The 72,089-nt window shown below is 36.5% G+C and overlaps 3 protein-coding genes across 3 annotated transcripts; 2 read left to right on the top strand and 1 right to left on the bottom strand.

Moving 5' to 3' along the window:
- Window positions 1-28,496: 28,496 nt before the first annotated feature.
- Window positions 28,497-33,784, top strand: LOC119769128. Its single transcript, XM_038261027.1, has 6 exons — window positions 28,497-28,602; window positions 28,661-28,732; window positions 28,800-29,690; window positions 30,057-32,086; window positions 32,158-32,681; window positions 32,723-33,784. Exons 3-6 carry the CDS (start codon window positions 29,020-29,022, stop codon window positions 33,782-33,784), a joined length of 4,287 nt encoding a protein of 1,428 aa, XP_038116955.1. The 5' UTR covers window positions 28,497-28,602; window positions 28,661-28,732; window positions 28,800-29,019.
- LOC119769127 lies at window positions 33,784-35,826 on the top strand. Its single transcript, XM_038261026.1, has 2 exons — window positions 33,784-35,753; window positions 35,807-35,826. The coding sequence occupies exon 1, from the start codon at window positions 33,784-33,786 to the stop codon at window positions 35,356-35,358; it is 1,575 nt and encodes a 524-aa protein (XP_038116954.1). The 3' UTR covers window positions 35,359-35,753; window positions 35,807-35,826.
- A 3,307-nt stretch (window positions 35,827-39,133) lies between these two features.
- LOC119769126 lies at window positions 39,134-46,809 on the bottom strand. Its single transcript, XM_038261025.1, is given in 4 exon segments — window positions 39,134-39,907; window positions 39,964-40,243; window positions 40,246-40,363; window positions 46,778-46,809. Coding segments are annotated over 4 exon segments (1,065 nt in total). The 3' UTR covers window positions 39,134-39,272.
- Between the last annotated feature and the right edge of the window lie 25,280 nt (window positions 46,810-72,089).

Below are 72,089 nucleotides of genomic sequence, written 5' to 3'. Positions count from 1 at the left end.
TTTAAGAATTTAAGAATTTAAGAATTTAAGAATTTAAGAATTTAAGAATTTAAGAATTTAAGAATTTAAGAATTTAAGAATTTAAGAATTTAAGAATTTAAGAATTTAAGAATTTAAGAATTTAAGAATTTAAGAATTTAAGAATTTAAGAATTTAAGAATTTAAGAATTTAAGAATTTAAGAATTTAAGAATTTAAGAATTTAAGAATTTAAGAATTTAAGAATTTAAGAATTTAAGAATTTAAGAATTTAAGAATTTAAGAATTTAAGAATTTAAGAATTTAAGAATTTAAGAATTTAAGAATTTAAGAATTTAAGAATTTAAGAATTTAAGAATTTAAGAATTTAAGAATTTAAGAATTAAGAATTTAAGAATTTAAGAATTTAAGAATTTAAGAATTTAAGAATTTAAGAATTTAAGAATTTAAGAATTTAAGAATTTAAGAATTTAAGAATTTAAGAATTTAAGAATTTAAGAATTTAAGAATTTAAGAATTTAAGAATTTAAGAATTTAAGAATTTAAGAATTTAAGAATTTAAGAATTTAAGAATTTAAGAATTTAAGAATTTAAGAATTTAAGAATTTAAGAATTTAAGAATTTAAGAATTTAAGAATTTAAGAATTTAAGAATTTAAGAATTTAAGAATTTAAGAATTTAAGAATTTAAGAATTTAAGAATTTAAGAATTTAAGAATTTAAGAATTTAAGAATTTAAGAATTTAAGAATTTAAGAATTTAAGAATTTAAGAATTTAAGAATTTAAGAATTTAAGAATTTAAGAATTTAAGAATTTAAGAATTTAAGAATTTAAGAATTTAAGAATTTAAGAATTTAAGAATTTAAGAATTTAAGAATTTAAGAATTTAAGAATTTAAGAATTTAAGAATTTAAGAATTTAAGAATTTAAGAATTTAAGAATTTAAGAATTTAAGAATTTAAGAATTTAAGAATTTAAGAATTTAAGAATTTAAGAATTTAAGAATTTAAGAATTTAAGAATTTAAGAATTTAAGAATTTAAGAATTTAAGAATTTAAGAATTTAAGAATTTAAGAATTTAAGAATTTAAGAATTTAAGAATTTAAGAATTTAAGAATTTAAGAATTTAAGAATTTAAGAATTTAAGAATTTAAGAATTTAAGAATTTAAGAATTTAAGAATTTAAGAATTTAAGAATTTAAGAATTTAAGAATTTAAGAATTTAAGAATTTAAGAATTTAAGAATTTAAGAATTTAAGAATTTAAGAATTTAAGAATTTAAGAATTTAAGAATTTAAGAATTTAAGAATTTAAGAATTTAAGAATTTAAGAATTTAAGAATTTAAGAATTTAAGAATTTAAGAATTTAAGAATTTAAGAATTTAAGAATTTAAGAATTTAAGAATTTAAGAATTTAAGAATTTAAGAATTTAAGAATTTAAGAATTTAAGAATTTAAGAATTTAAGAATTTAAGAATTTAAGAATTTAAGAATTTAAGAATTTAAGAATTTAAGAATTTAAGAATTTAAGAATTTAAGAATTTAAGAATTTAAGAATTTAAGAATTTAAGAATTTAAGAATTTAAGAATTTAAGAATTTAAGAATTTAAGAATTTAAGAATTTAAGAATTTAAGAATTTAAGAATTTAAGAATTTAAGAATTTAAGAATTTAAGAATTTAAGAATTTAAGAATTTAAGAATTTAAGAATTTAAGAATTTAAGAATTTAAGAATTTAAGAATTTAAGAATTTAAGAATTTAAGAATTTAAGAATTTAAGAATTTAAGAATTTAAGAATTTAAGAATTTAAGAATTTAAGAATTTAAGAATTTAAGAATTTAAGAATTTAAGAATTTAAGAATTTAAGAATTTAAGAATTTAAGAATTTAAGAATTTAAGAATTTAAGAATTTAAGAATTTAAGAATTTAAGAATTTAAGAATTTAAGAATTTAAGAATTTAAGAATTTAAGAATTTAAGAATTTAAGAATTTAAGAATTTAAGAATTTAAGAATTTAAGAATTTAAGAATTTAAGAATTTAAGAATTTAAGAATTTAAGAATTTAAGAATTTAAGAATTTAAGAATTTAAGAATTTAAGAATTTAAGAATTTAAGAATTTAAGAATTTAAGAATTTAAGAATTTAAGAATTTAAGAATTTAAGAATTTAAGAATTTAAGAATTTAAGAATTTAAGAATTTAAGAATTTAAGAATTTAAGAATTTAAGAATTTAAGAATTTAAGAATTTAAGAATTTAAGAATTTAAGAATTTAAGAATTTAAGAATTTAAGAATTTAAGAATTTAAGAATTTAAGAATTTAAGAATTTAAGAATTTAAGAATTTAAGAATTTAAGAATTTAAGAATTTAAGAATTTAAGAATTTAAGAATTTAAGAATTTAAGAATTTAAGAATTTAAGAATTTAAGAATTTAAGAATTTAAGAATTTAAGAATTTAAGAATTTAAGAATTTAAGAATTTAAGAATTTAAGAATTTAAGAATTTAAGAATTTAAGAATTTAAGAATTTAAGAATTTAAGAATTTAAGAATTTAAGAATTTAAGAATTTAAGAATTTAAGAATTTAAGAATTTAAGAATTTAAGAATTTAAGAATTTAAGAATTTAAGAATTTAAGAATTTAAGAATTTAAGAATTTAAGAATTTAAGAATTTAAGAATTTAAGAATTTAAGAATTTAAGAATTTAAGAATTTAAGAATTTAAGAATTTAAGAATTTAAGAATTTAAGAATTTAAGAATTTAAGAATTTAAGAATTTAAGAATTTAAGAATTTAAGAATTAAGAATTTAAGAATTTAAGAATTTAAGAATTTAAGAATTTAAGAATTTAAGAATTTAAGAATTTAAGAATTTAAGAATTTAAGAATTTAAGAATTTAAGAATTTAAGAATTTAAGAATTTAAGAATTTAAGAATTTAAGAATTTAAGAATTTAAGAATTTAAGAATTTAAGAATTTAAGAATTTAAGAATTTAAGAATTTAAGAATTTAAGAATTTAAGAATTTAAGAATTTAAGAATTTAAGAATTTAAGAATTTAAGAATTTAAGAATTTAAGAATTTAATAAAAATTTAAGAATTAAAGAATTTAAGAAAAAATTAAACATTTGTACCAGCTTTATTTCATAATTTCCAAATTTCCTATTTTCCTAATTTCCTAGTTACCGAATATCCTAATTTCCTTATTTCCTAATTTCCATACTTCCAAATTTCCTGATTTCTTAACTTCCTAAACTCCTAATTTCCTGGTTTCCTAATTTCCTAACTTCCTAATTTTCTGATTTCCTAATTTCCTAACTTCTTAATTTCCTAGCTTCCTAATTCCCTAACATATTAATTCATAAATTCTTAACTTCCTAACTTCCTAAACTCCTAGTTTCCTAATTTCCTAATTTCCTAACTTCCTAATTTCCTAGTTTCCTGATATCCTAATTTCCCAATTTCCTAACTTCCTCACTTCCTAATATCCTAATTTAATTTCCTAACTTCCTAATTTCCTAGTTTCCTAATTTTAAAAATTTCCTTATTTCCTAATTTCCTAATTTCCTAACTTCCAAATTTCCTAATCTCCTCATATCCTAATTTCCTAACTACCGAACATCCTAATTTCCTTACATATTAATTTTCTAAATTCTTAATTTCCTTGTTTCATTATTTCATAGTTTCCTAATTTTCTTATTTTCTTTATTTTACTTATTTGCTAATATCATAATTTCCAAATTTCTTAATTCCCTTGTTTCCTAATTTCCTAATTTTTTAATTTCCTTATTTCATAATTACATAGTTTTTTAATTTCCTTATTTCATAATTACATATTTTTTTAAATTTCAGTTTTTCTTGTTTTAGAATTTCTAAATTTGCTTTTATTTATTGATTTCTTAATTTTGTTTATAATTGTTGTTAAAAGTTTTTGAACAAACATTTTTAATCTATTTAATTCTAAGTTTTGAATATTTTTAATCTTTTTATTTTTTCCTCGAAAGAACCTCAAGCGCGCACACCGTCAATCGCGCTCATACCGAACTGTCAACTTTTCTTGGGGGGGTCACGAAAAGAACACGCAACATTTCTTGACCGCGTTCCTTCCGATCAGCATACCGTACTTTAAAATTCAAACTTGATAAAACATATTTTCGAACTGGAATAATTTAGTGCCTTCGACTAAGTGCAAGTATCGGACTGAAAATGGTATTTTCTAAAAATTCAAACTTGATTCAACATATTTTCACACTGGAATGATTTAGTGCCTTCGACTAAGTGTAAGTATCGGACGGAAAATGATATTTTCTGAAAATTCAAACTTGATTAAACATATTTCCACACTGGAACGATTAAAAGCCTTCGACTAAATGCAAGTATTGGGCAAAAAATGAAATTTTCGTAAAATTCAAACTTGATAAAACATATTTTCGAACTGGAATAATTTAGTGCCTTCGACTAAGTGCAAGTATCGGACTGAAAATGGTATTTTCTAAAAATTCAAACTTGATTCAACATATTTTCACACTGGAATGATTTAGTGTCTTCGACTAAGTGCAAGTATCGGACGGAAAATGATATTTTCTGAAAATTCAAACTTGATTAAACATATTTCCACACTGGAACGATTAAAAGCCTTCGACTAAATGCAAGTATTGGGCAAAAAATGATATTTTCTTAAAATTCAAACATGAATCAACATATTTCCACACTGGAATGATTTAGTGCCTTCGACTTAAAGCAAGTTTTGGGCACTAAATCATTCCAGTGTGAAAATATGTTCAATCAAGTTTGAATTTTAAGAAAATATAATTTTCAGTCCGATACTTGCACTTAGTCGAAGGCACTTAATCTTTCTAGTGTGAAAATATGTTCAATCAAGTTTTAATTTTAAGAAAATATCATTTTGCCCGATACTTGCATTTAGTCGAAGGCACCAAATCGTTCCAGTGTGGAAATATGTTTAATCAAGTTTGAATTTTAAGAAAATATCATTTTCCGTCCGATACTTGCACTTAGTCGAAGGCACTTAATCATTCCAGTGTGAAAATATGTTCAATCAAGATTGAATTTTAAGAAAATATCATTTTTTGCCCGATACTTGCATTTAGTCGAAGGCACTAAATCGTACCAGTGTGAAAATATGTTTAATCTAGTTTGAATTTTAAGAAAATATTATTTTCAGTCTGATACTTGCACTTTGTCGAAGGCACTAAATCATTCTAGTGTGAAAATATGTTCAATCAAGTTTGAATTTTTAGAAAATATCATTTTCAGTCCGATACTTGCACTTAGTCGAAGGCACTAAATCATTCTAGTGTGAAAATATGTTCAATCAAGTTTTAATTTTAAGAAAATATCATTTTTTGCCCGATACTTGCATTTAGTCGAAGGCACTAAATCATTCCAGTGTGAAAATATGTTTAATCTAGTTTGAATTTTAAGAAAATATCATTTTCAGTCCGATACTTGCACTTTGTCGAAGGCACTTAATTATTCTAGTGTGAAAATATGTTCAATCAAGTTTGAATTTTTTGAAAATATCATTTTCAGTCCGATACTTGCATTTAGTCGAAGGCACTAAATCGTTCCAGTGTGGAAATATTTTTAATCAAGTTTGAATTTTAGGAAAATATCATTTTCAGTCCGATACTTGCACTAAGTCGAAGGCACTAAATCATTCCAGTGTGAAAATATGTTAAATCAAGTATAAATTCTAACTTAAAAAACATTTTTAGCCCTATACTTGCACTTAGCCGAAGGCTTTATATGACGATTTGATTGAAAACAATGAGGGCGCTAAATGCGGGTATAGGACACTAAATAGCACTAAATGAGCACTTAATTTTAGCACTGAAAACATTCAAAATGGCGACATCTGAAATTTGACTTTTGAACTTTGTATGGCGATTTGTATGGAAACTATGAAGGCACTAAATGTGGGGTATAGGGCACTAAATAGCACTTAATGAGCGCTAAATTTTAGCACTGAAAAACATTCAAAATGGCGACATCTGAAATTTGACTTTTGAACTTTGTATGGCGATTTGTATGGAAACTATGAGGGCACTAAATGTGGGGTATAGGGCACTAAATAGCACTAAATGAGCACTAAATTTTTGCACTGAAATTATTCAAAATATCGACATCTGAAATTTGACTTTTAAACTTTGTATGGAGATTTGTATGGAAACTATGAGGGCACTAAATGTGGGGTATAGGGCACTAAATAGCACTAAATGAGCACTAAATTTTAACACTGAAATTATTCAAAATATCGACATCTGATTGACTTTTGACTTTTGAACTTTGTATGGCGATTTGTATGGAAACTATGAAGGCACTAAATGTGGGGTATAGGGCACTAAATAGCACTAAATGAGCACTAAATTTTAGTACTGAAAAACATTCAAAATATCGACATCTGAAATTTGACTTTTGAACTTTGTATGGCGATTTGTATGGAAACTATGAGGGCACTAAATGTGGGGTATAGGGCACTAAATAGCACTAAATGAGCACTAAATTTTAGCACAAAACAAATTCCAAATGGCGACATGTGTCATCTAGCTTGTATTTCAAATTTTTGTATGGCGATTTGTATGGAAACTATGAGGGCACTAAATGTGGGGTATAGGGCACTGAATAGCACTAAATGAGCACTAAATTTTAGCACTGAAAAACATTCAAAATGGCGACATCTGAAATTTGACTTTTGAACTTTGTATGGCGATTTGTATGGAAACTATGAGGGCACTAAATGTGGGGTATATGGCACTAAATAGCACTAAATGAGCACTAAATTTTAGCACAAAGAAAATTCAAAATGGCGACATGTGTCATAGGGCTTGTATTTCAAATTTTTGTATGGCGATTTGTATGGAAACTATAAGGGCACTAAATGTGGGGTATAGGGCACTAAATAGCACTAAATGAGCACTAAATGAGCACTAAATTTTAGCACAAAGAAAATTCAAAATGGTGACCTGTGTCATCTGGCTTGTATTTCAAATTTTTGTATGGCGATTTGTATGGAAACTATGAGGGCACTAAATATGGGGTATAGGGCACTAAATAGCACTAAATGAGCACTAAATTTTAGCACAAAGAAAATTCAAAATGGCGACATGTGTCATCTGGCTTGTATTTCAAATTTTGTACGGCAATTTGTATGGAAACTATGAGGGCACTAAATGTGGGGTATAGGGCACTAAGTAGCACTAAATGAGCACTAAATTTTAGCACAAAACAAATTCCAAATGGCGACATGTGTCATCTGGCTTGTATTTCAAATTTTTGTATGGCGATTTGTATGGAAACTATGAGGACACTAAATGTGGGGTATAGGGCACTAAATAGCACTAAATGAGCACTAAATTTCATCACTGAAATTATTCAAAATATCGACATCTGAAATTTGACTTTTGAACTTTGTATGGCAATTTGTATGGAAACTATGAGGGCACAAAATGTGGGGTATAGGGCACTAAATAGCACTAAATGAGCACTAAATTTTTGCACTGAAAAACATTCAAAATGGCAACATCTGAAATTTGACTTTTGAACTTTGTATGGCGATTTGTATGGAAACTATGAGGGCACTAAATGTGGGGTATAGGGCACTAAATAGCACTAAATGAGCACTAAATTTTAGCACTGAAATTATTCAAAATATCGACATCTGAAATTTGACTTTTGAACTTTGTATGGCGATTTGTATGGAAACTATGAGGGCACTAAATGTGGGGTATAGGGCACTAAATAGCACTAAATGAGCACTAAATTTTAGCACAAAACAAATTCCAAATGGCGACATGTGTCATCTGGCTTGTATTTCAAATTTTTGTATGGCGATTTGTATGGAAACTATGAGGGCACTAAATGTGGGGTATAGGGCACTTAATAGCACTAAATGAGCACTTAATTTTAGCACTGAAAAACATTCAAAATGGCGACATCTGAAATTTGACTTTTGAACTTTGTATGGCGATTTGTATGGAAACTATGAGGGCACTAAATGTGGGGTATAGGGCACTAAATAGCACTAAATGAGCACTAAATTTTAGCACAAAGAAAATTCAAAATGGCGACATGTGTCATCTGGCTTGTATTTCAAATTTTGTATGGCGATTTGTATGGAAACTATAAGGGCACTAAATGTGGGGTATAGGGCACTAAATAGCACTAAATGAGCACTAAATTTTAGCACAAAGAAAATTCAAAATGGCGACATGTGTCATCTGGCTTGTATTTCAAATTTTTGTATGGCGATTTGTATGGAAACTATGAGGGCACTAAATATGGGGTATAGGGCACTAAATAGCACTAAATGAGCACTAAATTTTAGCACAAAGAAAATTCAAAATGGCGACATGTGTCATCTGGCTTGTATTTCAAATTTTGTATGGCAATTTGTATGGAAACTATAAGGACACTAAATGTGGGGTATAGGGCTCTAAATAGCACTAAATGAGCACTAAATTTTAGCACAAAGAAAATTCAAAATTGCGACATGTGTCATCTGGCTTGTATAGACCCTAAAACACCGCAAAATCAAATTTTAATTTGAAGGGGGCGGGGGAAGTCTTCAAAGAGAGGTGGATTTTAACTCAAGAAGAAGGGGAGGGAGATTGAACGGAATTCTGAAACTTTAACATAGCATAAACCGCCATTCCGGGCATCAAATAGACAGAGCAAGAATATTAAAATTCACCACTTTAATGCATGTGGCCTCAAATATATGAAAAAATCGAAAATTAAACTTTTTTTTAAAAAATATCAAAATTCATTTGTTTTTATTATACTAAGTACAAACAACACAAAAAAGTCACAAAAAAAAAAACAAAAATATTTTTGGCCGCTCGCTTATATGGAAATACCCCATAGTGCATGGGTTGTCTCTCATGCTCATGCTCAATATGGGTTGATACCCATGGTTTTCAATACTGGTAATTAAAATGGCCATTTCGACAGTATTGGCCACAACTTGGAGTGACCGGTGCCCTCAGGGAGGTTATCCCGGGAGGACATTTACCGAACCATACGATTTCGGGCAAAATGGGTATCAATATTCATGGTTTTTGATATTGGTAATGAAAATGGTAATTTCGAAAAAAAAGGTGGCCACAACCTGGAGTGGCCGGTACCCTAAAGGAAAGTTTTCCCGGGGAGACATTTACTGACGCATAATTCAACAACCCGAGCAGGGGTAAATAACACGGGAATGCCATATTTTGGTATTACTTGGCATAATAACAAATACCAAAATGTACCCTTGGTTGCCCAGCAATAGATGGTATAATACCACGAAATCATACCAAAAAACACCAAAACGTGCCATTCCAAGGACAAATGAATACCAGACAAATAACAACTTTCCGGGTAAATAAAAATCTCATTGGACAAAAAACAATGAGAATTCTCTATAGGATTACAGCGGGAATTCAATTTGGTTAATGAGATTGCAATGAGAAATGGGTAGAATGTTGATGCTATATTTAAATCGTTCGAACAGGCAGAAAAACGAAGTCTTGCTTGAAGAGCCAAAAAAATATCAGGTAAAGAAAACTAGAGGAATACTGGAATCGAACTCACGACAGGTAAGGTGCAGACACCATTTTAGCTACCCGTTTACCAACTGAGCTATCAACGCTTGTTGAAAACGAGCTGCTGCAGCATCAACATGTTCTAGCTGCAGGCAAAAATATCAAGAAATTCAAAGAAAGAGAAACAAACTAAACCAGAACGAGAAAGGCTATAGCACAGGTAGCGTGGCATTTTTCGTGGGATTTTCGAGGATGCATGATTCCAACTGAATTTCAACAATATTAAAAGGATTTTAGAACGAAGTTCGAATACCACATGCATACCAACATTTTGGTATTGAAAGGGTTATTTTATCAAATTAACAAAGATTGACATTATTTTTTTGAGTTTCGAGTATGACGAAAAAGGCACACAATGTTAAGTAAAATACATCCATTTTCTTAAAATTTGCCCAATAACAAAACAATACCAAAATTTGGTATAATACCACAGATTGGTATTAACTTACATTGAATGGTATTATTTTACATTTCCCTTGTTATTTACCCATGCTCGGGAAACTGGCTTAATTTTAAAATCTTTTCTGCTAAGTTCTTTGTCATACTGGTCATGTGGAACATAACCACCTGCACCATTTTTTTTCAGTTCTAGAATTCAACGAAATTTTGTTTATTATGTATGACTTCAAAAGTAGTACACAACAGTTACAGAAAATTTTACAAAAAATGATTTTTTTTTTTGTTCGACCCCAAACAATCTCATGTTGGTAAACAAACGACGCCATATTGCCAATGTTGTTCGGTAGCTTATATCAGGCCATCGCCGGGGCCCTGGTGAAATTTGAACACAGTGAGATTCGATAGGTACATCGGTGGTACATCCATTTTCTCTAATAGAGAAGTTAGTTTAGTGACGTTTTCTTCAAAACAGCTATATTTCCAGCAGAGCAAGTACATCAAAAATCCATAAAGGTAAACATATGTACTTCTTTGGTACATGCTAAAACCATGTTTGGATTTTTGATTTGCCCAGATTGCCCTGCTGGATGGCTTGACATATTAAATCTAACAAAACAAAAATCGGTGACCAAAACAATCAGTTTGTGTCTATTTTTGATAAAATTTTTAGATTATGTTTCTTACCATTTTGATTGAAACTTCCCGTCCTACCAATGGGCATGGCTGACACGCTGAAAAAAAAAAAATGTTACCCAAAATCGTAACCAATAAAATCAAATAATTAAATATCCTTGCATGACCGATCTATAGCATTATATATATTTACTATATTGGAATCATATAACTAAAACAACAATTAAACGAAAAATCATCCTCATCATCATCCGAGCCTGGGTAAATAACACAGGAATACCAAATTTTGGTGTTACTTAGGCTAATAACAGAGACCCCAGTAATAGATGGCATTCCTGTGGTCTTCCACACACCATGTGGTATATTCTGGTATGATTTCATGGTATTTTACCATTTTTTACTGGGAAACCTGAAATTTTGAAGTTATCGCTGTTTTAGTGAAAAGAGTTGATTTTTTGCCAATTTCGTCATTCTCCGGTTTTTGCGCGCGGCGCGTCAAAAAACACGGATTTTATTTTCAAAAAATCATATCTCGGAATCCTGTTAATGAACTCCTCCCATTTTTTAGTATGTTATGTAAAAATGTCCGGGGAATCCGATAAAAATATTTCCAGACATAGGCTCTTTGGTCCAGACACCGCCAAAACGGCATTTTGAAGTTTCATACGCCCTTTTCATATGTTAGGCTAGATTTTTGAAACTTCTTACTATTTTCTTTGAAAGGCCAACTTATCACCTTTCATTTGCGTATAAGACAATTGAAATCGGTTAAAATGGCGAGGAGTTATGATTTTTCAAAAAAAGTGTTTTTTGCGAAAATCGACGAAAATGACCATTTTTCTGGCGTAGGTCACCCTAATGGCCAAACAAAAAAATATGGGTCTAATTATTTCGGCCAGGGAACCCCCAGAAACTTGAGCCCGATCCGCGCACTTTTGTTTTTTTCCATGCTGTTTTCGTGGGGAATTGCTGTATATATATATATATATATATATATATATATATATATATATATATATATATATATATATATATATATATATATATATATATATATATATATATATATATATATATATATATATATATATATATATATATATATATATATATATATATATATATATATATATATATATATATATATATATATATATATATATATATATATATATATATATATATATATATATATATATACATATATATATATACAGCAGTTCCATATGAAAGTTAAAAAAAAAATAAAGTTCTCGATCGGGCTCAAATTTTCGGGTTCCTTGCAAAATAATTAGACCCGTATTTTGTTTGGCCATTAGAAGTACGCCGTGTTAGGTGGTCGAAAAATGGCCATTTTCGTCGATTTTCAAAACCACTTTTTCAAAAATAATAACTTCTTCCATTTCAACCGATTTTAGCTGTCTAGGCGCAAATGAAAGATGATAAGTTGGACTCTCAAGAAAAATAATGTAAAGTTTCAAAATCTAGCCTAACATTTGAAAAGTCTTATGAAACATCAAATGCCGTTTTGACGGTGTCTGGACCAAAGAGTATATCTGAAAATATTTTTAACGGATTTCTCGACAATTTTACATAACATATCAAAATTGGGCGAGGTTCATTAACATTCAGAGATATGATTTGAAAATAAAACGGGTTTGACGCGCCGCGCGCAAAAACGAGAAATTAAAATCGGCTCAACTTTTTCACTAAACTGCGATAACTAGAAAATTTCAGCGATGACCTATAGATGTTAGGGTACCAAAATTTTCGTAATTGAAATACGCAACTTTTGGTACCCTAACATTTATAGGTCATCGCTGAAATTTTCGAGTTATCGCAGTTTTAGTGAAAAAAGTTGATTTTTTGCCGATTTCGTCAATTTCCCGTTTTCGCACGCGGCGCGTCGAAAAACCCGGATTTTATTTTCAAAAAATCATATCTCTGAATTCTGTTAATGAACCTCGCCCAATTTTTGATATGTTATGTAAAATTGTCCGAGGAATCCGTTAAAAATATTTTCAGATATAGGCTCTTTGGTCCAGACACCGTCAAAACGGCATTTGATGTTTTCATTAGACTTTTTCAAATGTTAGGCTAGATTTTTGAAACTCCACACTATTTTTTCTTGGAAGTCCAACTTATCATCTTTCATTTGCATCCTAGACAGCTAAAATCGGTTGGAATGGAGCGAAGTTATGATTTTTTGAAAAAAGTGGTATTTGTGAAAATCGACGAAAATGGCCATTTTTCGGACCACCTTAACACGACGTAGGCCACCCTAATGGCCAAACAAAAAAATACGGGTCTAATTATTTTGGCCAAGGAACCCCCAGAAAAATTTTGAGCCAAATCGAAGCACTTTTATTTTTTTTCTTTAACTTTCATATGGAACTGCTGTATATATATATATATACAGCCATTCCACGTCAAACAGGAAGTCTCCAAATCAAAAGTGCTCCGATTTGGCTTAAATTTGGAGTGGGGGTTCCTTGGCCCAAATAATTAGACCCGTATTTTTTTGTTTGGCGATTAGGGTGGTCCTATCCGAAATAGGGTGGTCCAAAAAATGGCATTTTTCGTCGATTTTCGCAAAAACCACATTTTTCAAAAAATCATATCTCCGGAACGGCTGAACCAATTTTGGAGCGCCACAATTCAAAAGAAAGGTTATTAGTTTTGCTTTTAAGCAAAAATATGTTGAGGTCCAAAAAAGCTAGCTGAATATTTGAAAAGGTCCAATGAAAATTACATTTGCCAATTTCAAGGTCTCGGGACCAAAGAGCCCATGTCTGAAAATATTTTTCCCTGATTCCTTGTAATATTTTACATCACATATCAAAAAATTGCGGATATCCATTAACACGTTTCGGAGATATGATTTTTTCAGCATTAAAACAGGGTTTTTCGACGCGCTGCGCGCAAAAATGGGAAAATGACGAAGACGGGTAAAAATCTACTTTTTTCACTAAAACTGCGATAACTTGAAAATTTCAGCGATGACCTATACATGTCTGGGTACCAAAAGTTGCGTCTTTCAATTATGAAAATTTTGGTACCCAGACATGTATAGGCCATCGCTGAAATTTTCAAGTTATCGCAGTTTTAGTGAAAAAAGTAGATTTTTACCCGTTTTCGTCATTTTCCCATTTTTGCGCGCGGCGCGTCGAAAAACCCTGTTTTTATGCTAAAAAAACCATTTCTCCGAAACGTGTTAATGGATATCCGCAATTTTTTGATATGTTATGTAAAATATTACAAGGAATCAGGGAAAAATATTTTCAGACATGGGCTCTTTGGTCCCGAGACCTTGAAATCGGCAAATGTAATTTTCATAGGACCTTTTCAAATATTCAGCTAGCTTTTTTGGACCTCAACATATTTTTCCTTAGAAGCCCAACTAATAACCTTTCTTTTGAATTGTGGCGCTCTAAAATTGGTTCATCCGTTCCGGAGATATGATTTTTTGAAAAATGTGGTTTTTGCGAAAATCGACGAAAAATGCCATTTTTTGGACCACCCTATTTCGGATAGGACCACCCTAATCGCCAAACAAAAAAATACGGGTCTAATTATTTGGGCCAAGAAACCCCCACTCCAAATTTGAGCCAAATCGGAGCACTTTTGATTTGGAGACTTCCTGTTTGACGTGGAATGGCTATATATATATATATATATATATATATATATATATATATATATATATATATATATATATATATATATATATATATATATATATATATATATATATATATGACGAAAAAGGCACACAATGTTAAGCAAAATACATCAATTTTCTTAAAATTTGCCCAATAACAAAACAATACCAAAATTTGGTATAATACCACAGATTGGTATTAACTTACATTGAATGGTATTATTTTACATTTCCCTTGTTATTTACCCATGCTCGGGAAACTGGCTTAATTTTAAAATCTTTTCTGCTAAGTTCTTTGTTATACTGGTCATGTGGAACATAACCACCTGCACCATTTTTTCTGCTGTAGAATTCAACGAAATTTTGTTTATATATATATATATATATATATATATATATATATATATATATATATATATATATATATATATATATATATATATATATATATATATATATATATATATATATATATATATATATATATATATATATTTTTTTCTTTTCTTTTATTATTTTGTGTACTATTGATCCTCGGTCCTAACCTGGTCACAGCACCTAAAAGGACCTAATAAAAAGTTATGAACAAAAATATATATATATATATATATATATATATATATATATATATATATATATATATATATATATATATATATATATATATATATATATATATATATATATATATATATATATATACAGCAGTTCCATATGAAAGTTAAAGAAAAAAATAAAAGTGCTTCGATTTGGCTCAAATTTTTCTGGGGTTCCTTGGCCAAAATAATTAGACCCGTATTTTTTGTTTGGTCATTAGGTGGCCTACGTCGTGTTAGGTGGTCCGAAAAATGGCCATTTTCGTCGATTTTCACAAAACCACTTTTTCAAAAATCATAACTTCGCTCCATTCCAACCGATTTTAGCTGTCTAGGTGCAAATGAAAGATGATAAGTTGGACTTCCAAGAAAAATAATGTGGAGTTTCAAAATCTAGCCTAACATTTGAAAAAGTCTAATGAAAACATCAAATGCCGTTTTGACGGTGTCTGGACCAAAGAGCCTATATCTGAAAATATTTTTACGGATTCCCGGACAATTTTACATAACATATCAAAAATTGGGCGAGGTTCATTAACAGGATTCAGAGATATGATTTTTTGAAAATAAAATCCGGGTTTTTCGACGCGCCGCGCGCGAAAACGGGAGATTGACGAAATCGGCAAAAAATCAACTTTTTTCACTAAAACTGCGATAACTCGAAAATTTCAGCGATGACCTATAAATGTTAGGGTACCAAAAGTTGCGTATTTCAATTGCGAAAAAAGGGCGTATGAAACTTTAAAATGCCGTTTTGACGGTGTCTGGACCAAAGAGCCTATGTATGGAAATATTTTTATCGGAATCCCCGGACATTTTTACATGACATACTAAAAAATGGGAGGAGTTCATTAACAGGATTCCGAGATATGATTTTTTGAAAATAAAATCCGTGTTTTTCGACGCGCCGCGCGCAAAAACCGGAGAAAGATAAAATTGGCAAAAAATCAACTTTTTTCACTAAAACTGCGATAACTTTAAAATTTCAGCGATGACCTATACATGTCTGGGTACCAAAAGTTGCGTCTTTTAATTACAAAAATTTTGGTACCCAAACATCTATAGGTCATCGCTGAAATTTTGAAATTATCGCAGTTTTAGTGAAAAAAGTTGATTTTTTGCCAAATTCGTCATTCTCCGGTTTTTGCGCGCGGCGCGTGAAAAAACACGGATTTTATTTTCAAAAAATCATATCTCGGAATCCTGTTAATGAACTCCTCCCATGTTTTAGTATGTTACATAAAAATGTCCGGGGAATCCGATAAAAATATTTCCAGACATAGGCTCTTTGGTCCAGACACCGTCAAAACGGCATTTTAAAGTTTCATACGCCCTTTTCATATGTTAGGCTAGATTTTTGAAACTTTTTATTATTTTTCTTTGAAAGGCCAACTTATCGCCTTTCATTTGCGTATAAGACAATTGAAATCGGTTAAAATGGCGAGGAGTTATGATTTTTCGAAAAAAGTGGTTTTTGCGAAAATTGACGAAAATGGCAATTTTTCAGACTACCCTAACACGGCGTAGGTCACCCTAATGGCCAAACAAAAAAATACGGGTCTAATTATTTCGGCCAGGGAACCCCCAGAAAAATTTTGAGCCCGATCCGAGCACTTTTGTTTTTTTCCATGCTGTTTTCGTGGGGAATTGCTGTATATATATTTTTTTTTTTTTTTGTTCATAACTTTTTTTTATTAGGTCCTTTTAGGTGCTGTGACCAGGTTAGGACCGAGGATCAATAGTACACAAAATAATAAAAGAAAAGAAAAAAAAAAACCGTAACTGAATTAGATGATCATTTGCTCGTGCCATGTGTCAGCAAGTGTGCGATCACATCAATCTGTTCCTCGGGTGTCTTGCACTGCCTCAAGCGTACTCGGTATTCTCGGTAAATGGCCCACAGCTCTGACTCGCTGTACAGCTTCCGTTCGCCTTGTTGCTCCTTCGGGGTTGCACCGGCGCCGGCGCCAGTATCTTCTCGACTTCTTCCTGCGGGACGAGGATGTTTATTTTCCGGTTCAACGGACGGCACCGCTCCAGGTAGCGGAGGAAAATCCGCCGCGGTAAACGCGGCTCCTGCCGGAGTCTGTTTGTCCTTCTTCCATGCTGGCGGCTTCGGCGTGGACGCCTGCTGCCTCGACTGGATGAACTGCGCACGTTTGGGACAGCTGCGGTCCAGACCCTCGTGAGATCCAGAGCAGTTGACACACTTCTTGTCTTCCGTTTCTTCTGCTTTGCACTTTGCCGTGCTGTGGGCACCCCCACAGCTGCTGCACCTGGGCTTGAGATGGCAGTTACTGGTTCCGTGACCGAACTGCAAGCAGTTCTTGCACTGGGTCACGTGCGGTTCTTTGTTCCGGTAGGCCACCCACCGGACGACGACTGGTCCCACTTTCTTTACCTTGCTACTCAACTCCTTCAGACTGGTGTGACCCTTGGGGAAGAGCACGATGAAAGGCGTCTCATCGATGGCGGGAAGCTGCTGCTTCCGCCTGATAGCGTGTACTGTCAAGACGTCCAGCTGATGTTCCGTCTTGAGCAGCTCCTTGACGTAATCCGGTTCCGCGTTCGGGAGACCTCGCATTACTACCCGGTGCGGTCTCGCACTGCGCTTTCCGTGCGTGTAGAACTGCACCTTGTTCTTCTTCAGGTGGGCTTGCACCGTGTCGAAGTCGTCGCTCGAGAAGCACGTAATTTTAGTGCCGTACCGCGTCAGTTTGTGTTCCGGCTGGACATCACATGTCGACATCACCTTCGCATGGCGGGCGAAGCTCGTTTCTTTCACCACCAGCGGCGGCTGCTTCTTTTCCCCGGCCGACTTGCCGGTAGCTGGTACCACAGGGTGGTTTTTTCTGCTGCTGGATTCGCATTGTTATTGTTGTTGCTCTTCTCCGCTAGCGGGCTGAACTTGTTGTTGCTGAGCAGTTTCTCCACTTCTTGGCCATCGCCGACGTTGATCTCCTCGTTAGCCTTCCTGCGCCGAACCTTGACCACGGGACGAAATTCGCCCCCGTCCTCTCCTCCTCCTTCGGAGTCTTCCACCTCCATGCCCGTCGCCGCCTGCGTTTTGGGTTGGAACCCGTCCGGTTTCTCCCACACACTTTTCTTCATGGCCGCGTTCCAGTAGAACGGCCTTCCATCCTCGGTTCTATGCTCCGTCCACTCACTCTCCGCCGTCGCGGCCGCCGCCATGGCCGTCGGCGAAAGTTAAAAAAAAAGACCGTCAAAAACGCGCTCAAAGGACACACGTCTGCTCTGGGCAAGCTGTCAAACTGGAATGTATATATATATATACAGCAATTCCCCACGAAAACAGCATGATTCGAAAAAAAAGTTCTCCGATCGGGCTCAAAATTTTTTTGGGGGATCCTTGGCCGAAATAATTAGACCCGTATTTTTTTTTTTTTACGGTGACCTACGCCGTGTTAGGGTGGTCCGAAAAATGGCAATTTTCATCGATTTTCGCAAAAACTACTTTTTTCAAAAAATCATATCTCCGCGCCATTTCATCCGATTTTAGCTGTCCTAGACTCAAAAGAAAGATGATTAGTTTGGCTATTTGGGAAAAATAGTAAGAAGTTTCGAAAATCTAGCTTAACATTTGAAAAGGTCATATGAAAATGCTGTTTTGAAGGTCTCGGGACCAAAGAGCCTATGTCTGAAAATATTTTTATCGGATTCCTCGGAAAATTTCACATAACATATCAAAAAATGGTGAAGTTATGTTTTCGATACTCTGAGATACGATTTTTTGAAAATAAAAACTGTGTTTTTCGACGCGCCACGCGCAAAAATTGGAAAATGACGAAAACGGGAAAAAATCGACTTTATTCACTAAAACTGCGATAACTTTAAAATTTCAGCGATGACCTATACACTAAAATTTTCGTAATTAAAAGACGCAACTTTTGGTACCATAACATCTATAGGTCATCGCTGAAATTTTAAAGTTATCGCAGTTTTAGTGAAAAAAAGCCGATTTTTCCCAGTTTTCGTCATTTTCCAATTTTTGCGCGTGGCGCGTCGAAAAACACAGTTTTTATTTTCAAAAAATCGTATCTCAGAGTATCGAAAACATAACTTCACCATTTTTTGATATGTTATGTGAAATTTTCCGAGGAATCCGATAAAAATATTTTCAGACATAGGCTCTTTGGTCCCGAGACCTTCAAAACAGCATTTTAAGTTTTCATATGACCTTTTCAAATGTTAAGCTAGATTTTCGAAACTTCTTACTATTTTTCCCAAATAGCCAAACAAATCACCTTTCTTTGCGTCTAGGACAGCTAAAATCGGATGAAATGGCGCGGAGATATGATTTTGAAAAAGTGGTTTTGCGAAAATCGACGAAAATTGCCATTTTTCGGACCACCCTAACACGGCGTAGGTCACCTAATGGCCAAACAAAAATACGGGTCTAATTATTTCGGCCAAGGATCCCCAGAAAAATTTTGAGCCCGATCGGAGAACTTTTTTCGAATCATGCTGTTTTCGTGGGAATTGCTGTATATATATATATATATATATATATATATATATATATATATATATATATATATATACAGCTTTCACGAAAACAGCATGGAAAAACAAAGTGCTCGGATCGGGCTCAAAATTTTTCTGGGGTTCCCTGGCCGAAATAATTAGACCCGTATTTTTGTTTGGCCATTAGGTGACCTACGCCGTGTTAGGTAGTCTGAAAAATGGCCATTTTCGTCAATTTTCGCAAAAACCACTTTTTTCGAAAAATCATAACTCCTCGCCATTTTAACCGATTTCAATTGTCTTATACGCAAATGAAAGGCGATAAGTTGGCCTTTCAAAGAAAAATAATAAGAAGTTTCAAAAATCTAGCCTAACATATGAAAAGGGCGTAAACGAAACGAAACTATTGGCACTACGCCCCCCGGGGCATGGCCTTCCTCTAACGTGGGATTTCTGCTCCAGCGCCTCTGACGAGACAGGAGAAACCGGGACCGACGTTTTACTTCACCATCCGATAGAAGCTCAGTGGATAAGGCGGGAATCGAACCCGCGTCTCATAGCATCATCGGGATCGGCAGCCGAAGCCGCTACCCCTGCGCCACGAGACCCACACATTTTTTAAAGTTATCGCAGTTTTAGTGAAAAAAGTTGATTTTTTGCCAATTTTATCTTTCTCCGGTTTTTGCGCGCGGCGCGTCGAAAAACACGGATTTTATTTTCAAAAAATCATATCTCGGAATCCTGTTAATGAACTCCTCCCATTTTTAGTATGTCATGTAAAAATGTCCGGGGATTCCGATAAAAATATTTCCATACATAGGCTCTTTGGTCCAGACACCGTCAAAACGGCATTTTAAAGTTTCATACGCCCTTTTCATATGTTAGGCTAGATTTTTGAAACTTCTTATTATTTTTCTTTGAAAGGCCAACTTATCACCTTTCATTTGCGTATAAGACAATTGAAATCGGTTCAAATGGCGAGGAGTTATGATTTTTCGAAAAAGTGGTTTTGCGAAAATCGACGAAAATGGCCATTTTTAGACCACCCTAACACGGCGTAGGTCACCCTAATGGCCAAACAAAAATACGGGTCTAATTATTTCAGCCAGGGAACGCCCAGAAAAAATTGAGCCCGATCCGAGCACTTTTGTTTTTTTCCATGCTGTTTTCGTGGGGAATTGCTGTATATATATATATATACAGCAATTTCACGAAACAGCATGGAAAATAACAAAGTGCTCGATCGGCTCAAACTGGGGTTCCTGGCCGAAATAGACCCGTATTTTGTTTGGCCTACGCCGTTAGCGGTCGGCCATTTTCGTCGATTTTAAAACCACTTTTCGAAAATCATAACTCGCCATTTTAACCGAATTCAATCGTCTTATACGCAAATGAAAGGTGATAAGTTGACCTTTCAAAGAAAAAATAATAAGTTTCAAAATCTAGCCTAACATATGAAAAGGGCGTATGAAACTTTAAAATGCCGTTTTGACGGTGTCGACCAAGATATGTCTGGAAATATTTGTATCGGATTCCCGGACATTTACATAATATACTAAAAATGGGAGGAGTTCATTAACAGGATTCCGAGATATGATTTTTTGAAAATAAAATCCGTGTTTTTCGACGCGCCGCGCGCAAGAACCGGAAAATGACGAAATCGGCAAAAAATTAACTTTTTCACTAAAACTGCGATAACTTTAAAATTTCAGCGATGACCTATAGATGTCTGGGTACCAAAATTTTCGTAATTAAAAGACGCAACTTTTGGTACCCAGACATCTATAGGTCATCGCTGAAATTTTAAAGTTATCGCAGTTTTAGTGAAAAATGTTGATTTTTTGCCGATTTCGTCATTTTCCGGTTTTTGCGCGCGGCGCGTCGAAAAACACGGATTTTATTTTCAAAAAATCATATCTCGGAATCCTGTTAATGAACTCCTCCCATTTTTTAGTATATTATGTAAAAATGTCCGGGGAATCCGATACAAATATTTCCAGACATAGGCTCTTTGGTCCAGACACCGTCAAAACGGCATTTTAAAGTTTCATACGCCCTTTTCATATGTTAGGCTAGATTTTTGAAACTTATTATTATTTTTCTTTGAAAGGCCAACTTATCACCTTTCATTTGCGTATAAGACAATTGAAATCGGTTAAAATGGCGAGGAGTTATGATTTTTCGAAAAAAGTGGTTTTTGCGAAAATCGACGAAAATGGCAATTTTTCAGACCACCCTAACACGGCGTAGGTCACCCTAATGGCCAAACAAAAAAATACGGGTCTAATTATTTTGGCCAGGGAACCCCCAGAAAAATTTTGAGCCCGATCCGATCACTTTTGTTTTTTCCATGCTGTTTTCGTGGGAATTGCTGTATATATATATATATATATATATATATATATATATATATATATATATATATATATATATATATATATATATATATATATATATATATATATATATATATATATATATATATATATATACATTTTCGTAATTGAAAGACGCAACTTTTGGTACCCACACATGTATAGGTCTTCGCTGAAATTTTTATGTTATCGCAGTTTTAGTGAAAAAGTGGATTTTTACCCGTTATCGTCATTTTCCCTTTTTGCGCGCGGCGCATCGAAAAACCCACTTTTATGTAAAAAAATCATATCTCCGAAACGTGTTAATGGATATCCGCAAATTTTTGATATGTTATGTAAAATATTACAAGGAATCAGGGAAAAATATTTTCAGACATGGGCTCTTTGGTCCCGTGACCTTGAAATCGGCAAATTAAGTTTTCATAGGACCTTTTCAAATATTCAGCTAGTTTTTTTGGACCTCAACATATTTTTGCTTAAAAGCCCAACTAATAACCTTTCTTTTGAATTGTAGCGCTCTAAAATTGGTTCAGCCGTTCCGGAGATATGATTTTTTGAAAATCGTGGTTTTTGCGAAAATCGACGAAAAATTCCATTTTTTGGACCACCCTATTTCGGATTGGACCACCCTAATCGCCAAACAAAAAAATACGGGTCTAATTATTTGGGCCAAGGAACCCCCACTCCAAATTTGAGCCAAATCGGAGCACTTTTGATTTGGAGACTTCCTGTTTGACGTGGAATGGCTGTATATATATATATACATATACCAAAATTTGGTATTTTCATGCCCTTTTTAGTGCAGCAGTTGCAATTAATGAAAAAACGGAAATGATATCACAATGCACAATGTGCCAGCAGGCTTGGCCGAATGATTACGATGTCCGCTTTGTAAGCGGATGATCATGGGTTCGACTCTATCTGATCTAACCTTCTATCGGATGAGAAAGTAAAACGTCGTTCCCGGCCTTGGTTGTTGTTAGGCCGTTAAGTCATTCCAGGTGTGGGAATTGTATCTGCTATAAAGACAAACAACACACCAAACCAAGCCTGCTCCTGTGCACGGATAGACCGTGCCCAGAAATTTTAACAATTAAAATTGTTGATTTTGCTTTCGTAAATTTTAACAAAAACGTACTTGTTACTGGCAATTTTCAGTTAAAATAACCAAAATTCAATATTTATTTAATAACCCGTTTGTTGAAAATTCTTAAGGCAAAAAGCTAACAGATTTCCCGTACTCGAATGAACGTGCTCGACTGTTAGCTTTGGTTTTGGGAAAATCAAAAATTTTGTTGGTTGAATATAATTGAGCAACTCTCTACGAAATCGGCCGATTTCGACCATTTTTATTTTTCGTATTTTGATTTGACTCAAACTTTGTGGGGGCCTTCCCTATGATCAAATAAGCTATTTTGTGTCATTGGTTCACCCATACAGTCACCATACAATTTTGGCTGCTGTCCATACAAAAATGGTATGTAAATATTCAAACAGCTGTAACTTTTGAGTGAATTTTCTGATCAATTTGGTGTCTTCGGCAAAGTTGTAGGTATTGTTGAGGACAATTGATAAAAAAATAGGTACACGGAAAAAAAAATTTGCAGATTTTTTTATTAACTTTTTTTTCACTAAAACTCAATTTCCCAAAATACGTATTTTTTGATGTTCGAGATTTTTTGATATGTTTTAGGGAACTAAAATCCGCAACTTTTGAGCTATAGAGAAACATGGTCAAAAAATCTGCCGCCAAGTTATGATTTTTTGAAAAATAGTGATTTTTGGAAAAAAATCCAAATTTCATGCAAAAACAAATTTGAAATCAATTTTTTATGCAAAATTGAATTTGCAATCGAAAACTACTTTAAATTTTTTTTTGATAAAGGGCTTCGTTTTCAAGATATAGCCACCGAAAGTTTGATTTTAGCAAAATATTTGCAGTTTTTCGATTTTTAAAAATAGTGACCATGAGTGACCATTTCTAAAACTATTTTTTTTGAAAAGTTCAGAAAATTTGCTATAAAATTGTCTAAGAGACATTGAAGATTGGACCTCGGGTTGCTGAGATACAGCCGCTTTAAGAAAAAGAAACACGAAAATTTAAGTTTTCTAAGTCTCACCAAAACAACCCACCATTTTCTAATGTCGATATCTCAGCAACTAATGGTCCGATTTTCAATGTTAATACATGAAACATTCGTGAAATTTTCCGATCTTTTCGAAAAAAATATTTTGAAAAACATTAAATCAAGACTAACATTTTAAATGGGCGTAATATTAAATGTTTGGCTCTTTTTAAATGTTAGTCTTGATTTAATTTTTTCCAAAATATTTTTTTCGAAAAGATCGGAAAATTTCACGAATGTTTTATGTGTTAACATTGAAAATCGGACCATTAGTTGCTGAGATATCGACATTAGAAAATGGTGGGTTGTTTTGGTGAGACTTAGAAAACTTAAATTTTCGTGTTTCTTTTTCTTAAAGCGGCTGTATCTCAGCAACCCGAGGTCCAATCTTCAATGTCTCTTAGACAATTTTATATCAAATTTTCTGAACTTTTCAAAAAAAATATTTTTAGAAATGGTCGCTCATGGTCACTATTTTTAAAATTCGAAAAACTGCAAATATTTTGCTAAAATCAAACTTTCGGTGCCTATATCTTGAAAACGAAGCCCTTTATCAAAAAAATTGTAAATTAGTTTTCGATTGCAAATTCAATTTTGCATAAAAAATTGATTACAAATTTGTTTTTGCATGAAATTTTGATTTTTTCCAAAAATCACTATTTTTTCAAAAATTGATAACTTGGCGGCAGATTTTTTTTACCATGTTTCTCTATAGCTCAAAAGTTGCGGATTTTAGTCCCCTAAAACATATCAAAAAATCTCGAAAGTAAAAAAATACGTATTTTGGGAAATTGAGTTTTAGTGAAAAAAAAGTTGATAAAAAAATCTGCAAAACTTTTTTTCCGTGTACATATTTTTTTCTCAATTGTCCTCAACAATACCTACAACTTTGCCGAAGACACCAAATTGATCAGAAAATTCACTCAAAAGTTACAGCTGTTTGAATATTTACATACCATTTTTGTATGGACAGCAGCCAAAATTGTATGGAGACTTGTATGGGTGAACCAATGACACAAAATAGCTTATTTGGTCACAGGAAGGCCCCACAAAGTTTGAGCCAAATCAAAAAATACAAATAAAATCCATTTCCGGTTTTGGTAGAGAATTGCTCAATTAACAATTGGTTGAATATTTAAAAGATGAACTTGGGTTTGTTTACGTCTGTCATTTCAAGTCAGGATTCGAACGAGAGCGGTCGATTTGTTGAGTTTGTGTTGTTAATTATGAAGTGAGAGGATGTGAAAGGTGAAAATTTACACTATTTGGCTAATGTTGAAGTGGCAAATTAAAGTATTGCAACTGGGGGGTGGAATTGGTGAGTAGGTTTGTTGATGATTTCTTTGCAGGTGATAAACTATGAAGAGCAAGAGGAAGACCTTCGCCATGAGGACCTCTGATGTGAGAAGAATGTTTGAAGGAAAGATAGGGCAGTAGAAGGGAGATGCGGGCCAACTCTTCACGGATAGAGCAGCCTGGACAAATTTAACAAAATGTTGGTTAATCAAAGTAAGTATGGGTTTATTTTTGCACAATAATTTATCTAATGTGATTCTTATTAGAAAACTGAATCATTAAAAAGCTTCGTGCTTACGACAGATAAAATTTTAATGAACCACACTGTATGCCCAACCCTATTGTACAACAGGGCTGCGTAAGTGTCGCGTGGAGTTGGTAGTTTTGGAGGGTGATGGTCTGGGATTCGCCCTAAGCAAGCAAGCTAACCAGTAGCATAAATCAGGTTAGCGGATAAACTATTAATCTTAAGGCAAGCAATCGGATGCTGCTGTTGAAACAATTCCCGTTTAACAAATTTATGGAATTTAGTATTTTAGCAGATTAGACATTTATTCTCAAAACAACAATAAGATGCTGCTGTTGAGACTACTTATGTTTAGTTAGTGTGTTTTTTTTATAATTTACCGAGTTGCCGGGACCGTGGTGTAGGGGTAAGCGTGGTTGCCTCTCACCCAGTCGGCCTGGGTTCGATCCCAGAAGGTCGCGGTGGCAAATTTTGAGACGAGATTTGTCTGATCACGCCTTCCGTCGGAAGGGAAGTAAATGTTGGCCCCGGACTAACCTAAAAAAAGGTTAGGTCGTTAGCTCAGTCCAGGTGTAGGAGTCGTTTTCCTGGATCCTGTCTGTCTCGGTGGAGTCGCTGGTAGGCAGTTGGACTAACAATCCAAAGGTCGTCAGTTCGAATCCCGGGGTGGATGGAAGCTTAGGTGTAAAAAGAGGTTTGCAATTGCCTCAACAATCAAGCCTTCGAACACCTAGTTTCGAGTAGGAATCTCGTAATCGAGAACGCCAAGGCAATGCTGTAGAGCGAATAATTTGATTTGATTTTTTTTACCGAGTTGAGAGGAAACCAGAAGTAGCAAAAATGATGTTTTCATTGGATCGCGTACCGGGTGTTGTCAAAAATCGTCCGCGCGGCTCCACCGACTTCCAGGGCTTTAATTATACGAGCTCGCCACTACCTTCTCCCCCTTTCTCCCTGCTACGGCCCCTACAAATGCCACCCTAAGTTCAGCCAACCCTGACCATATTTACCTTAAGCGACTTTGGCGTCATCCATAAAGTATGTCACGCTAAAATAGGCCAAAATTAACCCCCCCTCCCCCCTATGTCACACTTTGTCACGCTGGCTCTGACCCCCCCCCCCCTCAGAAAGTACGTCACGTTTTGTCGGACCCCCCCCCTCCGCACTATCTTGTTTTTTGTGCAATTTTACACAGTAAAAAAATCATGGTAATATTACATCTTGGAAGGAGTACATCTTTAATGTCAGAAAAAATGTGTAATTTTACCTCTGAAAATGAGTAATTTAACCACTTTTCTGGTGTAATGACACTTTTTGAGTCTAAATTGAGGTAAATTTACATCAATAAATCTGTAAAATTCAACCTTCAGAAATCACAGCTTCGAAATTTACACATTTTTTTACTGTGTGGCATGATTTATAAAAAGGATGATTTCGAAATTCCGAATTCATTCGAGAATGTTTTTAATTTTTACAGGTTGCGTTTGGATTTTTTAAATTTTGTTCAATGTTGTACACGGCGTGTTTTCTAGAACAAACTTATCAGGAAAAAATAGTCATCGCTACTTTCAAATGTGTCTTATAGGAAATTTTCTCAGCTTTCCAAAGCTTCTAAAAGCGAAATATTTCATCGGGAAATTTCTGAGATATCTCTATTTCAAGTTTTTTGGTTTTAAATTCCTTTATTATTTATTTGAAATTTTATACTACCAGTTCAGAAAACTTATCAAATGATGTGTTTCATGTGTCATTTACTCATCAAAATGTGCAAAATAAGACAAGAAACAACTTTGTAGAAGGTTGCAAACCGCTAAACATTTTGAAAATTATGTTTCAACCGAATTTTTGAATATGTGGGATTTATTCAGAAATTAAAATAATAAAACAGTGTAAAAATATATTTTTTACAAGAATCATTTGATAATTACATATCTTTTGTGTACAAATATCACGTGTCTGCTCTGATTTAGCATGTTCAACCGAAACTTTGGCAGGTTTGTGATTGTTAATGGTATTATTGAATTTTAATGAATAAATTTGATATTTTCTTAAGCAAATATCACGTGTCTGCTCTGATTTAGCATGTTCAACCGAAACTTTGGCAGGTTTGTGATTGTTAATGGTATTATTGAATTTTAATGAATAAATTTGATATTTTCTTAACCAGGAACATAAATACAAATATAATTTAAAATCGAAAATGTACTACATATAACTGTTGCATGCTTCATAAGTCATATTTTCAAGAGTATAAAATATGGATAAAATTTTATAAAATGTTTTCTGTTGAACATGCACTTAAAAGTAGCAATAATACTCGAGTCTTCCAATTCAGAATGCTGAAAACACCGTCACAAACTTTTTTTTTTAATATTATTTTAACAAAAAAAAAATCCAACAGAAACTTTCTTTCGAAACTATTTAAACAAAAATCACGAAATATTTCTTTTTAAAGATAAGATTGAAGATTACAGTCTTATAAACTTCTAAAATATTGGTAAATCTTTGATCATTTAATACAAAAAACTAAAATAATCATTTCATACTAATGAAAAGTATTTCTCCTAATAATAATAGTAATATTTTATGCAGTTTAATGATTTTAATTTCTGAATAAATCCCACATATTCAAAAATTCGGTTAAAACTTCATTTTCGAAATGTTTAGCGGTTTGCAACCTTCTACAAAGTTGTTTCTTGTCTTATTTTGCACATTTTGATGAGTAAATGACACATGAAACACATCATTTGACAAGTTTCCTAAACTGTTATTTAAAAGTTTCCAATAAATGATTAAGGATTTTTAAACAAATAACTTAAAATAGAGATATCTCAGAAATTTCCCGATGAAACATTTCGCTCTTAGAAGCATTGGAAAGCTGAGAAAATTTCCTATAAGACACATTTGAAAGTAGCTGTTCCGACGCGGCGCAAGAAATGTCATCGTCGAAAACCCCCCGGCGTGATCATATTTGCAACACTGCGACGGCCAACAGCGCTCAGATGGACAGGGATAGAACCAGATCCCAAACAGTCGGTGACGTCGTTGCTACGAAACGTCAAAGAAAATGATAGGAAAAAAAAAAACGTTTGTTAACCAACGCAAACGAAAGTGGTGCGAAAAGTTCGGAAAGTGGAATTTGTGCGATTAAGGGAGAAAAACGTCTGCATTTAGTTGATTTTTATTCTTTTTGTGCAACTACACTCGTGAGTAGGTGTTGGAGAGATAACTTATCTAAAACTAATCCTAACTTAATCTAATCAGGAAGATCGCAGGGGAACTGCTCTCCTCATCTGCTGCTGTAAAAAGGGGCCTTAATTTGTAGGTTATCTGTGCGTGAGTAGAAAGAAACATAAATTAGTTGGAATAATTAAATTAGCTAAAAAATACTTACCTTCGATAGTTGCCCGCACGTCCAGCGATAAGTGTCATTAGGAGTTGAATTCGGAGTTAAACTAGGGTGACCGATGTAAGTAAAAATCTACTGAAATATTGTAATTAGAAACTGACATGAAATTATAGCTTTTAGCAATACTTACACTGCAATCAACGGTGTGTCTTATTCGCTGAAAAGAAGCCCGAAACTCGTCCCAACAAATCTAAAAGATCGCCCGATAGGAAGGATGGACTGCATGCTGTGCACTTTTCCAAACACGGACCGGATGGTGAGCTGCTGTGTCTGCGGGTCGTGGATGCACTACGAGTGCGTCGGCGTCAACGATAGCATCGCGGCGCATAGTCGGTCGTTCTACTGCCCTCCATGCCAGAGGCCGACACCAAGACCCCAGCCACCAGTGGAAGAACCCGGCAAGAAACACGATGGCAAGGCCAAGAGTTCCAAGGCGGGGTCGAAAACGGGATCGAAGGCGGGTTCCAAGGCAAGTTCGGTGCAGTCCGGCGTCGGCGCACGAACCAGATTGGCTCAGCTGAAGATCCAAAAGCTGGAGGAGCAGAAAAAGCTCGCGCTACAACGCCTGGAGCTGGAGAGCAAGCAGCGAGACGCGGAGATGGCTGCCAAGAAGCAGGTGCAGGAAGCGGAACTAGCGGCGTTGAAGCTACAGGTCGAAACTGAGGCGCTCGAAGAGACGTTCCGACTGCTCGAGGAGTTGGAAATCGGAGATGATGACGGCGATGGCCGAAGCGTGGCTTCGGAGCAAAGTTCGCGCAGCAAGGTGAAGAGGTGGCAGCAGAATCAGGAGGTAATGAGCTCGACGCTTTTGAGACCGACGAAGACTTCAGCTGGAACTGGTCAACAAGCGGGAACCCGACGACATCTGGAACAGTCGCTGGTCAGGTGGGACAACCGGCCGGTGGAAACCGAACCGTTTTAGATAGGGCGTTAGACGGGATTTCCTGAACGACACAGTAGCGCAGTCTACGTTAGGAGGTTTTATTGGGAGAGTCTCAGAGACTATAGTTTCGAAGCATGCCACTCAAAAGCCATTTGCACCGGGCACAAATATCGCGGAATCTTCTCCAAGTCCAATTAAGTCTTCTCCGACTCCCGTGAACGGGAAACCCCAACCCCCCCACTAGTCTGATCCAGAGTCTTCTGTCAAGACAACCAGTGTTGAATTCGGATGTGTGTGCGAGTAGTGTTCAAGGGAACGGTCAGCAGATGAATCCAGGAGGGCAATCGCAAACTCAACCGGGTCCGCAGCAGTCAGCAGGAGGAACTACGCAGACGCACACTGGGACTGGAGGAGGGCAGACAACAGGGGGGGCGACCGCAGTCGTTTACGAAGCTTCCGGGTTTGCAAGAACCGCCACGGGCAGATAGAAGCCAGGTGGACGGCAACGATGACACACCGGACTACTACGGACCGACTCCGCAACAGCTCGCCGCCAGGCAGGTGATCTCGAAGGAGCTGCCCGTGTTCACGGGAAATCCTGAGGACTGGCCGCTGTTCATAAGCGCGTACGTCAACACGACGAACGCGTGCGGGTTTTCGGATGCAGAGAATTTGGCCAGGTTGCAGAAGTATGTTCGAGGCTACGCGTACGAAAGGGTGCAAGGACGCTTGCTTCATCCGGCGGGAGTGCCGCACGCTATAGCCACGTTGGAGATGCTTTTTGGACGGCCGGAGATGTTGATTCACTCGTTGCTGCAGAAGGTGCACAACGCGCCAGCGCCAAAGCCGGACCGGCTTGAGACCTACATCGATTTCGGGTTGGCGGTTCAGCTGCTCTGCGATCATCTGGAAGCTGGAGGACACGAGGCACACCTGAACAACCCGATGCTGCTGTTCGAGCTGGTGGAGAAGCTGCCTGCGAACGCGAAGCTGGATTGGTCGCTGTACAAGGAGCGTTGCAGCCAGGTGAACCTGACGACGTTTGCGTGCTACATGTCAGCGTTGGTGAAGGCAGCCTCGGACGTAACGATTAGCTATGGTTCCAAGCAGCAACAACAGCAGACGCGGGTTGCGAAACTGGACAAGAGCGGCAGGGACAAGAACTTCTGCGGCGCGCACTCCTCCGAAGACGTGTCACAGACGCCAGTCAAGGAGGTTACGGAGAAGAAAGCGGCGCTAGCGTGCTTCGTCTGCAAGGATCTCAAGCACCGCGTGAAGGACTGCGCCGAGTTCGGGAAGAAGACGCTGGAAGAACGTCGGAGGATAGTCGAGGAATACAGGCTGTGTAGCAATTGTCTAGGTGTTCACGGGAAGAAGCCGTGTCGAATCAGCGACAAATGTGACATTGATGGGTGCCAACAGCAGCATCATGCTCTGCTGCACTCTAAGCAGAAGTCGGGAGGCACGGAGTCGAAGCGCGCTGAACAGAAGCGGGAGAAGAACGAACCGAAGGTGTCAGGAGCGAACGCGATTACCAACCATCACTACGCCGGGAAGACGGCGCTGTTCCGAATCATCCCAGTAGAGCTGCACGGGAACAACCGTACGGTGTCAGCTTTCGCATTCTTGGATGACGGATCGTCGAGGACGATGGTGGACGAGGAGATCGCTAAGGAGCTCGGCGTCGAAGGTGAGGTGCTTCCGCTGTGCTTACAGTGGACGGCGAACGTGAAGCGCACCGAATCGGAGTCTCAGCGGATCGCGCTGGAGATTTCCGGTGGCGAAGACGAGGCGAGGTTTGCGCTTAACGATGTGCGGACGGTGAAGAAGCTGGATCTGCCACGACAGTCATTGCGGTACACAGAGCTGGCCAAGACGTTCCCACATCTGCAAGGCCTGCCGGTGAAGGACTACGCCAACGCTGCTCCACGCATTCTCATTGGGAATGACAACGCTCACGTCACGGCGATGCTGAAGGTCCGAGAAGGACAGCCTGGAGAACCGATTGCGGCGCGATCCCGACTCGGGTGGACAGTGTACGGCAAGCAGGACCATACTGCTGGACGCGTACACAGTTTCCACGTGTGCGAATGCCAGGACGACCAATCGTTGCAGGATCTGGTGAAGGAGTTCTTCTCGGTTGAAAGCTTGGGTGTGGAAGCGACAGCAGGTCCTGAATCTGATGAAGTCCAGAGAGCGAACAAGCTCCTGCAAGAAACGACGAAGCGGGTCGGCCAGCGATTCGAAACGGGGCTGCTGTGGAAGTACGACTGCTTCGAGTTTCCCGACAGCTATCCGATGGCGAAGCGTCGACTGCAGTGCTTGGAACGACGAATCCAGAAGGATCCGGTGATTGGCGAAAGTGTCGTGAGGCAGCTGTCCGAGTACCAGGAAAAGGGTACATCCACAAGGCCACCCCGGCAGAACTGGAGGAAGCTGACCCTCGGCGCACATGGTACCTACCGCTAGGTGTCGCGCTGAACCCGAAGAAGCCGTCGAAGGTCCGCATTTTCTGCGATGCTGCCGCCAAAGTGGACGGAGTCTCGCTGAACACGATGCTGCTCAAAGGCCCGGATCTTTTGAAGACCCTTCTGCACGTGCTGTTTGGTTTTCGGGAGAAGCGAGTGGCACTTTGCGCCGATATCAAGGAGATGTTCCACCAAGTCAAGATTCGGAAGGAAGACCGGCACGCTCAACGTCTGCTGTGGCGTGACGACCCCACCAAGGAACCAGAAGTCTACTTGATGGACGTCGCGACGTTCGGGGCCACATGCTCGCCATGCTCGACCCAATTCGTCAAGAACAGGAACGCAGAGGAGCACTCGCACGACTACCCCGAAGCGGCAGAAGCCATCATCCGAAAGCACTACGTGGACGACTATCTGGACAGTGCCGATTCGGTGGAAGAGGCGACGAAGCTGGCGTTGGAAGTGAAGCACGTACACTCTCTAGGCGGCTTCGATCTACGGAACTGGCTGTCCAACTCCAAGGAGGTTCTCGCACGGGTCGGGAGAGCGATCCTGCACTCGAGAAGTGCATGCAGTTGGACAAGGACGACCCGATGGAGCGAGTGCTGGGAATGTACTGGAAGCCGGACGAAGACGTCTTCACCTTTAGGATGACGCTAACGTTCGATGCCGATCTTCCCACGAAACGGCAAGCGCTGCGAATCGTAATGTCCCTCTTTGACCCGGCTGGCCTGCTTTGCTTCTTCATCATCCACGGCAAAATCCTGATCCAAGAGGTGTGGCGAGCGAAGACCGAGTGGGACCAGAAGATCCCGGACAAGCTGAAGGAGCGCTGGATGCGGTGGATAGCCATGTTCAAGCATCTGAGCGAGGTGCGCATTCCCCGCTGCTACTTCTCGAAGTACTCGATCGCTGACATTGTGTCGCTCCAGCTGCACGTTTTCTGCGACGCCAGTGAAGAAGCTTACTCTTGCGTAGCGTACTTTCGTGCTGTGTATTTTGACGGGATGATTCAAGTAGCACTGATCGGGGGAAAAGCAAAAGTGGCTCCACTCAAGGCACTTTCTATACCTCGACTGGAACTGAACGGTGCGGTCATCGGAGTACGGTTGCGGAAGTCGATCACGAACGGCCACAGCCTGAAGATTGACAAGACCGTGATGTGGACCGACTCGAGAACGGTGCTGGCCTGGATCAACTCGGACCATCGGAACTACCGGCAGTTCGTGGCGTGTCGGGTAGGTGAGATCCTGTCGAAGTCGGACGCAGCGGAGTGGCGCCACTGTCCTGGAAAACTGAATCCAGCGGACCTGGCCACGAAGTGGGGCCCGAGGGGTCCAAGTTTCTCGCCGGATTACCCGTGGTACGGACGTTTCTTCATCCTGTCGCAGGAAATCGAGTGGCCCATGGACGTGAATCCCACCGAGGAGACGACGGAGGAAGAGTTGCGTGCCTGTCTGGTCCACCGCGAAGCGGTGACGAAGCTGGCAATCGACTGGCGACGCTTCTCTGACTGGACGCGGCTGCTGCGGGCGGTGGCGTACGCTCTCCGTTACAAGCAGAACTTCGTGGAGAACTACCGGAACCAACCGCTAACAAAGGACCGCTTACGCAGAAGGAACTGGTGATGGCAGAGACGACGATCTTCCGGACAGTGCAGAGCGAAGCGTACCCAGACGAGGTGGCTACTTTGTCCGTAGCGCGCGGACAGCAGACGCCGAGACGTCAGGTGGAGCTGGAGCGAACCAGTCAGATCCGGAAGCTGTCGCCGTTCATGGACGAAACGGGTGTGATTCGGTCGGATTCTCGGATTTCCGAGGCAACGTTTGCGTCGCACGACACTCGGTTCCCGATTATCCTACCGAAAGGCCATCAGGTGACGAACGTGCTGCTGTTTTGGTATCATCGGAAGTTTCTTCACTCCAACGGCGAAACGGTCGTGAACGAAGTGAGACAGCGATTTTTCGTATCCATGTTGCGTACGGAGGTGCGAAAAATTCCAAAGAAGTGTCCACTGTGCAAGCTGAAGCGAGCGATGGAAGGAAAAACTTTGGCTACTCCACGCATGGCCCCACTCCCTGCAGCGAGGCTGCAGGCCTTCGAACGGCCGTTCTCCTGCACCGGTATCGATTACTTCGGACCGATCGCCGTACGAGTGAATCGTAGCACGCCTAAGAGGTGGGTCGCGTTATTCACGTGCCTGACTACCCGCGCCGTGCATCTCGAGGTGGTGCACACGCTGACAACCGAGTCCTGCAAGCAAGCGATTCGGCGGTTTATCGGACGCAGAGGCGCGCCGGCGGAGATTCGTACAGATCGAGGAACGAACTTCGTAGGAGCAAACAACGAGCTGCGAATGGAGATGAACAAGCTGGACGGCCAACTAGCGGAAGCGTTCACCAACACCAACACGCGATGGGTTTTCAACCCGCCAGCTGCGCCCCACATGGGAGGCGCTTGGGAGCGGTTAGTGAGGTCGGTGAAGACTGCGTTGGCAGCGATGTACACCTCCAGGGTACCAAACGAGGAGACCTTGGCGACTCTGTTGGTGGAAGCAGAGAGCATCGTCAACTCAAGGCCGCTTACGTTCATCCCACTACAGTCCGAGCAACAAGAAGCGTTGACGCCGAACCACTTTCTGTTGTTGAGCTCACGAGGAGTGGTACAGCCCCCGAAGACCTGGATGGAACCAAAACTGGCCTGTAGAGGAGATTGGCAGCTTTGTCAGACGATGCTGGATCAGTTCTGGCGGCGTTGGGTACGGGAGTATCTACCGACGATTGCCCGTAGAACAAAGTGGCTGGAGGAGTCCAAGCCGCTCGAGCTAGGCGACTTGGTAATAGTGGTGGAGGAGAAGATACGGAATGGCTGGATAAGAGGACGGGTCGTGGAGGTCTGCCCAGGACGAGATGGGAGAGTACGAGATGCGGTGGTGCAGACAGCGGACGGTTTCCTGCGACGACCAGTGGCAAAGTTGGCACGCTTGGACTTGAATGGGTGTAAGACTGAACCGGAAGTTTCGGACCAGCTTAACGGGTCGGGGAACTGTTCCGACGCGGCGCAAGAAATGTCATCGTCGAAAACCCCCCGGCGTGATCATATTTGCAACACTGCGACGGCCAACAGCGCTCAGATGGACAGGGATAGAACCAGATCCCAAACAGTCGGTGACGTCGTTGCTACGAAACGTCAAAGCGAATGATAGGAAAAAAAAACGTTTGTTAACCAACGAAAACGAAAGTGGTGCGAAAAGTTCGGAAAGTGGAATTTGTGCGATTAAGGGAGAAAAACGTCTGCATTTAGTTGATTTTTATTCTTTTGTGCAACTACACTCGTGAGTAGGTGTTGGAGAGATAACTTATCTAAAACTAATCCTAACTTAATCTAATCAGGAAGATCGCAGGGGAACTGCTCTCCTCATCTGCTGCTGTAAAAAGGGGCCTTAATTTGTAGGTTATCTGTGCGTGAGTAGAAAGAAACATAAATTAGTTGGAATAATTAAATTAGCTAAAAAATACTTACCTTCGATAGTTGCCCGCACGTCCAGCGATAAGTGTCATTAGGAGTTGAATTCGGAGTTAAACTAGGGTGACCGATGTAAGTAAAAATCTACTGAAATATTGTAATTAGAAACTGACATGAAATTATAGCTTTTAGCAATACTTACACTGCAATCAACGGTGTGTCTTATTCGCTGAAAAGAAGCCCGAAACTCGTCCCAACAGTAGCGATGACTATTTTTTCTCCTTAAGGTTCCCCAGAAAACACGTCGTGTGTAGTGATAAAAATCACCATCACAGTTTTTTGAAGCATATTAAATCTATCATCAAAAACTCTGTTTCATAGAGCCTTGAATCGTGTTTGATTTATGAGTAAAAGTTATCAAACATTAAATTTTTAAAGCTATATTTAAAAAAAAAAGTTCAATATAAGATAAATAGTCTAGCGTAAATAATAGTCGGGACCGTGGTGTAGGGGTAAGCGTGATTGCCTCTCACCCAGTCGGCCTGGGTTTGATCCCAGACGGTCCCGGTGACATTTTTCGAGACGAGATTTGTCTGATCACGCCTTCCGTCGGACAGGGAAGTAAATGTTGGTCCCGGTCTAACTTTGAGGTTAGGTCGATAGCTCAGTCCAGGTGTAGGAGTCGTTTCCTGGGTCCTGTCTCGGTGGAGTCGCTGTTATGCAGTTGGACTAACAATCCAAAGGTCGTCAGTTTGAATCCCGGGATGGATGGAAGCTAAGGTGTAAAAAGAGGTTTGCAATTGCCTCAACAATCAAGCCTTCGAACACCTAGTTTCGAGTAGGAATCTCGTAATCGAGAACGCCAAGGCAATGCTGTAGAGCGAATAATTTGATTCTTTGATTTGAGTCTAGTGTGACGTCACAGTCTCACGTACCCCCCCTCTCCCCCTTGTCACACTTTGTCACACTTGCGACAACCCCCCCTCTCCCCCTAGAGCGTGACGTACTTTATGGATGACGCCTTTCCGACTTTGTCGGGTTCCTAAAGCCAATCCAGATCTGTCAAGCCTACTTTCTATCAAATCATGCACTATGGTAGAAAAGAGAAAAGGAGTCCTTCCTTTTCGATAATCAGAGAAACAGAAAATCAAATTGCGCCAAAACCTTTGCAAACGCAGACATGAAGTACCCGCGCTACCGATCCTCGTTCCGTGACCACAGTCTGGTCGTCCAGACAATTCCCGGGGACGGGAATTGCATATTTGGAGCCGTCGTCCAAGATTGAAAAACAAGTGTTATTAAAATGAAACTGGATTAAAATTCACCAAAATTCAATAATCTGTCGATTGACTCGTTTTTCAAAGTATTTTGTTATCCCGACTTAAAGAAATTTCAAAGATTCAAAAAAAATCTTGGTAAAAAAAAGTAAATCTTTCCCTGTTCCTGAGGGGAACACCCGTGAAAAGTATCGGGGCCGGCATTTACAAAGCGGATGCAGTGACAGTTTATTAATGAACTTAATGTTAACATGTTAAGGGTACACGGAAAGGGGATCCATCGCCAAATCGCGATAAAGTTCGCTAAAACTAGCGAAAAATGTCGCTAATTTCTCAGCCTGCACAAAAATTACCTAGAATCGCTAATTTTTTCGCTGGTTTGGAAACCGATGAAATTCTACCAAACCAGTGAAAAAAAACACTGGTTTGGTGAAAAATGTCGCTGTTTGGGGGATCAGTTTTGCTAGAATCAGAAAATTTTCTCGCTGGTTTGGAAAAAGCGGCAGGGCACCAAAATCAACCAGGAGATTATTGTACTAGTTTTGGGAAACAATTCGCTGGTCCAGCGGATTTCTTCACTGGACCAGTGTTCTTTTACGCTGGATCAGCGTTTTCTATCGCTGACGTCCGGGTTTTTCCGGCGGCAGCAGCTCGTACCGAAATCGACCAGTAGATTATTGTGCTGGTTTTGGGAAACAATTCGCTGGTCCAGCGGATTTTTCACTGAACTGGTGTTCTTTTACGCTGGATCAGCGTTTTCTATCGCTGACGTCCGGGTTTTTTTTTTCGGCGGCAGCAGCTCGTGCCAAAATCAACCAGGAGATTATTCTTCTGGTTTCGGCGAAAAATCCGCTGGTTCAGCGAATGTTTCCACTGGACCAGTGTTTTTTTTGCACTGGATCAGCGTTTTTTATCACCGACGTTTGTTTTTTTGTTTTGGCGGCAGAAGCCTATGCCAAAATAAACCAGAGGATTAAATTTTGAGAACCAGAGATTAATTGGGAATCGTGTAAAAGCATGTGGCAAAGTGGTTGTTTAAAACCGTCTTGCATGTTATAAGCTGAATTTTGTGAATGTGTTGATTTGTGCACAGTTTCATATTACCAGTCTTAATTAAATTTTCCTAGTAGATTAAAACTTTAGCACTTTCTGCTGCAATGAATGGCGGGGTTTTGACTAACGTTGATTCATGGCAGCATGGCCTACTAATCCCGCGACGGTCACACTGAATGATTGACCCCGTGAATCACTTTGGGTGTGGGCAGTGTCTGCGCTGGAATTTTATCTCGAAGCCTTTGTCGATGATCTCGTTGAACCTCCAGCTCGACCTGCGCTTGGGCTGTAAAAAATCGTTGCATTTGTATATTCTATAGAAACGATGTAAAATCTTTTACCTTGCGTGTTGGGTTTCCTTCCGACACATTGGCACATAATATCGGATTTTGTTTGAGAAAAAATTAGCAAAAAATTATAGTTCGATTAGAATTTCCTAGCTTAATTGACAACTGTGAAAACGCTTTCTGTGACAGATCGACAACACGCAGCTTCTAATCAAAATTGGGTACCATTACAGAGATCAACTGCTCGAATGATGCCCACCCAAAATTGAGTTGATTTTTGAATCGAGCAGAAACTTCAACACGCCTAGGAGCGTTATTTTATTACGTAACGGGAGGGTCGCACGCTTCATTCAACATTTTTACAATTTTTCCATTTTTTTTTGCGTTACTTAAAAAAAACAACGTTTCTCTAATGGTGTTAAAATATTTTTGCATAGATTTTGCATCAATTGTGAAAGTTGTAAAAATTTATCAAACAAAGTGCACAGATTTTCTCAGCGGGTAGTTTGAAACCTTTGAAACTGTTCTAAAGTGGTCGAAAGCACTCAGTCGAGACACAAACCGGTTTGGCGAGCGGGGGATAGAAGGTATCATTTTCAATGTGCAAATATTTGGTGTGCAGTTACCCAGTAACGAAGTTCTTGTAGGATTCTTGCGGAGTTTTTACAGAGCTGTATATTCTAACAGCATTCTAGAAGAAATGTTCTACCCTTCTAACAGGATTCTGGCCGAACCAGGCGGAGAATTTGATCAATCATTCAATGGTGATTTAAATAAATCAAAGAAATTGAACTCATTAGGAGCATTTATTCCGTCTACGTTTAAAAATGATTTAAACTACAAAAAATCTTATTACATATATTGAACCTTGAGAACTTTAAGTAGAGTTATTGCTTAACTTTCTTTACTTATTAAATAAAAACTCAATCAATAGATCAAATTATAGGACAATATATTCATTCAAAGCATCAATTTACACATTAAAAATAAATAAATAATTCACAATCTTCACAATAAATACAATACGATAGAAATTACTTAGCGGGAGGTTTAGATAAATATGCAAGGAGGCTTACAACGCAGGCGTATTTTGTATCGTTGTCAAAAACCAGGCCATACGCATGCTTATGGATGAACGTCCACATGGGTTTGGCATAAGGTGGGTATTGGGCGTTAAGTACAAAGGCCAGCAGCCACTGCTTGTCCCGTTCGCTCATCAGGTTCGCGTACTCGTCGTACTCGCCCGACCGGTTCAGCTTGGCACGGTGCTGCATCTGCTGCTGGTTCTGGTGGTAATTCTGCCGATTATTGTGCTGCTGCTGGTAGCGATTCTGACCCTGTTGCTGGGGTGACGGTGCTGGTTCAGCATCGGATGGTTTTGCTGAATCTCCTGAACCAACGGGGGAACCATGTTCAACGGCGGCGGAAAGTTCACCGGAAACGTCAACGGCGGCTGGTGATTCATCATGCCGGGAAATCCGGGCGGCGGACGAGGCAGTCCCATGCCCGGAAGATGAAACGGCGGCAGCTGCTGGGGAACCTCCGGCGGCATCGAGTGCTGCGCCTGCTGCTTGATCATGTTCTGCTCGATCTCCTCCACCGAACAGATGCGCATCTGAGCCGGATTCAGCAGCGGGAAGTTGGGGGGGAAGACCGACAAAGGGGCCACCTAAAACAAGCCAAATGATAACAAACTCCCTTCTCACAAAATCTCCTCACCCTTACCTGGTCCCCCGCCTATCCTCTGATGGTGCTGCTGGTGCTGCATCGCCGCCATCAACGAACTCTGCGGATGGTGCTGCTGCATCGCCGGATGTGGCAACTGCGGCCGCGGCGTCTCCGGCTTGCTCGGCATCGTCCACAGGCTCGGATCCAGCTGCAACCTCGCCTCCGACTCGTTATCATCGTCCAGCTCCAAGTTGTCAATCCGAACGCTGGAAAAGTTCATATCCAAGTCCGAATCCGACCCCGAATCGCCATCCCCACCCTCCCGCTGATCCAACCAGACCGGACCGGATCCTCGTGCAGCTCCTCCCAGTCCCCCTCCCGTGCCTGCCCAAACGTCTCATCGTTCAGCGCATCGTACTCCTCCTCCGAATCGTCCGGACCGCCCCCAATTCCCCGCCTCCGTCATCCTCCAGCGGAAGATGCGTGTCGAACCCGAAGAAGGAATCCGTCATTGTGACAACTGCAGCGGGCCCGAATCCCAACCAGCGCGGACAAATTGCGCCCAACCGCTTTGTTTACAAACCGCCGCCAAATGGCCACTCCGTCCACCTCCGCAACGCACAACCTTTTGGCACTTCGAACGCCAACCCACAACACCACACGGCAGCTAGAAGAGAAATTCCACATTAAAACAATAGCCCCGCGAGAAACTGCCACCGGACCCCGGCTAAACTCACCTTTGGTGGCGTGGCCACGGATTAAAAACGGAAAAACAAACAGGGAATCGCGGGTGCGCGCACCAAAAAGAAAAACAATTAGCGATGAGATGGAGCAATGCTACGAAATTCCGACGACGACGACGACGACGTTTGACGTTTACGCGGCCCGCGAGCGGCGAGACGACGGATGACAGTGGCGACCAGTGATGGCAGATTCGGTGGGAATTTAATGTTTGTGGTGTGGCAAAATGAAATGAAATTCCATTTTTTATTATTTTTGTTTTTTTTTTCAATTAACCTTCAGTGTATCCCGCTCAATCTCAAAGACACAGTTTTGAACAAATGTTGTTTTTTTCCAGCGCGTGACCGGTTACCTACCTAAAAATCTTAAAGTTCCGTTCCGGTTGACGGAGGTTTACGGATGGAACAATCGTCAGAAAAGATTTCGCAGTAACGGAAGCAGAATTAAAAGAAAGTCATTTATGACGGCTGTTGGAAGGATGTGTATCAAACCAGCGAAAACTTTCGCTGGAAAAGAAACCGTTTCGGAAATAACAAACCAGCGAAACCAAGTTGCTGGATTTGATTTCGCGCAGCCACCTTTTTCAGCGAAAAATTTCGCTGGTTTAGAGAAAAATTTCGCTGATATCAGCAAAACCAACCCAGCAAAATTCGGTCGCTGGTTTGGCGATCGATCCCCTCTCCGTGTAATGTTAACATTCCATAGGTTGTCTTCCTAAGGTGTCTTGATAAGGTCCAGTTTGTGACGATACACTACCTTCCCTTTACAAAGCAATCGAATCCAGAAGGGAAAAGATCACCAGTTGTGTTGGTCCGAGCCGGGATTTGAACCCCGATCTACCGCTTACAAGGCGGAAGCGTTACCACTGGGCTTCGTGGCTCGGTATATCAAAAATGTTTAAAATCAAGTTTGAAACTTCCGGTTTTCAATGAAAGCATTCGCTTTGCGACATCATTTTAGCGCAACATTAATTATTTTGTCAAAATTGGTCAAAATTTTCCCATAGTTTCAAAGGAATTTGATAAAACACTTTAATACCAGAATAATACCAAAATGTGCCAACCTGACTTAGAATTTTTTTCACAATTTCTAGTCATTTCTTTAGGCTGGTACAAATATTTTTAAAAGTTTTTGTCACCCCCCCCCCCCCCCTTCAAAATTGGCCCGAAAAATCGGGGGCAAAAAAATATTTTTACAATAAACTTCAAAATATCAATGAAAATTCAAGTGCAACCAGCTGAAATCAAATTAAAATACATTCTCCTGCGTTTAAAATCATTTTTAGCATGTTTGGGTTTATTAAAAATTTTAAATATTTTTGAAAATTTTCGATGCAAAATCTTTTTTTTTGATACAATTTTTGTTTTTGTCAGATCTTAGATTTTGAAAACTAATGATTGCAAAACAACTGAACTAGTTTAAAATGCATTTTAAAACACTTTTTTCATTTAAATGTGAAGACTATGGCTTGTTATTTTAATTTTTATATTTTTTTATTTTTTTGCCCCCCCTTGACCTCGGCCAGGGCCGAGGGACAAAAACTTTTTTAAATATTTGCATCGGCCTTAGGGGTTATATAAAAAATGTTTAAATCAAGTTTGAAATTTCCGGTTTTCAATGAAAGCATTCGCTTTGAGACATCATTTTAGCGCAAAATTAATTATTTTGTCAAAATTGGTCAACATTTTCCCATAGTTTCAGAGGAATTTGATAAAATACTGTAATACCAAAAGAATACCAAAATGTGGTGTTCGACCATTGGAAAATTCTGCAATTTTGCAATATCAAAACAATACCTTAAATTGGTATGATACCACATTTTGCTCTTGCATAATCCTTAAGACCAATTTTAAAGGGTCCAGGAATACCAAAATTTGGGATTGATACCAGAGGAAGGTATTATTACGCATTTCCCTTGTTATTTACCCATGCTTGGGAAGCCGGTAGAAAATTTGTCCTCCAACAGCAACTTTTCCCACGTGATTATTTTGTTTTGTTTTACTCTACCTCTGCTCGAATCGAATTTCAGCAAGACCTGTCATTTGGTTGCTGTCAAACTCATTCGAGCAGTGTACAGCTGACATCGCGCGTTTTGTATACATCGCGATGAAATCGCGCTCATTCTTGGCAATCGTGGCAAATCGCGTTCATCGAAGGTCATCGCAGTTGAATCGCGAGCTCATCTCGGGAGTGTTATCTCCCTCGTGTAAAATCGTCTGGGGAACACGATTGTGACGTTTAATTCAAAATTTAATCGCATGTATACTGAGAAAATTGCGTCTAAAGTTTTCAATTGCGCATAATGACCCCAGTTTCTGGCAACTGTTTCTTAATTCTGCTTTCCACTGAACCGTCTTTTCCGATCCCGACAATCTTACGCCGATAAGCCTTCCTGAGGATTACTTCCACGCAGTTTCATTTTCTTTGTTATGAGATGTGTCTAGCATATTCCAAGACACTCTCTCAACAAGGAAAATTTCCCATAGTTTCGAAGAAGTTTGTTGAAACACTTCAATACCAAAATGATACCAAAATGTGGCATCCTGACTTAAAAAGGTGCAGGTGGTTATGTTCTACATGACCAATATGACAAAAAACTTTGTACAAAACTCTAAAAATCATGCTATTTTTATTTATATTTTTTAATTCTTTGCCTATTTATTTAATCCTGAATAATCAAAAAAATCAAATCAAATTATTCGCTCTACAGCATTGCCTTGGCGTTCTCGATTGCGAGATTCCTACTCGAAACTAGGTGTTCGAAGGCTTGATTGTTGAGGCAATTGCAAACCTCTTTTACACCTTAGCTTCCATGCACCCCGGGATTCGAACTGACGACCTTTGGAATGTGAGTCCAACTGCCTACCAGCGACTCCACCGGGGCAGGACCCAGGGAGACGACTCCTACACCTGGACTGAGCTAACGACCTAACCTTTTTTTAGGTTAGTCCGGGACCAACATTTACTTCCCTTCCGACGGAAGGCGTGATCAGACAAATCTCGTCTCGAAAAATGCCATCGGGACCGTCTGGGATCGAACCCAGGCCGACTGGGACTGGGTTAATCCTGAATAATTAATTCTAATTAAATTTATTCAATCAATGGCACCGGTAGAACCTTCTCTCAGGGCCATGGCCACTCCGGGTGCGGCCAATCCTTTCAAAATGGCCATTTTTATCACCAGTATCAAAAACCATGAATTTTGATACCCATATTGCCCCAAGTCGTATGGTTTGATAAATGTCCCCCCGGTAAAACCTTCCATCAGGGCCATGGCCACTCCGGGGGTGGCCAATCCTGTCAAAATGGCCATTTTCATCACCAGTATCAAAAACCATGCATTTTGACACCCATATTGCCCCAAGTCGTATGGTTCGATAAATGTGTCCCCGGTAGAACCTTCCCTCAGGGCCATGGCCACTACGGGTGTGGCCAATCCTGTCAAAATGGCCATTTTCATCACCAGTATCAAAAACCATGAATTTTGATACCCATATTGCCCCAAGTCGTATGGTTCAATAAATGTCCCCCGGTAGAACCTTCTCTCAGGGCCATGGCCACTCAGGGTGTGGCCAATCCTGTCAAAATGGCCATTTTCATTACCAGTATCAAAAACCATGAATTTTGATACCCATATTGCCCAAAGTCGTATGATTCGATAAATGTCCCCCGGTAGAACCTTCCCTCAGGGCCATGGCCACTCCGGGTGTGGCCAATCCTGTCAAAATGGCCATTTTCATCACCAGTAACAAAAACCATGAATTTTGATACCCATATTGCCCCAAGTCGTATGGTTCGATAAATGTCCCCCCGGTAGAACCTTCCCTCAGGGCCATGGCCACTCCGGGTGTGGCCAATCCTGTCAAAATGGCCATTTTCATCACCAGTATCAAAAACCATGAATTTTGATACCCATATTGCCCCAAGTCGTATGGTTCGATAAATGTCCCCCGGTAGAACCTTCCCTCAGGGCCATGGCCACTCCGGGTGTGGCCAATCCTGTCAAAATGGCCATTTTCATCACCAGTATCAAAAACCATGAATTTTGATACCCATATTGCCCCAAGTCGTATGGTTCAATAAATGTCCCCCCGGTAGAACCTTCCCTCAGGGCCATGGCCACTCCGGGTGTGGCCAATCCTATCAAAATGGCCATTTTCATCACCAGTATCAAAAACCATGAATTTTGACACCCATATTGCCCCAAGTCGTATGGTTCGATAAATGTGTCCCCGGTAGAACCTTCCCTCAGGGCCACTCCGGGTGTGGCCAATCCTGTCAAAATGGCCATTTTCAACACCAGTATCAAAAACCATGAATTTTGATACCCATATTGCCCCAAGTCGTATGGTTCAATAAATGTTCCCCGGTAGTACCTTCCCTCAGGGCCATGGCCACTCCGGGTGTGGCCAATATCCTACCACCAGTTTGGTCCCAACCCCATTGCCTTGAATCATTCTGGTTTCCGAGTGACCGTTCTAACAATGTTCTTTAGAAAAGAATTCCTTCCAAGTTGGTGCACAACCTGTGTCTTTCAATGTGTGTATGTGTGTATGAGCAATAAAATTACCACCGTCGATCCGTCTCTGACGGATTTCAGTCAAAACTAAAATTATTCAGAGGCTATCTGTTAGCTTATATAGTCCGCATGAAATGTGGCAACATGGTTCAAATTTTGCCTCGTCTCCTGCTTTCTTGGAACTGTCACGCGAGAATGTTGCACCATTGTTGCCACACTTCATTCGTTGCTGACCCCTTCCGCAGTACCAAGCATGCAACATTTTCGTAACGCGCGACATTTTTTGTTTTTCTGGATTGACACCTCACCAGAATAGAGCCTTTAGGACAAAGTTCTTTGTCAAAATCTTTCCATAATTTCAAGTCATTTCTTTAATTTAGCGTCATCCATAAAGTACGTACGCTCTTAGGGTGGGAGGGGGTTACCGTAGATGTGACAAGATGTGACGAAGGGGAGGGGGTTTGCGAGACTGTGTCGTCACGCTAGGTTTTTTTTATGATTGCATAATATTAATTCGAAATATACACAATTAAATTAAATCATCTTTTCTAAAATTGTTTGGTTACTATTATTTAGAAGTACCGTCATCAGGGATGACATTGGGTCTGGGGTGAGATTGGGTCATACAAATTTCTGCATTTTTGTATGACTCAAACTCACCCCCAGACCCAATGTCACCCCTGATGACGGTATCACATTATAATTTATTATTTAGTCACATTTTTTTTTAAGCTGGAACTTCAATATTTTGCAAATACTTGCTTCATAAAAATAAATGCTTTGAAAGCAGGGTGTTCATAAGAAAACTGCTACACGGAGAGACTGTGCCCAGAAATTTTAACAATTAAAATTGTTGATTTTACTTTCGTAAATTTTAACAAAAACGTACTTGTCACAGCCAATTTTCAGATAAATTAACCAAAATTCAGTATTAATTCAATAACCTGTTTGTTGAAAATGCTAAAGGCAAAAAGCTAACAGATTTCCCGAACTCGAATGAACGTGCTCGACTGTTAGCTTTGGTTTTAGAAAAATCAAGATTTTTTTCTGTTGAATATAATTAACAATTGGTTGAATATTTAAAAGATGAACTTGTTATTGGGTTTGTTTACGTCTGTCATTTGAAGTCTGGATCCGAACGAGAGCGGTCGATTGGTTGAGTTTGTGTTGTTAATTATGAAGTGAGAGGATGTGAAAGGTGAAAATTACACTATTTGGCTAATGTTGAAGTGACAAATCAAAGTGTCGCAACTGGGGAGGTGGAATTGGTGAGTAGGTTTGTTGATGGTTTCTTTGCAGGTGATAAACTATGAAGAGCAAGAGGACGACCTTCACCATGAGGACATAGGGTATTTGTCCCTATTTTGGGCCTAGTACCTATTTTCGGTCTACCAAACTTAATTCAACGAAATTGAGCATTTCACCAAATCTGGCAGGGATCTGCCACTTGAGAATGATTCGTGCTGTCATAATCTTCATTTTGGTGGGCAAGAATAGTACACTTTTTCCTCTTAAATTAGAAATAATGCAAAAAATATATCACTCTTCACATTATTTTTAACAAATTGCAACTTGCCCATTAGGTCCAAAATTTTCACCACTTTTGCTTACCGCTTCTTGGCACTCAGCGTCACGGTTTTCATCGCTCAGCATATGAATGAGAGCCGTCCCCCGATTCTCCAACCACCGGCAATATGTTTTTATTGGTGAGTTGCACAATCCCGTTGCAAAAACAATCACTAAACTTCCACCAAATCAATAAAAGAACTGATTAAAGTTGCTTCGTCCATATCGGAGAGAAATGGATATATTTTGGGTACATTTGACAATTCTACACAATGTGCCAGTGTGTGTGCGCTTCTCCAATTTTACAGTCTTTCTTGCATATTACGAGCTTGTTGTTTGGCTACGCAACAATTGTTTAATTATGTTTAAAACTAGTAAAGAATGATATAAATCATGTCCAAGCTAATTATGCACGTAATGCAAGTGAAATCAATCATTCTAATGTTTATTTGTGGCTTAAAACATCACAATGATTTAGCATATTTGTCGACCGAATTTGTGCGACTGTACTGTACAAGCTGGGGCTGAACCGTACGTCAAAAAAGTTCGCCACGTGCTTCGAGATTTCAACCAATCAGAAGGTAGAACGAAAATATGCACAAACAAGGTCGTATGCTAGGAGCAATATCCCCAAAATAGGGTCAAAAAGTGTTTTAGTTTTTCGTGCTTTTACACCGATATAAGGTATTTTTATTAAAATGTTGATAATGTACGAGCTTAAGCATTAAAAAACCAACTTATTCATGTATAACAAACTAGGCTGCCAATAGCAGCCTTTGAGAATACATCAAATTAAAAGTGCGTTCTTCTTAGTAGGCCCAAAATAGGGACAAATACCCTAGAATACATAGAAATGCGTACACATGACAACATAAAAAATAGAGATGAAGTAAAATATCAAAAAATAAAAATATATAAAATATATAAAAGAAGATAATTATTATCTTGAAAGTTTTGTTGCAATACGACTGCTCAATAAACTGGTAAGTTAAACTCAAATTTTTTTTTGCAATTCCGTCGTGAAACTACTTACTTTTCCTGTCATTCTTGGACGACGAAATAGCCTACTTTTCTGTACCAAAAAAAAACAGAATCGAATAGCAACACTTTTCAAAATAAATGCTGAAAAGTTCTACTTTTCAGCACTTAAATGGGTGCTGAAAAGTTGAACTTTTCAGCACTTGTTTCGAAAAGTAACACTTTTCAACATTGTTTTGATTTAAACGATTTATTGACAAATACATGAAAATTTGACTTAAAATTTCACTCAATGGGTGGTTTTTGGAATTGCAAAAAATGTTGTATGGAACTCGTTGCAAAACTTGAGTTTTTCAGCACTCGTCGTATTTATCCAACTCGGTGAACCTCGTTGGATAAATGTACGACTCGTGCTGAAAAAATCCTCTTTTTGCAACTTGTTGCATAAACTACTGTTTCAGAATTCGGAGTACGTTGTACAAATTAAATCAAATGCAGTGAAAGTGTGTTGCCAAAAGTAATTGTTAAATTAATGCAAGCTTGGTAAGTAGCATTATTGATATTTCTTCTTTCCTCATTATAATTACATTTGTTTACGTTCCTTTTTTCAGTTTATAGCCGAAATTAAGAATTTTGTATTAAATTACTAATAAATTCCAAATGTCTATTTGCAGCAAAATGTTCACTTTGGAAAATTATGTGTCCTGAGACCGTTGTAGATGATGATGACTTATCGGATGATTTCACAGTCATGGTAAGTGAATACAACACTTAATTTTATACAACATAATACAAATTTAAGCTTAAAATTTGGTGAAAATTTTGCTCGGTTTCTATTTTTAAGGAATTAACGAGAAATTTGTAATATCCTTTTTTATTTTATTTTTTTAGATAAATGAAATGTAATTTTTTAAAACATTAGTCAAACTTTACATGTTTTATAACAACAGTTAAAAAAAATTGTGTTGATGCTTTTTAACAGTAATTGAACAACTTAATGCAAAAAAACCCGATTTAATCCCACCTGGGTGAGATAGAGCCTTTCTTACTAAAGAATATAACGATGGTAGAACTTCTTTCAATGCAGTGGGTTTCAATGCCAGTGGGGCCAAACCCGGTGCTAATCCCATGAAATTGATTACGAGAAAGGCCGCAGGTTTTTTGACCTCAAAAATAGTGTTCTATACGTAAAAAAGCCTGATAAATCAAATGGTGATGACCCCATCCACCGGAGACCACGGGAACAGGTCCATTTTGCCCCTTTTTCCCCTAAAAATCAATTTTCTCAAACTATTTGACCTGTACAGAAAAAGGCCGCAGGTTTTTTGACCTCAAAAATAGTGTTCTATACGTAAAAAAGTCCGATAAATCGAATGGTGATGACCCCATCCACCGGAGACCACGGGAACAGGTCCATTTTGCCCCTTTTTCCCCTAAAAATCAATTTTCTCAAACTATTTGACCTGTACAGAAAAAGGCCGCAGGTTTTGACCTCAAAAATAGTGTTCTATACGTAAAAAGTCCGATAAATCGAATGGTGATGACCCCATCCACCGGAGACCACGGGAACAGGTCCATTTTGCCCCTTTTTCCCTAAAATCAATTTTCTCAAACTATTTGACCTGTACAGAAAAAGGCCGCAGGTTTTTTGACCTCAAAAATAGTGTTCTATACGTAAAAAAGTCCGATAAATCGAATGGTGATGACCCCATCCACCGGAGACCACGGGAACAGGTCCATTTTGCCCCTTTTTCCCCTAAAAATCAATTTTCTTAAGCTATTTGACCTGTACAGAAAAAGGCCGCAGGTTTTTTGACCTCAAAAATAGTGTTCTATACGTAAAAAAGTCCGATAAATCGAATGGTGATGACCTCATCAACCGGAGACCACGGGAACAGGTCCATTTTGCCCCTTTTTCCCCTAAAAATCAATTTTCTCAAACTATTTGAACTGTACAGAAAAAGGCCGCAGGTTTTTTGACCTCAAAAAAAGTGTTCTATACGTAAAAAAGTCCGATAAATCGAATGGTGATGACCCCATCCACCGGAGACCACGGAAACAGGTCCATTTTGCCCCTTTTCCCCTAAAAATCAATTTTCTCAAACTATTTGACCTGTACAGAAAAAGGCCGCAGGTTTTTTGACCTCAAAAATAGTGTTCTATACGTAAAAAAGTCCGATAAATCGAATGGTGATGACCCCATCCACCGGAGACCACGGGAACAGGTCCATTTTGCCCCTTTTCCCCTAAAAATCAATTTTCTCAAGCTATTTGACCTGTACAGAAAAGGCCGCAGGGTTTTTGACCTCAAAAATAGTGTTCTATACGTAAAAAAGCCCGATAAATGGTGATGACCCTATCCACCGGAAACCACGGGAACAGGTCCATTTTGCCCCTTTTTCCCCTAAAAATCAATTTTCTCAAACTATTTGACCTGTACAGAAAAAGGTCGCAGGGTTTTTGACCTAAAAAATACGAAAAATAAGAATTAAATAATTTAAGAATTTAAGATTAAATAAAAATCTTAAAATCTTGAATTCTTAAATTTACAAAATTTGAAATTCTTAAATTCTTAAATTCTTAAATTCTTAAATTCTTAAATTCTTAAATTCTTAAATTCTTAAATTCTTAAATTCTTAAATTCTTAAATTCTTAAATTCTTAAATTCTTAAATTCTTAAATTCTTAAATTCTTAAATTCTTAAATTCTTAAATTCTTAAATTCTTAAATTCTTAAATTCTTAAATTCTTAAATTCTTAAATTTTAAATTTTAAATTCTTAAATTCTTAAATTCTTAAATTCTTAAATTCTTAAATTCTTAAATTCTTAAATTCTTAAATTCTTAAATTCTTAAATTCTTAAATTCTTAAATTCTTAAATTCTTAAATTCTTAAATTCTTAAATTCTTAAATTCTTAAATTCTTAAATTCTTAAATTCTTAAATTCTTAAATTCTTAAATTCTTAAATTCTTAAATTCTTAAATTCTTAAATTCTTAAATTCTTAAATTCTTAAATTCTTACATTCTTAAATTCTTAAATTCTTAAATTCTTAAATTCTTAAATTCAATGCATAACATTGACTTTGTTTAGAAGAAGAAGAAAGTCTTATGATGAAAGCAAAGTATTATAAATGATATGATTTCCAAAAGAAACAAAAAATGCCATTTTCACCAAAAGAATATTTTTAATCGTACATATTCTTAATCAAACAAGCGTTTATGACAAACGCGAGCATAGCAAGCTTCACATGCGCCAGTGACAACGCACACCGCGGTAGGCGCAAAGAAAAACCGAGGTATAAGTGAACCGCGTGTGCCGCACGGTGCAGGGAAGATAGCCATTCAGCTTCTACGAATGTGACAGAGTCAGAGATAGCTATTTTTACAACCGCACCAATGCTGTTAATCGATGAATCAACGTCATCGATGTCGTTGATCGTTGATTTAAACGTAATCGTAATCGCAGCCATCGTTGATTTAATCGTCAACGTCAACGGAGTCGTTGATTTAAACGGCGTTGATCAACGCGTTGATTATCGATAATCAACGCGTTGATCAACGGCGTTCTTTTTATAGTTTTCTAGAGTTTTATGAGGAAAGAACGATTTTTTCATAAATGTTTTGATTGGGAAATATTCTCAAATTGATGTGGCATGGTTTTTTCGGGGATCCGTGTGTACCAAGAGGACCGAAATGACCGGATTTTAAACGTAATTTAAGCCTTAGCTAATTGCTGGTCACTTCCATCTCCACTTTTGTTCCCAAGTCCAACCAGGATTTTCTTATGTAAATGACACCGAGGACGGATAGTAGGGAACCCAGATATGGTCGAATTTTCACCGGAATTATTGTTCCGGTGGGTTCAGTACGAGTCTTGCGTGGCTAAATATCGACAGAATTTGTTTTTCTATGATACAATACTGAATTGACCACATGACCCATGTTCCAGAACCCAGATTAAGATTGGCCAAGATGTCAAACTTCGTGACAGACCGGAGTAGCCTACTGTTATTGATCAATGAGTAAACAAAATATTTATGACCTACTGCGATCGGTTTCCGGCACTACACGAAAGATTTATCTCTTGGGATTCGATCGAAACTAGTTGATCACCAACAGTAGGCTACTCCGGTGTGTCACGAAGTTTGACATCTTGGCCAATCTTAATCTGGGTTCTGTAACATGGATCATGTGGTCAATGCAGTATTGTATCATAGAAAAACAAATTCTGTCGATATTTAGCCACGCAAGACTCTTACTGAACCCGCCGGAACAATAATTCCGGTGAAAATCCGACCATACCTGGGTTCCCTACTGTCCGTCCTCGGTGTCATTTACATAAGTGGAGATGGAAGTGACCAGCAATTAGCTAGGGCTTAAATTACGTTTAAAATCCGGTCATTTCGGTCCTCTTGGTACACACGGATCCCCGAAAAACCATGCCACATCAATTTGAGAATGTTTCCCAATCAAAACATTTATGAAAAAATCGTTCTTTCCTCATAAAACTCTAGAAAATTATAAAAGAACGCCGTTGATCAACGCGTTGATTATCGATAATCAACGCGTTGATCAACGCCGTTTAAATCAACGACTCCGTTGACGTTGACGATTAAATCAACGATGGCTGCGATTACGATTACGTTCAAATCAACGATCAACGACATCGATGATATGAACGCCGTTGATTTCAACGATTAACAGCATTGAACCGCACCACTACACACTCAATCACGAGTACCTTAGGTAGAAAGCCATTGGCGTCGCCAGCATTGAAAACTTTGTAAACGATATAAACGATGAAAAGCTTAGCGGATTTCAAAAATCAAGCATGACTCCGGTGAGTTTGTTCCGTGTTAACGCTTGGTGCGCGCGCGCCCGTGTGTTTGTGTGTGTGCGTTTATGTGTGAACCTTTTTCTAACACCGGTAGATTCCTTCAACATGAATCATAATCACATGAATCGCGCATTTACAACATTATTTATTTCCTGTTAGATTATTCACATAGTTTTTCTTTAAAATAGTTAATTTCTAGTTCTGTGGAAGGAGCGAAGATGCGTGGCCGTTTTTTGTGTTTTATTTTGTTCTATTTAAGATCGCGTCTTGTATGCATTCTATATTCGATAAATTCGCTACATATTTCTTTAAAATGAGAGAGAATGAAATCACATATTAACAACGGACGCGTTTAATTCTCTTTTGGTCAGTTCAAGCTTTCCACAGCCGGCTGTCTAGGGTTGAACTGTTTGATTAAAATTTAAATCTAAACGGGAATTGTCTCGACAGCAACATCAGATGTTTGCCTTGAGAGTAATAATCAAAATCCAATGTAATTAAACGGGAATTGTCTCTACAGCAGCATCCGATTGCTTGCCTTGAGAATAAAACTATAGCCCTTAAACACACCATGCCAATGGTCGCAACGCTTGCTTAGAGCGTATCCTAGACCTTTACCTTCCCAAAAACCGTCCAACTCCAAGCGAAACTTACTTGAGGATACCGTGGAGATTTTCCCTTAATACTCTGAAAAAAGTGGAGCATCAACACTTCCCGTCTTCCAAATCCTCTTCCTTGTCCCTGGTGCGCGGTGGAGATGGGAGCGGCCGGCAATGGACGGCTGTCATGGTGTTGAGAATCTGGTTCAGGTGGAGTTGGTTCTTTTCCCAGTTATCAATTCCTAGGCAACTTGGGCTTAGACAATCATCACTTAACATGACGAAATCCAGTCTGCAATCCGCTAAAATCACCGTCTCCTAGCGAAGCGAAGCGATATAAACGATGAAAAGCTTAGAAAGCTCCTATTGGAATCCAATGAACCCTGTTAAATAAACTTACGAAATCACGAAAAAATTAAGTCTACTTTTAGGCGATTTTCGGAGCACACGGAAAACAAATAGATTGTAGCCGGATGAATGTCCTATGTCACAAAAGTTTTTAAATAAACATTGGACAGTTATGCAAAAACAAACAGGCAAAAGAAACCGAAAAGCTACGATATCTTACATGTTGTAGGAAACATCGGTAGACAAGCTACTACAAACGAGTATAAGTCGAGCCAGCAAATATATGCGCCAGCATTCTCGCGCCAGTATTCGAAGCACAACTTGACAACTTGCCGACTTGGCGACGAAGCGTCGAAAATCGATGCAGTGTGATTTTTTGACAATTTTTCCGATTAAAATTCATGCTGAATCGACATATTTACGAAGATGGAAATGACGTCCTGGCTTAAAGTAAAACCTATACCTTTCTTTAGTAAGAAAGGCAAAAAGTAAATCGTTCTAAAAATTGACCAGGATTGCCGATCGATGTCGAATTTGTTTCAGATGCTCACTCATGGTCAGTACTATGAATGTAGCAAGAAATTTTGAATAAAATCAGAAATGAAAAATGTTGGCGAAGGTCACCAGGTGGGCTTTTACCTTTTTTTAGGGATTTTTTTTCTTATGGTAGGTCAATCAAACGGCTCTAACTCCAGAACCATATTATGAATCTGGATGAAAATTTGGGAGGTTGTAGGGCTCGAAAAATGCAATTTTGAGATAAATAAAAGATATGAAAATGAAAAAATTGACCATATTTTCATTTGAAAACTGTGTATTTTGTTGAAAAGTCTGGCCGCATTCGAAAACAGATGGATATTTCGAAATTTGCGCGGCAACTCGCCCAGGTTCAGCACACTAGCTTTCATCTGCATTTAGAAGAATCGAAATCGGATATATGGGAGCTGAGAACGGCGCGACACAAAATTTTGCAAAATTTTACCACATACGAACATCACTCGACCTCCACGGAATTTATTTTCTCAAAATTCGAGGGTTGGTGATAGACGAGTTCTGTCAAGGTGAATCGATAGAGCGTCGAAAATCGATGCGGTGTGATTTTTTGACGATTTTTCCGATTAAAATTCATGCTGAATCGACATATTTACGAAGATGGAAATGACGTCCTGGCTTAAAGTAAAACCTATACCTTTCTTTAGTAAGAAAGGCAATAATAAGAAAGGCAAAAAGTAAATCGTTCTAAAAATTGACCAGGATTGCCGATCGATGTCGAATTTGTTTCAGATGCTCACTCATGGTCAGTACTATGAATGTAGCAAGAAATTTTGAATAAAATCAGAAATGAAAAATGTTGGCGAAGGTCACCAGGTGGGCTTATACCTTTTTTTAGGGATTTTTTTTCATATGGTAGGTCAATCAAACGGCTCTAACTCCAGAACCATATTATGAATCTGGATGAAAATTTGGGAGGTTGTAGGGCTCGAAAAATGCAATTTTGAGATAAATAAAAGATATGAAAATGAAAAATTTGACCATGTTTTCATTTGAAAACTGTGTATTTTGTTGAAAAGTCTGGCCGCATTCGAAAACTGATGGATATTTCGAAATTTGCGTGGCAACTCGCCCAGGTTCAGCACACTAGCTTTCATCTGCATTTAGAAGAATCGAAATCGAATATATGGGAGCTGAGAACGGCGCGACACAAAATTTTGCAAAATTTTACCACATACGAACATCACTCGACCTCCACGGAATTTATTTTCTCAAAATTCGAGGGTTGGTGATAGACGAGTTCTGTCAAGGTGAATCGATAGAGCGTCGAAAATCGATGCAGTGTGATTTTTTGACGATTTTTCCGATTAAAATTCATGCTGAATCGACATATTTACGAAGATGGAAATGACGTCCTGGCTTAAGGTACCACTAAAGCCGAAATCTGGTCAATTTTCATAATTATTGCCAACACTTCCAAAAAATGTCGCGCAACATAAATTGATGTTGCAAGATACCCAGTCAATACAATTCGAATTCTGAAACGGAATCTAACTAGAATCGTATACGAATTCCTTTTCAAACACAGCAACCGTGTTCGAACCGGATGTTGTAGATTTGTTCAGATATCCTAGGTCATCAAGAACTTCCAGAAGTTTAGGTCCGTGAGTCTACCGCCGTAACAAGCAAGAGGTCGATAGATTTCGACTCCGGATCATATACCAATAGCTTCAGTGGGTATGGTAGACTACTTTGTTGATATGTTGGGATATCCAAGATCATCCAGAACTCCCTGAAATTGATTCCTGCGGGTCTACCACCGTAATAAGCAAGTGGTTGATAGATTTCGACACCGGATCATATGCCAATAACTTCAGTGGGTATGGTAGACTACTTTGTTCATATGTTGGGATATCCAAGATCATCCAGAACTTCCAGAAGTTTAGGTCCGTGAGTCTACCGCCGTAACAAGCAAGAGGTCGATAGATTTCGACTCCGGATCATATGCCAATAGCTTCAGTGGGTATGGTAGACTACTTTGTTGATATGTTGGGATATCCAAGATCATCCAGAACTCCCTGAAATTGATTCCTGCGGGTCTACCACCGTAATAAGCAAGAGGTCGATAGGTTTCGACTCCGGATCATATGCCAATAGCTTCAGTGGGTATGGTAGGCTACTTTTTTGATATGTTGGGATATCCAAGATCATCCAGAACTCCCTGAAATTGATTCCTGTGGGTCTACCACCGTAATAAGCAAGTGGTTGATAGATTTCGACACCGGATCATATGCCAATAACTTCAGTGGGTATGGTAGACTACTTTGTTCATATGTTGGGATATCCAAGATCATCCAGAACTTCCAGAAGTTTAGGTCCGTGAGTCTACCGCCGTAACAAGCAAGAGGTCGATAGATTTCGACTCCGGATCATATGCCAATAGCTTCAGTGGGTATGGTAGACTACTTTGTGGATATGTTGGGATATCCAATATCATCAAGAAATCCTTGAAGTTGAGGCCTGGGGGTATACCACCGTAACAAGAACTCCCTGAAGTTGGTTCCTGCGTAATAAGCAAGAGGTCGATAGGTTTCGACTCCGGATCATATGCCAATAGCTTCAGTGGGTATGGTAGACTACTTTGTTGATATGTTGGGATATCCAAGATCATCCAGAACTCCCTGAAATTGATTCCTGCGGGTCTACCACCGTAATAAGCAAGAGGTCGATAGGTTTCGACACCGGATCATATGCCAATAGCTTCAGTGGGTATGGTAGACTACTTTGTTGATATGTTGGGATATCCAAGATCATCCAGAACTCCCTGAAATTGATTCCTGTGGGTCTACCACCGTAATAAGCAAGAGGTCGATAGGTTTCGACACCGGATCATATGCCAATAGCTTCAGTGGGTATGGTAGACTACTTTGTTGATATGTTCCCAGATGTTTAGGCCTACCACCGTAACAATTGTGTAATTTTGTAGTTTTGTAATTTTGTAATTTTGTGTTTTGTAATTTTGTAATTTTGTAATTTTGTAATTTTGTAATTTTGTAATTTTGTAATTTTGTAATTTTGTAATTTTGTAATTTTGTAATTTTGTAATTTTGTAATTTTGTAATTTTGTAATTTTGTAATTTTGTAATTTTGTAATTTTGTAATTTTGTAATTTTGTAATTTTGTAATTTTGTAATTTTGTAATTTTGTAATTTTGTAATTTTGTAATTTTGTAATTTTGTAATTTTGTAATTTTGTAATTTTGTAATTTTGTAATTTTGTAATTTTGTAATTTTGTAATTTTGTAATTTTGTAATTTTGTAATTTTGTAATTTTGTAATTTTGTAATTTTGTAATTTTGTAATTTTGTAATTTTGTAATTTTGTAATTTTGTAATTTTGTAATTTTGTAATTTTGTAATTTTGTAATTTTGTAATTTTGTAATTTTGTAATTTGGTAATTTTGTAATTTTGTAATTTTGTAATTTTGTAATTTTGTAATTTTGTAATTTTGTAATTTTGTAATTTTGTAATTTTGTAATTTTGTAATTTTGTAATTTTGTAATTTTGTAATTTTGTAATTTTGTAATTTTGTAATTTTGTAATTTTGTAATTTTGTTATTTTTTTTTCTTATTTTCCTATTTTCTTATTCTCCTATTTTCTTATTTTCTTATTTTCTTATTTTCTTATTTTCTTATTTTCTTATTTTCTTATTTTCTTATTTTCTTATTTTCTTATTTTCTTATTTTCTTATTTTCTTATTTTCTTATTTTCTTATTTTCTTATTTTCTTATTTTCTTATCTTCTTATCTTCTTATTTTCTTATTTTCTTATTTTCTTATTTTCTTATTTTCGTTTTTCTTTTTTCTTATTTTCTTATTTTCTTATTTTCTTATTTTCTTATTTTTTTATTTTCTTATTTTCTTATTTTCTTATTTTCTTATTTTCTTATTTTCTTATTTTCTTATTTTCTTATTTTCTTATTTTCTTATTTTCTTATTTTCTTATTTTCTTATTTTCTTATTTTCTTATTTTCTTATTTTCTTATTTTCTTATCTTCTTATCTTCTTATTTTCTTATTTTCTTATTTTCTTATTTTCTTATTTTTTTTTTCTTATTTTCTTATTTTCTTATTTTCTTATTTTCTTATTTTTTTATTTTCTTATTTTCTTATTTTCTTATCTTCTTATTGTCTTATTTTCTTATTTTCTTATTTTCTTATTTTCTTATTTTCTTATTTTCTTATTTTCTTATTTTCTTATTTTCTTATTTTCTTATTTTCTTATTTTCTTATTTTCTTATTTTCTTATTTTCTTATTTTCTTATTTTCTTATTTTCTTATTTTCTTATTTTCTTATTTTCTTATTTTCTTATTTTCTTATTTTCTTATTTTCTTATTTTCTTATTTTCTTATTTTCTTATTTTCTTATTTTCTTATTTTCTTATTTTCTTATTTTCTTATTTTCTTATTTTCTTATTTTCTTATTTTCTTATTTTCTTATTTTCTTATTTTCTTATTTTCTTATTTTCTTATTTTCTTATTTTCTTATTTTCTTATTTTCTTATTTTCTTATTTTCTTATTTTCTTATTTTCTTATTTTCTTATTTTCTTATTTTCTTATTTTCTTATTTTCTTATTTTCTTATTTTCTTATTTTCTTATTTTCTTATTTTCTTATTTTCTTATTTTCTTATTTTCTTATTTTCTTATTTTCTTATTTTCTTATTTTCTTATTTTCTTATTTTCTTATTTTCTTATTTTCTTATTTTCTTATTTTCTTATTTTCTTATTTTCTTATTTTCTTATTTTCTTATTTTCTTATTTTCTTATTTTCTTATTTTCTTATTTTCTTATTTTCTTATTTTCTTATTTTCTTATTTTCTTATTTTCTTATCTTCTTATTTTCTTATTTTCTTATTTTCTTATTTTCTTATTTTCTTGTTTTTTTTTCTTATTTTCTTATTTTCTTATTTTCTTATTTTCTTATTTTCTTATTTTCTTATTTTCTTATTTTCTTATTTTTTTATTTTCTTATTTTCTTATTTTCTTATTTTCTTATTTTCTTATTTTCTTATTTTCTTATTTTCTTATTTTTTATTTTCTTATTTTCTTATTTTCTTATTTTCTTATTTTTTATTTTCTTATTTTCTTATTTTCTTATTTTCTTATTTTCTTATTTTCTTATTTTCTTATTTTCTTATTTTCTTATTTTCTTATTTTCTTATTTTCTTATTTTCTTATTTTCTTATTTTCTTATTTTCTTATTTTCTTATTTTCTTATTTTCTTATTTTCTTATTTTCTTATTTTCTTATTTTCTTATTTTCTTATTTTCTTATTTTCTTATTTTCTTATTTTCTTATTTTCTTATTTTCTTATTTTCTTATTTTCTTATTTTCTTATTTTCTTATTTTCTTATTTTCTTATTTTCTTATTTTCTTATTTTCTTATTTTCTTATTTTCTTATTTTCTTATTATTTTTTTTTAATTTTGTAATTTTGTAATTTTGTAATTTTCTTATTTTCTTATTTTCTTATTTTCTTATTTTCTTATTTTCTTATTTTCTTATTTTCTTATTTTCTTATTTTCTTATTTTCTTATTTTCTTATTTTCTTATTTTCTTATTTTCTTATTTTCTTATTTTCTTATTTTCTTATTTTCTTATTTTCTTATTTTCTTATTTTCTTATTTTCTTATTTTCTTATTTTCTTATTTTCTTATTTTCTTATTTTCTTATTTTCTTATTTTCTTATTTTCTTATTTTCTTATTTTCTTATTTTCTTATTTTCTTATTTTCTTATTTTCTTTTTTTCTTATTTTCTTATTTTCTTATTTTCTTATTTTCTTATTTTCTTATTTTCTTATTTTCTTATTTTCTTATTTTCTTATTTTCTTATTTTCTTATTTTCTTATTTTCTTATTTTCTTATTTTCTTATTTTCTTATTTTCTTATTTTCTTATTTTCTTATTTTCTTATTTTCTTATTTTCTTATTTTCTTATTTTCTTATTTTCTTATTTTCTTATTTTCTTATTTTCTTATTTTCTTATTTTCTTATTTTCTTATTTTCTTATTTTCTTATTTTCTTATTTTCTTATTTTCTTATTTTCTTATTTTCTTATTTTCTTATTTTCTTATTTTCTTATTTTCTTATTTTCTTATTTTCTTATTTTCTTATTTTCTTATTTTCTTATTTTCTTATTTTCTTATTTTCTTATTTTCTTATTTTCTTATTTTCTTATTTTCTTATTTTCTTATTTTCTTTTACATTTTCTTTTATTTTCTTATTTTCTTTTACAATTTTTACAATTTTACAATTTTACAATTTTACAATTTACAATTTTACAATTTTTTTTACAATTTTACAATTTTACAATTTTACAATTTTACAATTTTACAATTTTACAATTTTACAATTTTACAATTTTACAATTTTACAATTTTACAATTTTACAATTTTACAATTTTACAATTTTACAATTTTACAATTTTACAATTTTACAATTTTACAATTTTACAATTTTACAATTTTACAATTTTACAATTTTACAATTTTACAATTTTACAATTTTACAATTTTACAATTTTACAATTTTACAATTTTACAATTTTACAATTTTACAATTTTACAATTTTACAATTTTACAATTTTACAATTTTACAATTTTACAATTTTACAATTTTACAATTTTACAATTTTACAATTTTACAATTTTACAATTTTACAATTTTACAATTTTACAATTTTACAATTTTACAATTTTACAATTTTACAATTTTACAATTTTACAATTTTACAATTTTACAATTTTACAATTTTACAATTTTACAATTTTACAATTTTACAATTTTACAATTTTACAATTTTACAATTTTACAATTTTACAATTTTACAATTTTACAATTTTACAATTTTACAATTTTACAATTTTACAATTTTACAATTTTACAATTTTACAATTTTACAATTTTACAATTTTACAATTTTACAATTTTACAATTTTACAATTTTACAATTTTACAATTTTACAATTTTACAATTTTACAATTTTACAATTTTACAATTTTACAATTTTACAATTTTACAAATTTTGGAATCAATCAAACGTTCCTTCCGCTACCGTCTGTAGCAAAAACACTAAAACTTACCTTGGGCCATTGATAAACTCTTTTTTCGAATTCCGACGACCTTCCGCGCCCGACGTCAAACTGGTTCTGGAATCAACAGGCATTCGAGTGTTCTTCCCACTTACGTTTGAGGCAGACACTACAACCCACCTTCGGTGATCGGCCAAATGATCTCCGGAACTCCAACGTCGAGCTGTTACCGGAATCAACGAACACTTCAGTGCATATTTCCCACTCCCGTCTGTGATAAAGGCACTACATTTCATCTTCGGCCATCAGCCAACTCTTCCCCGGAACTCCAACGACCTTCTGCGGAAGACGGCACCGGAATCAACGGACACTACTGTTGCCGCAAGTATTGTGCGTTAGATTTATTCGTTTAGCACCGTGCACTCCCTCGATGTGTTTGACAGACTGAGAAGATCAACGTCAAAGGGAGGATAATTAACTTCAGCCCAAGAAGGGAGAAGGTTTCGATTTAGTTATTGGTACATGCCAAGTTTAGTTTATATTGTTACGAATTAGTATAGAAGAAACTCCAGTTTTAGTTCAACACTGTAAAAGTGAGTAAACCTTAACATTAAACCTAAATAATACTAAATTTGAATAAATTACAGCTTTGAAGCTGACTGAAATAAGCTGCTCTCAAAACGGTGTTTGGATTCTTCGACTATTCGCAACATACTTCAAAGTTTTACAACCCTAAAAGTTGATAAAACGACTCTAACCACCAGTGGTGGCTGGATAATCCCGGAACAATGATCAACCAACCTGGGACAGTACATCAACCATTCCTTGGTGTTGGTGTTCACGATCATCACAGCCAGGATGACGAGAGAAAACCACTGAAATTTGAGGTTAACAGTGACACATCAGGCTGTGGTTCTTCCGTCAGCTCAGAATATCTTCAAGCTAGGATTCGGCTACTCGAGGAACGAAGGAAGTTTCGCTTGAACTACGCCCGACAGGAAGAAGAATATTTCAAGCAAAAACTACAGCTCCTGGCTCAGCTGGAAGAGATCGACAGTGACGTCAACAAGTTCAGCAGCAAATACGAACATCGGAACTACGCGCAAGGAAATGTTACTCACTGGCTAGGAGGAGAAAACAACGATTCCCGTCAAGCAAACCCGATGACGTCACCTTCAACAATGTTTCCAGAAGACGATAGATCAAGGTCATCGTCGTCGTCGTGTTCTGCACTCACCAGATCCTCTGCCGAAAGAAAGGTGCCACAACACCACTCAATCAGCGTAACAACATCTTCAGCAGAGCCAAACCTAGTAGCAGATGAACCCGTTCCCCAACACAACCAAACGCAGCAACAAGGAGTGGATGGTTCATTCGTATACGTGTATGGGTCATCCAACGGGTCGGGGCAATCTTCTTCAAATCTTGCCTGGCCAGGGTTGAGCCCGTCGCAGCTAGCTGCTCGTCAGGTCATCCCAAGTGAACTACCGTCGTTTGCTGGACACCCTCAGGACTGGCCACTCTTCAGCAGCGCATTTCGAACTTCCACACAGGCGTGCGGTTTTAGTGATGTGGAAAACCTAGTGAGATTACAACGATGTTTACTAGGACCAGCATTGGAATGCGTAAAAAGTCGTTTGTTGCTGCCCGTGTTTGTTCCAAGTATAATGAAAACGCTGGAAAGATTCTTTGGTAGGCCAGAACTCATTATAAATAGCTTGTTGGGGAACCTAGAATTTGTCGCGGTGCCAAAATCGGAAGATTTGGGTTCGATCATTCGGTTTGGAATAGCAGTTCAAAATCTGGTTGATCATGTAGTCATGTTAAATGAGCAAAACCACTTGCGGAATCCATTGTTGTTATCTGAATTGGTAAGCAAATTGCCTGCTAGTTTCCAGCTGAAATGGTCAACATTCAAAATGAGCAGGGCTAATGTTGATTTGAATACATTCAATGATTTCATGTCTAGCTTAGTTGATCTGGCTATAGATGTTACGAGCATAACAGATATATTTGATCTAGGATCGGATAGGTTGACAAAATCGTGCTATCTCTGTAAGGATTCGGGTCATGATATAGCCCTGTGTGAGAAGTTTCGAGGTTTGAATGTAGATAGTCGATGGAAGGTTGTGCGTCTGAATAGACTCTGTAAAATATGTTTCATGAACCACGGTCAAAATAAGTGCACTTCTAACCAAGAATGTAAAATTCAAGGATGTCGTTCGCGACATAACTCACTTCTGCATAACTAAGCTGTACCTAGATTTGGTATCTAGTATCTCAGAAATTACCGATGCTAAACGGGTCGGGGTGTTGCCGCAAGTATTGTGCGTTAGATTTATTCGTTTAGCACCGTGCACTCCCTCGATGTGTTTGACAGACTGAGAAGATCAACGTCAAAGAGAGGATAATTAACTTCAGCCCAAGAAGGGAGAAGGTTTCGATTTAGTTATTGGTACATGCCAAGTTTAGTTTATATTGTTACGAATTAGTATAGAAGAAACTCCAGTTTTAGTTCAACACTGTAAAAGTGAGTAAACCTTAACATTAAACCTAAATAATACTAAATTTGAATAAATTACAGCTTTGAAGCTGACTGAAATAAGCTGCTCTCAAAACGGTGTTTGGATTCTTCGACTATTCGCAACAACTACCATGGCAAAGACACTAAAAACCACCTTCGGCCATCGGCCAACTGTTCTCCGGAACTCCGACGACGTAGGCGGCCAACGTCGAGCTGGTACAGGAAGCAAAGGCCATCTATCATTGGCCAAATCTTCTCCGGAACTCCGATGACCGGTCTGTGGGAGCACTACTGGTCAGTTTTCAACTTTGTCTCCGGAACCGTCGGCAAACATCCGGCACTGTTACGTGTAATCGACCCGCTTTTACGAAAAAAATAACTTTGAAGTTTTGCACGAGCAACATCAGAATGTTGCAAAACAGCACCTGCAACAAAACAAATCGCAGCACAACCGAAAGGTGCACACTAAAAAGCGGTAAAGAAACATTGAAATAAAAAAATATTAGAACTTTTCAAGAAATATAGCCAAAATATAGAACAAAGCAACAAACAATGATCATCTTATATTTTGTTTTATTGTTCCCGAGACTGCAATTCCATTATAGTATGAATTTTGTTGAAATAAAGCACAAAGTGAGAAGCCAATGCGATTTTGCGTTATTTTTTTTCCACAGTGCATGATACAAAATGCTTCCTGGGCAAGGATGCCGACATGGCGGCTTGTGCCCGGAACACGGAATCTTTTTATTTCAAGGTGGTGGCCACTCAGGAATGGAATTCCGGCAGTTTGGAGGAACCGTTTTATTCGTTGAAATGTCTACTTCCCGGAGACATAAATATGAGCTCGATCTATGAAGCCATTACAAAGCAATGGAGCTTCAAAGAATGGAAGATTTTCGAATCCCATACTAATTGATTTTTATCAGTGATTGAACGTAATTTATTCAAGCGAGGTGAAGAAAGTACTGGTCAGATTTTCTCCGTTTTGGTGTCGATTTCTTCGTCAGACAGTTTTCTACCCGTAGAAGTAAAAATATTAGAGTTTGATAAAACCAGTGAAGAGTTACAGCGATTTTCGCAAAAAAAAAAAATTGGGCGGAATTTCCGGCTTGTGTGGAACTTTAAAGTAAAACCTATACCTTTCTTTAGTAAGAAAGGCAATAGTAAGAAAGGCAAAAAGTAAATCGTTCTAAAAATTGACCAGGATTGCCGATCGATGTCGAATTTGTTTCAGATGCTCACTCATGGTCTGTACTATGAATGTAGCAAGAAATTTTGAATAAAATCAGAAATGAAAAATGTTGGCGAAGGTCACCAGGTGGGCTTTTACCTTTTTAGGATTTTTTTCTTATGGTAGGTCAATCAAACGGCTCTAACTCCAGAACCATATTATGAATCTGGATGAAAATTTGGGAGGTTGTAGGGCTCGAAAATGCAATTTTTGAGATAAATAAAAGATATGAAAATGAAAAAAATTGACCATATTTTCATTTGAAAACTGTGTATTTTGTTGAAAAGTCTGGCCGCATTCGAAAACAGATGGATATTTCGAAATTTGCGCGGCAACTCGCCCAGGTTCAGCACACTAGCTTTCATCTGCATTTAGAAGAATCGAAATCGGATATATGGGAGCTGAGAACGGCGCGACACAAAATTTTGCAAAATTTTACCACATACGAACATCACTCGACCTCCACGGAATTTATTTTCTCAAAATTCGAGGGTTGGTGATAGACGAGTTCTGTCAAGGTGAATCGATAGAGCGTCGAAAATCGATGCAGTGTGATTTTTGACGATTTTTCCGATTAAAATTCATGCTGAATCGACATATTTACGAAGATGGAAATGACGTCCTGGCTTAAAGTAAAACCTATACCTTTCTTTAGTAAGAAAGGCAATAGTAAGAAAGGCAAAAAGTAAATCGTTCTAAAAATTGACCAGGATTGCCGATCGATGTCGAATTTGTTTCAGATGCTCACTCATGGTCTGTACTATGAATGTAGCAAGAAATTTTGAATAAAATCAGAAATGAAAAATGTTGGCGAAGGTCACCAGGTGGGCTTTTACCTTTTTTTAGGGATTTTTTTTCTTATGGTAGGTCAATCAAACGGCTCTAACTCCAGAACCATATTATGAATCTGGATGAAAATTTGGGAGGTTGTAGGGCTCGAAAAATGCAATTTTTGAGATAAATAAAAGATATGAAAATGAAAAAATTTGACTATATTTTCATTTGAAAACTGTGTATTTTGTTGAAAAGTCTGGCCGCATTCGAAAACAGATGGATATTTCGAAATTTGCGCGGCAACTCGCCCAGGTTCAGCACACTAGCTTTCATCTGCATTTAGAAGAATCGAAATCGGATATATGGGAGCTGAGAACGGCGCGACACAAAATTTTGCAAAATTTTACCACATACGAACATCACTCGACCTCCACGGAATTTATTTTCTCAAAATTCGAGGGTTGGTGATAGACGAGTTCTGTCAAGGTGAATCGATAGAGCGTCGAAAATCGATGCAGTGTGATTTTTGACGATTTTTCCGATTAAAATTCATGCTGAATCGACATATTTACGAAGATGGAAATGACGTCCTGGCTTAAAGTAAAACCTATACCTTTCTTTAGTAAGAAAGGCAATAGTAAGAAAGGCAAAAAGTAAATCGTTCTAAAAATTGACCAGGATTGCCGATCGATGTCAAATTTGTTTCAGATGCTCACTCATGGTCAGTACTATGAATGTAGCAAGAAATTTTGAATAAAATCAGAAATGAAAAATGTTGACGAAGGTCACCAGGTGGGCTATTACCTTTTTTTAGGGATTTTTTTTCTTATGGTAGGTCAATCAAACGGCTCTAACTCCAGAACCATATTATGAATCTGGATGAAAATTTGGGAGGTTGTAGGGCTCGAAATATGCAATTTTTGAGATAAATAAAAGATATGAAAATGAAAAAAATTGACCATATTTTCATTTGAAAACTGTGTATTTTGTTGAAAAGTCTGGCCGCATTCGAAAACAGATGGATATTTCGAAATTTGCGCGGCAACTCGCCCAGGTTCAGCACACTAGCTTTCATCTGCATTTAGAAGAATCGAAATCGGATATATGGGAGCTGAGATCGGCGCGACACAAAATTTTGCAAAATTTTACCACATACGAACATCACTCGACCTCCACGGAATTTATTTTCTCAAAATTCGAGGGTTGGTGATAGACGAGTTCTGTCAAGGTTTACATATTTACGAAGATGGAAATGACGTCCTGGCTTAAAGTAAAACCTATACCTTTCTTTAGTAAGAAAGGCAAAAAACAAATTAGTTCAAAACGTTAAATTTTTAGGCAGAATAAATGCGAAAATAAAAAAACTCAGCATTAATTTGTGAGGCATTATTATAAAATTTACTGCAAATTCAATAAAAATATTGCTAACAACAGCTAATTGTTAACTACATGTACGAATATTTTTTTTGTATTCAAGTAAGGCATTAGTTAAAATATAGCTAGAAAATCGGCCCAGCCTATATCGTTAGATAATTAAAGAAAATATATATCAACACTTGCATAATTTATGTCTAATTAAGAAATGTTTTGTTGCAAACCACTAATAATTTACTCCATTCAAAAATATTTCGGTTGATACAACGAAAAACATTGTTGAAAAAAGGTTGAAAATATGTTCCAGCCAGTATTTAACAGAATATTCCACAATATTTCAGCTGAAAACAAGAAATTTTTAGTTAATTTTCTGAAATAAATATTCTAGCAGTCGACTGGTTGAAAATATGTTCCAGCCAGTATTTAACAGAATATTTCAGCTGAAAACAAGAAATTTTTAGTTAATTTTCTGAAATAAATATTCTAGCAGTCGACTGCTAGATTTTTTTCGGTCATTTAACCAACAAAATTGCAATTCCAACTATTTTTTAGTTAATTTTAGTAACTGGTGGTCATCAATTTCGGGTTAACAAAATCAACAATCGATTGTTGAAAAAAAGCTGTGTAAAAAATTAACCCATACTTTTAGTTAAATTAACCAAGATTTTCTTAGATTTGCCCCGGCCGGTCTCTCCGTGTATAAATGGTTTGAACTTATTAGATACAAAGCTGTGAAAAACAGTTTTCAAGATTTGTTTATACTTGAATGTTATACCAGGTCTTCTAATTTTTAAAAGATACAAAACTGTTTTTTATATCACAATATTTATTCTAAAAAAATAATAATTAGACAACTTATTTTTTATATTAAAATTGCCAAAAATACCTAAATTTTGCAAGTTTAAACATATAGGGTATATGACCCTATTTTGGACCTACTATGCAAAGCGTCAACATATTTCGCATAGTTCTCAGGAACGGTCTAACTAATTTGGCTCGTTTCAGGATTATTTTGTGCCTTAATTTATGCTTAACAAAGTGTACTATTGAAAATTTAAAATAATTTAACCATTCCATTGTAATAAGCATTTCAAGTAAAACATTTTTTGGATGCTTTTTGGACTTATTGAATGTATTTTGGAGACATCGCTGAACCTATTTTGGACCCACACTCTGATTGGTTGAAATTTGGACAACTCGAATTGCGGCGTGCGGCGGCAACACGCACACTTACAAAAACTCGGTTTGATAAACCAAAGGGCCTATCCACGATTATAATTTGGAAAATATTTATTTCAGAAATTAAACAATTATGATGAAACAATGGATTTGAATTTGAAAACGTGTTTTAATCATATTGAATGGAAACTCACGCATCTTTAGCAGGTCTGTCCTATTTACAATTTGCATATTCTTACGACCTAATTGTTCAAGCATTAGAACATAAAATACAACCCGTTATTATTCTCAATAAAAACACCTTATCTTAAAATTAAATGAATGACACAGATACATAACAAGTTACAATGAAAAATGGTTCTAAATTTTACGCAGAGCTTCTATGTTCAAATATTATTAAACAATCAAGAAATTTTAAATGGAGATTATAGCTTGTAACTTGGTGTGAAACTTTCTCATCTGTCATGTTAAACTTTACAGTTGCTTTACAGTTGCTTGACAAAAAGTTTAACTACATGTTCTGCCGTTCTACGCATAGTTGTCCCATGTTCAAAAAAGGGCAACTGAGAAAAACGCGATTGAAATTTTTCGACCGATTTCTGTGTTTCTACGCATAATTGTCCCGTGGGTTCCTTTTCGCCCTATGTGTCCCTAATCGCCCCAGTTAGCAGTTTATCACCCTTATTTGTAATTCTATTGCTATACAACAGGTAAACAAGACATATTGCTTAGTAAAACTAAAGATTCCGTGTAAGAAAATACTTGGTGGGACAATTATGCGTAGAAGTTTAACGATGGGACAAACAGACTTGGTGTTGTTTTTAATGAGTTTCCGAACAAAGTACCAGATTATATGTGTTTTTCTTAAAGTACACATCAAACTAAACTTAAAAATGTCATAAAGTCAAAATCGTCCACAACTGACATGGGACAATTATGTGTAGAACGGCAGTGTTGCACTTAAAAACAATGCAATATTTGAAAAAAAAAATTGTTTGAATACCAGGATGCCTTTGATAGTCATAGTTTGTCTTGTTAAAAGCAGATTTGAGGTTTTCAAACATTATTTTTACTTCGAACTTACCATCACTTAGGTTGCTGTTATAATTTTTAAGAAAATCATTAATGTCAATACTTAGTTAATTATGTTTATAAGCTTTTTAATATAATACATATAAATTTTGGATAATATTGTTAAAAATTCAGAACTTTGCCTGAAATTCGTTGAAACTAGTTTTGTTTATTAAATTATGGATTTATATCACATGTATGACTGAATTTAAAGAATGAATCAAAAGTTTTCACATTTTATATGAAATTTGTTTTACTGGAAATGCCTTTAAATCATGAGATTTTTTAAAATTATGTTTCAAAAAAAATAATAATATTTAATAGTATTTATATTACTTTTTTTACCTTTTCCTAGTAGAAGATTGTCCGAAGAATTCGAAAATGCATTCCGTTTTACGATTCAAAATCATGTTCATTGAAAAAATCATGACACGTTGAGAAGATGAAAATAATGCTATTTATCAACATTTTCTTAGTTATAGTTAACTAACCACGGTCAGTATGATTCCATACCATTCCGTACGTATTTAATTTTTACTCTTCATTTTGCGGAAAAATATCAAACCTATCAAAGTCACCCCGGTTATATATCTCAAATCATAATATTCATAATGTTAACATCGCATTAACCTCTTATGCTTATTTTTTTCGAAGATTTTCATTTTTCTAGCATTTGTGTTTCTAACATGATTGACACGGTAAAATTTAAAAGTGTAATATATTATAAACCAACGCTGCCAATTGTGAAAAAAATCGTTATACCTGTATTTAAAAAAAATATATATAGATAAATATGCAAAAATCAGATAAAACTTACAAAAATATATTTTCCATATGTATATTTCTCTGATTAGTTTGCAATACGTCTTATTGTGATTTCGGAAATAAATCGAAATAACAGCGCGAGTCATTTCCGTCTTGCGAAGCTATTTTATGTTGTTTCTTTTCTGAGTGTATCTCAAATGTCACTCTCGAAACCAAAACAAAATTTCGCCGCGGCACCAAACTGAATTGTCGCGAGTGGAGTAGCGAAGCGACTAGCGCCGCGACCAACAAGAATCACAGAACCGACCCCAAGTATTGCCGGAATTTGCTCTATGGATGTGGATTGATGGACCATGGCATGAAATGCAGCCTGAGAAGGATGTGCAAGGTGCTTTTAGGATTAATAAGGGTGACTTGGCATCCGGATCAGCTCATTTCTGACGGGACGTAACGAACCAAATTGACGACGAATTTCGAGGCCAGATAGCACTCTTGGTATTCTGCCTCTCCTTCTGAATCTGGGAATCAATTGAAGTTCATTATATAACCCCACTAAACGATTCGTGTGGTAGTTTAAGCTCCTAATTTATCGGAACATGAGATTCTACTCAATAATTTTATTTTTTTGTTTTCATTTCTCCTTTATTTCGCTGATATCAGCGTAAAATCTCCAATTTATACTTCAATAATTCAAGCAATGCCAAGCAATCAAAACAAAACAACCTACCACACTGATTCAATACCGCTTTAACGTGTATGACAGATATTTCGCGACAAAAAATCGTCGCGAGAGTTAAACTCGCTCAATTCGGTTTAGTGCTGCGGCGACAATAAAAGCCATCACGATCTCCGACACATATTTGATTTTTTTTCTGAACCAAACCAAATTTTGTTTGTTTTCCAGTAAAGAGCATTTAAAAGACGTGCAGATGATAATTCAAAGCATTTTTTATTTATAAATCGGTAATTTTATCGAGAACTAATCGAAAAAATTGATTTGTTTACAACTAGCGCTTAGGATCTTTTTTAAACTAACTCAAGATTTTTTTAAATTTAATTCATACGACTTTTTCAAAAACCACTCCTAAGCGATGTTGACAGCTCCTGTCACGGTGACAGCTGACGATTTAATGAACTAGACCCTTTAGGTTTTTCAATCGTTTCCCTTCAATTCCAACAGGGTAGCCAGTTTGCATTTTTGAAGCAAAAATTAAAAATATATGCGGCTAAATTGGTGATAATGATGTTAAGACAAAAATAAATCAACATCAGTTTAAATTTTGGGATACTTTGCAATCGGTCCTAACAATCATCTAAATCTCTATCATCAATTTGCATTTTTATCGTTTAAAAAACATATTTTCATTGTTTCTGTTAATCATTTGCTTTTTAAAGCTTAGATTTCATTCAAATAATTACAGTAAAGAAATTTAATTCAAAATGTTAAATTTAAAAATTTCAATCAATTTCAATGAAATATCGAAATAAATAGATAAACAAAACTGGCAACACCTTGTTATGCATGTGTTGGTGATAGCCTTGAACCGACGGCTAAGTAGCTCCAAAAACTGATCCAACGCGGCTGATTTGAAAAAATATTTTGAAATGAGTTTTTTTCGATAATAGAATAGTTATTTCAATGGTTTAGTGACTGAAAACAAGAAAGAATTAAATAAACAACAGTTACATTGCTCGGAAACCGAACGAAATTGCTTGGTGTCAGTGCAAAACAGAAAAAAACATCAAGGTGTCGCGAGCCAAATCTGATAAGCAACGAGGCCGGAATTTTTGGACCTAATCGATGTGCTAGGAAAATGAAAGCAAGTTCGAATGGCGTTGGAAAAAGTGGCTGAAAAAGCGGAAATAATCCAAAATGTTAACATTTTTGGAAGAGGTAAGATACAAAACGATCCTGCCTACACTTTCTGTTGGTTGGATTCAGTGAATTCGTATTTTAAAAGCCTGAACTACCTCGATTAATGAAAATAGGTCCAAAATAGGTACTAGGTCCAAAATAGGGTCAAATACCCTAAAAACTCTTTCTGTTAGTTTTTGGAAAACTTTTTCTTACTCTTGTCTATTCCATAATTATA

The sequence above is a fragment of the Culex quinquefasciatus genome, chromosome 3 (assembly GCF_015732765.1).
Source record: "Culex quinquefasciatus strain JHB chromosome 3, VPISU_Cqui_1.0_pri_paternal, whole genome shotgun sequence".
NCBI lineage: Eukaryota > Metazoa > Arthropoda > Insecta > Diptera > Culicidae > Culex > Culex quinquefasciatus.
Note: the sequence above shows the minus strand (reverse complement) of the source record. Positions and strands in the feature narration are given on the sequence as shown.

Excerpts from the sequence above, each read along its gene's own strand:
- LOC119769128 (XM_038261027.1), top strand. The coding sequence starts at position 29,020 with ATGGACTGCATGCTGTGCACTTTTCCAAACACGGACCGGATGGTGAGC. Across the intron at positions 32,087-32,157 it reads GTCCGAGTACCAGGAAAAGG|GTGTCGCGCTGAACCCGAAG; the intron begins GTACATCCACAA and ends ACCTACCGCTAG. Across the intron at positions 32,682-32,722 it reads GGCTGTCCAACTCCAAGGAG|TGCATGCAGTTGGACAAGGA; the intron begins GTTCTCGCACGG and ends GCACTCGAGAAG.
- LOC119769127 (XM_038261026.1), top strand. The coding sequence starts at position 33,784 with ATGGCAGAGACGACGATCTTCCGGACAGTGCAGAGCGAAGCGTACCCA.